Source organism: Equus przewalskii, chromosome 6, assembly GCF_037783145.1.
Source record: "Equus przewalskii isolate Varuska chromosome 6, EquPr2, whole genome shotgun sequence".
NCBI classification, from domain to species: Eukaryota; Metazoa; Chordata; class Mammalia; order Perissodactyla; family Equidae; genus Equus; species Equus przewalskii.
The window spans coordinates 75,138,903-75,199,850 of record NC_091836.1 but is presented as its reverse complement, the minus strand read 5'-3'; the positions used below and the strand labels follow the sequence as shown (position 1 = coordinate 75,199,850).

Genomic DNA, 60,948 nt, shown 5'->3' with positions numbered 1-60,948 from the left:
TTAAAAAGAATTATCCCAGATAATGACAAGTGTGATGAGAATAAAATGAAATAGAATTAAAAGTTAACAATAAGAATAGGGACAAACCAATTAAAAAAGGGAAAAAGACTGAAGAGACACTTCTAATAGAAGACAAACAAATGTTCAATAGCAGATGAAAAGGTTTTCCCCACCATTAGTCATCAGGGAAATGAAAATTAATATCCCAAAGTGATTCCATTTAATACTCTTTGAATGGTGAAAGAGAAAGTGATTCCCATTAGAATTTATTGAAGAATATGTGGAATAACTGAAACTCTCATGCATTGCAAGTACATATGTGAAATGTACAACTACTTCGAAAAACTCTTTGGCATATTTCTTATGAAGTTCGCAATACATCTTTACTATTATTCAACAACTCCACACCTAGATATTTACCAAAGAGAATTAACATCTAGTGGATATGTTAAGTAGACAATTATACATATATGCTTGAACCTCAGGAAAAGGACATGGTTGATTATATAAATTTGGGAGTCATTAGCGTATGATGTGTTTGACATATGCCATCTGCATTGTACATATGGATGGAAGAATGAAGAGGAAAAACTATAAAACAAGAAGTGACAATGAGTATTCTAATTTATTGTTCCTCTGGAGGTGGTGTTCAATATATTATGGTTCCCCATGTGATGATGAAAAACTGTACAAGAATATAGTTAGCAATTCAACTCCATTTGGATTGTGTGTGTGTGTGCGTGTGAAAGAGAGAGAGATTGTATGTGGGCTTTGTACTGATCAAGATGGCTTCAGAAAAGGTCACTTTATGCGAGCAACACAATAGTGGTCAGAATAGAATAAAAAGAGATAAATTCTCACTTTTATAAATCATTTCATAATTTTGACAAGTCCCTGCAATGGACTCTGGGGTATCAAGAATAGAAACTACTTACTATTTTATTTAATAGAAAATGAGACTCAGAAAATTCAAGAGAGAGAATGGGGTCATAGCTAATCAATGCCAGAGAAAAAACTGAAAGTCTAGTGAATTTCTCACTCAAGTATTCTTTCTTAGAAGCTTTCTTAGAAGCTTTCATCACGTGGGTACCTGGGCCAAGAATCTTCTCTCTGGAAACCTTTTTGATTATGATTTCATCGTCTTTAACAGATATGGAGCAAGGCAAATTTTTGCTATATTTTCTCTGTCATTTTTGGAAAGTAGTGTTTGTCAAGTAATTTTTGTATTGTATCATTGTCAAATTAATTGTCATACTATAGTTTTACTATCTTTTAAAGTATCTTTAATTTCAATAGTGTTTTTAAAATTCTAGATAATTTAAATTTGTGTTTTCTTTCATTTTTGCTAAAAGATTATCCTTTTTATTATTGATTTTCAAAACAAAACTTTTGGCTTTGTTATTTTCTATTATACATATTTGTTCTGTTTTAACATGCTCTGCTTTCTTTGTATTATTTCTTGTCTTCTACTTTCTTTGGGTTTAATTTTCTGATTTGTGTTTTAGTTGTTTCAGTTGGAAGCTTAGCTCTGTAGGTCAGAAGTCCAGGCCTGGAATAGTTTGGTTTTCTGCTTCAGGGTCTCCCCAGATTGAAATCAAGTTATTGGCCAAGACTCTAATCTCATCTGAGGCTCTATCTATCTGTCTGTCTGTCTATCTATCTATCTATCTACCTACATCAGATATATTACACAGATATGATGTAGCCTTTTCAATAAATGATGTTGGGAAAGCTGGACAGCCATGTGCAAACAAATGAGACTAGACCCCTGTATTACACCATAAACAAAAATCAACTCAAAATAGATTAATGACTTGAATGTAAGGGCTGAAACCATAAAACTCCTAGGAGGAAACATGAGAGGTAAGCTCCTTGGTATTGGTTTTGGCAATGATTTTTTGGATTTGACACGAAAAGTGAAGACAACAAAAGCAATAATAAACAAGTGGGATACATTTAGCCAGAAAGCTTCTGCATGGCAAAGAAAAACATTAACAAAAAGAAAAGACAAGCCGCAGAATCAGAGAAAATATTTGCAAATCATATATCTGATAAGAGGTTAATATCCAAAATATATATAAAAAATCATGCAATTTAATAACAGAAAAAACAAACAATCCAATTATAAAATAGGTAGAGAACTTGAATAGACATTTTTCCAAAGAAGACAAATGGCCAATAGATACATGAAAAGATGCTTAAAATTATTAATCATCAGGAAATACAAATCAAAACCACAATGAGATATTACCTCAAGCCTTTTAGAATGATTATCATCAAGAAGACAAGGGATAACAAGTATTGGAAAAGATATGAAGAAAAGAGAATACCTGTGCACTGTTGGTGGGAATGTCAATTGGTTCAGCCACTACAGAAAATGGTATGGAGATCTTTCAAAAATTTAAAAATAGAACTATCATATGATCCAGCAATTCCACTTCTTGGTATATATGCAAAGGAAATGAAAACAAGATACCAATGAGATATTTGCACTCCCTTGTTCATGGCAGCATTGTTGACAATAGTGAAGACGTGGAACCAACCTAAGTATCCATCAGTGAGTGAGTGGATAGAGAAGATGTGGTATATATATGCAATGGAATATTATTCAGCCATGAGAAAGAAGGACTTTCTGCCATTTGTGACAACATAGATGGACCTTGAGAGCATTATGCTAAGTGAAATATGCCAGACAGAGAAAGGCAAATACTGTATGATCTCATTTACATATGGAACCTAAAAAAACTGAACTCACAGATACAGAAAACAGATTGGTTCTTGCCAGAGTGGGAGGCTAGGAGGTGGCAGAAATGGGCAAAGGTGGTCAAAATCTACAAACTTCCAGTTATATGATAAGTTCTGGGGATGTAATATACAGCATGGTAATTATAGCTAACAATATTGTATTGTGTATTTCAAGGTTGCTAAGACAGCAGATCTTAAAATTTGTCCTTACAAGAAAAAAATTGTAACTATATGAGGTGAGAGAAGTCAACTAAATTTATTGTGGTAATCATTTCACCATATATGTATATCAAATCATTATGCTGTATACTTTAAACTAATACAATGTTATATGTCAATTATATCTCAATGAAACTGGAAAAATTTTTAAATAAAATAAATACATAATAAAAGTAGTAAAGTGATTTTAAAAAGTTGTAGTAATACATAGAGTAATGACATATCTCCTTTCAACAACCATATTGAGACTTGATTATAAGTGTATGATCATTCTATGATTCAAACATCATAGATTGCTTCCTACCTGCCATAAGTTTATGAGCATCAAATTACTATTTATAATGTACCTACTAAGTGCCAGACACCCAGATTGGGCTGGGGATATGAGAAGCTTGGGATGTAACTTAAGGGTGGTTTTGTAACTCACCAGGTTATCCTGTTGCACAGCAAGGTTGGGACCAATAGTCTTGTGGAAAGAGTTCAGGCTTTAAGAACCCAAGTGACATGGATTTATCCTGGCTCAATTGCTCTGACCTTGGGAATCATTTTAATTCTCTGAGCATCAGTTTCTTCATCTAGGGCCAATAAAAATCCTCTCAGTGCAAATGTGTAGGTAAATAGGTATTCAATGGATACCTTAAATGGATAGTAACTCCATGTAAAGGAGAGAATAGAAGGGATGAAAGAAAAAGAGAACTTAGCCAACTCAATCTCTTGATACCTTGATGAAACCAATGTTATGAAATGTGACGTAATAGATCATAAACAAAACTGTTTTAAAACCCAGCATTTAAAAAATGCATGCATGCAGAGGCATTTATACCTCCCAAAGGCACAGGACAGCAAGGTGTCAAAGAAAAACATTCTCCAAAAAAAAAGCTCTCATCTCAAGGACAAAAATTGTAGCTATGTGAGTTGATGGATGTTAATGAAATGTGTTGTAGTAATCATTTTGCAATACACACATATACAAAATCATTACATTGTACACCTTGAACTAATAGAATGTTATGTGTCAATTATATCTCACTAAAAGTGAAAAAAATAAAATGATACACAAGGAAAAAATACTGTAAAAATATTAAATTTGAATACAAGTCATTCAGCAAACAAAGTTTCAATATAAAAGAAAGTAGGGAGGTCTAACTGGGAAAATTATTCAAATGATGCTTGGAAAAATGATGGCGTTGAAAATTTTCTTCCTCAAAAGAGAAAGTTTGCTACTGTCCAATATTGCTTGGAAATACTGGATTAATGTGTGGCATCATTCAGAAGGGGATTGCAAAATAATGGAGCACACTAATCTGTGAAAATCAAACCCTAGAGCTTCCATGCCTGGAAAACTGTACACGGCTGTATCAGCCACAGCTGTATCAGGATGGAAGCTGAAGCAAACAGGCTAATAGAAGGAATGAATAGGACAGCTGATCTGTGCCTAGGAGGGAAGGTCAGAGTGGGATAGGGGTCGTGTCTGAAATTTGATTGAAAGTTCTAAGTTCCTTATAGGCAAGTATATGGGATAAAGTGAAGATTATAAAGTCATGAAGTTGAAGATAATGAAGAAAAGAACATACAATACTTCAAACTTGCCCCCACACACATAAAAACCCTAAAGAGTTGTTATTCTCCATTACAAAAAAAAAAAAAAAAAAAACCCACAACAAAACTGACGAAAGAATCTTAGCCAAAAAGATGAATAGGAAATGCTGTACCCAGAGAGGTTGCATAGACTGAAAAATCTAAACAGGATCTAGGAGGATCTGAGGAGCCAGCAGATGGCACATGTGCCACAGGTGTCAAAGAAAAGTGTCAGAGATGTTCAAGGTAAAGCGTTCAACCCCAAGAGCCAAAGTTCTGTGGTAAGCATCTGTACTTCAGCCCAGTCAACCATTCACACCACAAAAGCCATGACTAAAACAGGAGACAAGAGCGACAGCTATATCTTTTGCAAACCAGGGAACAGGTAGATCTTTTTAAGTATAAAGCTTGTTTCTTTAGTGGTCAAACACTCCCACTCTAATCCAGCTCCATTTGACTAAGGCTTGGCAAGACCTTCAGTCAAGGATTTGGTTAGGGAAATTTCCCAAGTGACCACAGAATCTAGGAAAGGGGTGCTTCCTTTGAAGCAATAAAAAAGAAGGATTCACAGAAGAATGTTTTCATTGTTGTCTGAGGTATGAAGAAAAGGGAGAATCAGAAGTCATTCCAGGATTAAATAGTGAAATTTCATTTCCAATGTAAAAATAATTCCTGACTTTTATTAACAACTACAAAGGTGGAACTGATCCTTTTTACCTCTTACAATCTTCACAGTAGCTTCTGGATTCCCTGCTTGATCTCCTTGGTTCTCACACCATAAACAATTGGGTTCAGAGCTGGGGGGATGAGGTGGTGCAGGATGTTGAGCAGGATGGGGACATCAGGGAGAATTCTCTTGTTAGTGATGACCAGAACCAGCAGGACTGTGCTGAAGAAGAGGATGAGGATGAAGTGGGAACCACATGTGCTCAGGGCCTTGGCCACAGCACCCTTAGCCTTGATCCTTAGCACAGCTTTCAGGATAAAGGAGTAGGAGAGAACAATAAGGATGAAGTCAGAGCCCAGTGTGGTCCAGCCTACCACAAACTGGTAGAGCTGATTGAAGCTGATGTCATCACAGGAGAGTCTGGACACAGACAGGTTAGTGCAGATGCAGTTCTTGATGATGTTCTCTGCACAGTATCTGAGCCTGGCAGAAAGAATTGGAACAGGAAGAAAAAAGAGGTGATTGCGGGCCACAACAAAGATGACAGCCCGAGCCACAAATTGGTCAGAGATGATGGATGGATATTGTAATGGGCGACAGATGGCTGAATAGTGTTCGTAGGCCGTGACCATGAACATATAGGACTCCATGGTCAAGAAACTGTTTATGATGAACATCTGGAGGAAGCAGACTGAGAAGCTGATGGACCTGAGGTCAAACCAGAAGATGGCCAGGACCTTGGGCATGACAGTGAGGCAGAGCACCATGTCTAGGAGAGAGAGGAGGCTGAGCAGGTAGTACATGGGCTCGTGCAGAGAGGCCTCCAGCCAGATGGTGATCAGAAGGGTGGTGTTGGCTCCCATGGCCAGGAGGAAGAGCAGGCTGAGGGACAGGGACAGCCAGTGCTGCCAACCTTTGTAGTAAGAGAAGCAGATGAGGAAGAATTCGGAGACTGTAACATATTTATAGTATGTACCAATACTAACAAGTTGGATAAAAGGGAAAATTATTATCCACATTTTAGTGATGAAGTTCAAAGAGACTGAATAATTGTTTTAGAGTCTTACAAATATTAAAAGGCCAATTCAGGATTTAAAACCCAGTCTGTCTGATCCCAGAACCAAAGTTTTTAACTGGTACACTCTTTCTTTACCTTGAATAAATACCTGCTGTGAAGAAGTAAAATAAACAGAAACAATTTATATTACTCAAGTAGTAATTGGGAAATATTGCTTCAATCCTTTACTTTTCTCTAAATTGCTGCTAAGGAAAGAATAGAAAAGAAGCCACAAAGAATATGAGAATCATATAGTAATTTCAGAAATTATGGATAATGTCATTCATTACAGTATAAGAATTAACAAAATTATTTATAGGCAATTTAATTACTAAGGTGGCATTTATAAGGTTCAAAAAAAGCATAACTAATCGATGAAGCTAGAAGTGGAAAGAATGGTTAGTTTCAGGTTATTGAAGGGGAGGGGGCATAAGTGGAGCGATTCAGATGTTGAGAAAATGCATTTCTTGTCCTGGTTTGTGTTCTCTTCATGATAATTCATCAAGCTGTGTAGTCATGACTTTTGTTCTCCTCTGCATGTTTATTCTACCTTAATTAAAATATTATTTAAAAATAAATTGGAGTGTTTGATTTTTTAACTTAATTTAATATTTGTATCTATCTCAAAATTTAGCCCATTGCAACAATGGGCTAGGTGATACACTAATTTTGGAGTAAATTTATAGTGAAAACTTATTCTATTACTCAAATATATATGTTGAAAAGGTACTTGGCATTATACAATGTGGTAACTTTATGTCTTTGAAAGTTTTATAGTCTTTTTCAAGGGAAAGTTCAAACCTAGAGGTGAAGAGAGTCATGTAAAGAGACTTATCACATAGTGTTTTAAAGATCCTTTTAGAGACATATTTTAGTTTGTACGTCAATGCAAATGAGAACTTTTATCCTTATCTAGTGCAAGTAAGGTCTATAATTCAAGCTTACCATTGCCACAAATACGGATCAACTCTCAAGAAGAAAGACCGGGCTGACCCCTAGCTTGTTGCTAATGAATGAATTTAAAAGAGCTCAAATCAAAAGAATAACATTAACAAAAAATTGCCTGAAATGAACAAGGTGTGCTTTATTTTATACTTGGATGAGAAACATGAGCCACATCCTATCAGACATACACCAATTTTCTTTTTTTTGATTTCCATTATCCAGAGATTCCAGCAAGTTAAAACACAGAGCATTGCTACTAGCAACTCATGGTCTTGATTTGCATAGTAGTGACCCTTGCTCTTTGTAGTACATCTCCCTCACAGAAGTTGGACACAATTCCACAGCTCTGTATGAATTAGACAGGATCTAGAGGTAGACTTGAAACTTCTCCAGGTGGTTCTATGTGGTTCAGTGAATATCTTAGATTTATTTCTGCAAATCTCAAAATTCTTCTGTAATATGTGTATCCCCTGGAGAAGCTACTTATCTAAAACTTCACAGTGAGCTAGGTACCATGCTAACTGTGATATATATTATAAATCAATGACTTTTAAAATAAATGTGAATTATCCCTTAATTAAGAACACTTTATAGTAGCCATATCCCTAATTCCTTTTTAAAATTAATTAATTAATTAATTTTATTTTATCGAGGTCACATTGGCTTACATTATGTAAATTTCATGTGCACATTAGTATATTTTGATTTCTGTATAGGCTGCATCCTGTTCACCACCAAAATTCTAGTTTCCATCTGTCACCATACATATATGCCTCTTTACCCCATCACCCTCCCTCCACCCCCTTCCCCTCTGGTAACCACCAATCTGTTCTCCCTATCTATGTGATTATTTACTTGTTTATCTTCTACATATGAGTGAAATTACATGGTAATTGTCTTTCTCTGTCTGAATTATTTTACTTAGCTTCATACCCTCGAGGTCCATCCTTCTTGTTGCAAATGGCACAATTTCATATTTATATGGCTGAATAGTATTCCATTATTTATATGGCACACCTTCTTTATCCATTCATCTGTTGATGGGCACTTAGTTTGCTTCCAGGTCTTGGCCATTGTGCATAATACTGCAATGAACATAGGGGTGCATATATATATATATTTTTTTTTTGGTGAGGAAGATTGGCCATGATCTAACATCTGTTGCCAGTCTTCCTGTTCTCAGTTGAGGAAGATTGTTACTGAGATAATATCTGTGCCAATCTTTCTCTATTTTATGTGGGAGGTTGCTACAGTGTGGCTTGACAAGAGGTGTTGTGTCTGCACCCAGGATTCAAACCTGAGAACCCTGGGCTGCCAAAGCAGAGCATGCAAACTTAACCACTACATCACTGTGTCAGCCCGTGCATATATCTTTTTGAGGTAGTGTTTTAATGTTCTTTAGACAAATACCCCTAAGTGGAATAGCTGGAACATGTGGTAGTTCTATTCTTAATTTCTTGAAAAAACTCCATACTGTTTTGCGTTGTGGCTGCACCGATTTACATTCCCATAGCAGTGTATGAGGTTTCTTTTTCTCCACATGCTCCTCAACACTTGTTAATTCTCTTCTGTTTAATAATAGCTATTCAGATAGATGTGAGGCAATATCTCCTTGTAGTTTTGGTTTGCATTTCCATAATAATTAGTGATGTTGAACATCTTTTCATGCGCCTGTTGGCTATCTGAATTTCTGCCTTGAAAAAATGTTCAGACCCTTTGTCCATTTTGTGTTCACATTTTTAATTTCCTTGTTGTTGAGTTGTATGGATTCTTTTATATATTTTGGATATTAACCCTTGTCAGGTATGACTTGCAAATATTTTCTCTCAGTTAGTAGATTGTCTTTTCATTTTGTTGATGGTTTCCTTTGCTGTGCAGAAGCATTTGAGTTTGATGTAGTTCCATTTGCTTATTTTTTCTTTTGTTTCCCTTGCCTGAGGAGATAGTATTCAAAAAGATACTGCTAAGACCAATGTCAAAGGGCATACTGCTTATGTTTTCATCTAGAAGTTTTATGGTTTCAGGTTTTACATTCAGGTCTAATCCATTTTGAGTTAATTTTTGTTTATGGGATAAGATAATGGTCTACTTTCATTCTTTTGCATGTGGCTGTCCAGTTTTCCCAACACTATTTATTGAAGAGGCTTTCCTTTCTCCATTGTATCTTCTTGGCTTCTTTATTCAAGATTAGTTGTCCATAGATGTCTAGTTTTATTTCTGGGCCTTCAATTCTGCTCCATTGATCTGTGTGTGCCTGTTTTTCTGCCAGTACCATGCTGTTTGGGTTACTATAGTTTTGTAGTACATTTTGACCCAGGAAGTGTGACATCTCCAGCTTAGTTCTTTTTTATCTGGATTGCTTTGGCTATTCAGAATCTTTTGTTGTACCATATAAACTTTAGGATTGTTTGTTCTCTTTCCATGAAAAATATCACTGGAATTCTGATTTGGTTTACATTGACTCTGTAGGTTACTTTAGGTAATACAGATATTTTTTGCTATGTTTATTCTTATAATCCATGGGCATAAATTATAAGACTATTTTTCCATTTCTTTATGCATTCTTCCATTTCTTTCAATAATATCTTAACAGTTTTCAGTGTAGAGGTCTTTTACCTCTTTGGCTAAACTTATTCCTAGATATTTTATTCTTTTTGTTGTAATTGTAAATTGGATTGTATCCTTGATTTATCTTTCTGCTAATTCATTGTAAGTTTATAGAAATGAAACTGATTTTGTATGTTGACTTTGTACCCTGCAAATTTACTGTATTTATTGATTATTTCTAATAGTTTTGGTGGGATTTTTAGGGTTTTCTTTATATAGAATCATGTCATCCACAAATAGGGACCATTTTACTTCTTCTTTTCCAATTTTGATCCCTTTTATATCTTTTTCTTGCCTAATTGCTCTGGCAAGGACTTCTAATACTATGTTGAATAAGAATAGTGAGAGTGGATATCCTTGTCGTGTTCCTATTCTTAGAGGAATAGCTTTCAGTTTTTCACCATTGAGAATGATGCCAGCTGTGGGTTTGTTATATATGGTCTTTATTATGTTGAGTTACTTTCTATACTCTTTTTATTAAGAGTTTTCACGATAAATGGGTGTTGAACACTTTCAGATGCTTTTTCTGCTTCTATTGAAATGATAAAGTGATATTTATTCTTCATTTTGTTAATGTAGTGTATCATATTGATTGATTTGTGGATGTTGAGCTATCCCTGCATCCCTGGACTAAATCCCACTTGATTGTGGTGTATGATTCTTTTAATGTATTGTTGTATTTGATTTGCTAATATTTTGTTGAGGATTTTTATTTCTGTGTTCATCAGCAACACTGTTCTTTACTTTTCCTTTTCTCTGTTTCCCTTGTCTGGTTTCGGTATCAGGGTAATGTTGGCCTCACAAAATGCGTTGGGAAGTGTCCCATCCTCTTCAATTTTTTGGAAAGGTTTGAGAAGGATAGGTATTAAATCTTCTCTGAATATTTGGTAGAATTCACTAAAGAAACCATCTGGTCCTGGACTTTTGTTTTGTGGGAGATTTTTTTTATTACTGTTTCAATTTCTTTCTTTGTGGTTGGCCTATTCAGATTCTCTATTTCTTCTTTATTCATTTCTAGGAGGTTGTATAATTCTAAGAATTTATCCATTTCTTCTAGGTTATCCAATTTGTTGCTGTATAGTTTTTCATAGTATGCTCTTATAATCCTTTGTATTTCTGTCGTATCTGCTGCAATTTCTCCTCTTTCATTTCTGATTTTATTTGTTTGAGACTTCCTCTCTTTTTTTCTTGGGTAGTCTGGCTAAGGAATTGTCAATTTGGTGTATCTTTTCAAAGAATCAGCTCTTAGTTTGGTTGCTTTTTTTCTATTGTCTTTTTAGTGTCTATTGCATTTATTTCTGCTCTGATTTTTATTATTTATTGCCTTCTACTGATGTAGGGCTTTATTTGTTCTTTTTTTTTTAAATAGTTTTTGGGTATAGTATTATCCTGTTTAATTGAGATTTTTCTTCTGTTTGAGGTATACCTGTATTGCTATGTACTTCCCTCTTCGTACTGCTTTTGCTGCATCTTGTAAATTTTCTATTTGTGTTTACATTTTCATCTCTTTCCAGATACTTTTTGATTTATCCTTTGCTTTCTCCTTTGACCCAATAGTTCTTTAGTAGCATGTGGTTTAGTCTCCACATATTTGTGTCATTTCCAGCTTCCTTCTTGTAGTTAATTTCTAGTTTCACAGCATTGTGGTTGGAAAAGTTACTTCATATGATTTCAATCTTAAATTTATTGAGGCTTATTTTGCTTCCCAACATATGGTTTATCTTTGAGAACGTTCCATGTGCACTCGAGAAGATTATGTACTCTGTTGGTTTTGGATGGAATGTTCTATACATATCTACTAAGTCCATCTGGACTAATATTTCATTTAAGGCCACTGTTTCTTTCACATTCTGTCTGGATGATCTTTCCATTGATGTAAGTGGGGTGTCAAAGTCTGCTACTATTATTGTGTTGCTTTCAATTTCTCCCTTTAGGTCTGCTAATAGTTGCTTTATATACTTTGGTGCTCCTCTGCTAGATGCTTATATATTAATAAGTGGTATGTCTTCTTGGTGGAATATCCTTTTAATCATTATATAATGTCCATCTTTTTCTCTTGTTATCTTTTTTGGCTTGAAGTCTATTTTTCCTGATGTAAGTACAGGTACACCTGGTTTCTTTTGGTTGCCATTTGCTTGGAGTATAATTTTCCATCCCTTCCCTCTAAGCCTATGTTTATCTTCAGAGCTGAGATAGGTCTCAGGTATGCAGCCTATTGTTGGGTCTTGTGTTTTAATCCATCCAGCCACTCTGTGTCTTTTTTGAGAAAGATTAGCCCTGAGCTAACATCTGCTGCCAATCTTCCTCTTTTTGATGAGGAAGACTGACCCTGAGCTAACATCTGTGCCCATCTTCCTCTACGTTATATTTGGGACACCTGCCACAGCTTGGCTTGACAAGCAGTGTGTAGATCTGCCCCCAGAATCTGAACCAGTGAACATGGCCACCAAAGTGGAACGTGCAAGTTTAAATGCTATGCTACTGGACCAGCCTCCACTCTCTGTCTTTTGATTTGTGAGTTCAATTCATTTACATTTAGAGTGATTATTGATATATGAGGGCTTACTACTGCCATTTTGTCTTTTGTTTTCTGGCTGTTTTATATTTCCATTGTTTATTTCATTGTATTTCTGTCTACCATTTCAGTTTTGTGATTTTCTGTGATGTTTGTCTCAGTTCCCTCTTTATTTAAGCTTAGTGACTCTCCTTTGATTTTTTTTTTGTAGTTACCATGAGGTTTGTACAAAAGAATTCATAGATAAGATAGTGCTTCTTTCTTTTTTCTGCTGATAGCATCTTATCTCTATTAGTCTGTGCAGGTTCTACCCCTTTCCTCTTCCTCTTCTATGTTTTTGTTGTCACAAATTATTATTTCTGTATTGTGAGTTTGTCACCAAATTGAAGTGGTTATGGTTATTTTTGATGCTTTATTTCCGTTTAGCCTTGATGTTATAATTAAGCATTTATTAACTTGTTCTGATATAGAGGTGCAATTTTCAAATTCTGCTTATTCATCATCTTGCTCAAGGCTTTGTGTACCTTGTCTTTTTGTTTCAGGTAGGAGGGCTCCTCTCCACATTTCTTGTAAGACATATCTAGACAATGAACTTCCTCAGTTTTTGTTTGTTGGGGAACACTTTTATTTCTCCTTCATATCTGAAGGATAACTTTGCTAGATAGAATATTTTTGGCTGACTGTTTTTATCTTTCAATATTTTGAATATATCATTCCATTTCCTCCTAGTCTGTAAAGTTTCTGCTGAGAAATCAACTGATAGTCTGACGGGAGTTCCTTTGTGAGTTATTTTCTTCTCTCTGGGCACCTTTAATATTTTTCTTTGTCATTGACTTTTGACAGTTTTAGTATAATGTACCTTGGAGAAGGTCTTTTTGTGTTGTGATAATTAGGAGTTTTATTAGCTTTAAGTTCTTGTATATCCAGTTCCTTCCACAAGTTTGGGAAGTTCTCAGCTATAACTTCTTTGAATAAGCTCTCTGCTCCTTTCTGCATCTTTTCTCCTTCTGTGATACCCATTATCTTTGTGTTGCTTTTCTTCCTTGAGTCAGATATTTTTCTTGGACTTTCTTCACTTTTTAAAATCTTAGTTCTCTCTCCTCTTCCACCTGAATCATTTCTAGATTTCCATTTGATCTCACTAATTCTCTCTTCCTTTTGGTCTGCTTTATTTCCAATTCTTTCTACTTTATTTTTCATCTCATTAATTGTGTTTCACTACAGGATTTCTGTTTGGTTTCTTTTAGAGTTTCAATGTCTTTGGTGAAGTACTCCTTCTGTTCATTTTTATTCCTGAGCTCATTGAACTGTTTCTGAGTTTTATTGTAACTTCTTTAGCTTCTTCAGGACAGCTATTTTGAATTCTCTATCAGTTCACAATTTTCTGTGACTTCAAGTTTGGTCTTTGGAGAGTCATCATTTTCTTTCTGTGTTACCATGTTACTGTAGTTCTTCATAGTGCCTGATGAATTGTTCCTCTGCCAACACAGTTGTGGTGGTAAACAACTTTCCTATTTGGGTAAAGATTTTGTTATTTTGATTATGAGCTGCTTCTGATTGTAGTTGAGAGCCTACATGTTCTACCATCCACTGCCTCTGCCAGAGGCATCATTCAGTGCCTCCAAGGTTGCTGGTGCCTTGCTGCTTACAATGTCCCTGCAGTCATGGGTCTTGTGACTGGGATCACCTGGCTATGAGCATCTCTGCTGCTTCTGGGGTTGTCTGGGTCTCATGTTCCCCCACTGGTTCTCCATGGGCTTGGATGCTGCTGTCCCATGCACCACGTGCATTGTTTCTCCTCCATTATCTGGGGGTGCTGACAGTACCACTGCCAGGGGAAGTTGGTTCATTGGTGTTGCTGCCACTACCAGAAGCCCAGGGTCTTGTATGCAGCCCTTGCTGCTGGTAAGTGTTATGCTGGGTATGCTGCCACTGGGGGCTGCGTCATGGGTACTTCCGTGTCTCCTGAAGCCTCAGGTCATAGGTTGATCCCCTAGTTCCACTGCCTTCCAGAGGTCAAGTCCACCCACCTTCAGTTGTTAAATTTGAGGATTTTTTCAGGCATTCTGGTGTGCTATTCAGGGAGTTCTTTGTTGATCAATGGATGCTCTACTGGTTGTAACATGGAGAGGAGAGACAAAGGGAACAATTAATTCCACCATGATGCTCCCTAATTTATACGAGTATTGATAAACATGAATATATAAAAATGTCCATATGGGTGTGCTATTAATACAGGATTGACTGAAGGAAATAGAATCTTTGCATTCATCTATATATTCACAACTTTACACTTAAATGAGAAAAGATAATAGAAAACTTTATGCCAGGGCCACAATGATGTAAATATTGTACCCCTATAAAATTTATTTTACTGAAACTTTATGTCTTGCTATTTCATTGGTCTTATGAGGTACACTATATGAAACAAGAAGAAACATCAATTATTTTTATTACAGGGATGTTATTGGGAATGCCATAAATTATAAAAATGTGTAATTTTTATTTGGACTCATGCAAAATAGCATGTCTTCCATCTCAGTATCAGGAATGTGGGGTCTCCCCAGAACAACTGGTTTTAATTAAGCTTATAGAAAACTTATAATTTAGAATTCTTTCTTTTTGTAGCCAAAATGGTTGAAGGAAAATTTGAAATACTGTGTTGTAATTTTTAAGAAACTTGTTATGAATTTCTCTGCAAATTTTGTAATTAGATTATATTTTCTTATTCATATTTTGCATAGGCCTTATTTCCACTAATTTCTCTTTTTATCCTATCTTATCACCAGTATTTTTACCAATCTATGTCAATTCAACACTTAAATGAGTGGCGTGGAAAGTCAATAGACAATGAACAGTAAATAAAAACAGAGCTGAGTTGACTCTAAGATAACTTAGAGAAGCCCCCAAATAATGCTTGATTGGCTAGGGAGGGTGACTTTGAGAAGATGAAGCCTCCTCTAAAAAACTGAGCAGTCTGGAATAGAAGAACAAAATATTTAAAAAACGGCAAAAAACTATCCTGGACATGATCAAAGTCTTTTGTTTATAATCATTGAGAATTATTTAAGAATAATGTAACATTAACATTGGCAATATGAAAAACAGTCCTCCTAATGTTATGGAAACCAAAGTGAATTCACTTCCTAGTGATTTAAATAAGACTCTCCACCAGAAGTAGTTGTCCCACAAAGTAGGGTTCTTTTGCAGCAAATAAGAGCCCACGTGGAATCATTTCCAAAGTCGTGGTGTTCCTGAACAAAGGAAAGCAAGGGCCTTTTATTTCAGGTGGGGAATGAAAAGGGATAGGTGGGTATTTGCTTGCACAGGCTCAGTCAGAAAACGTGCTTCCACATAAACTTCCAGTTAGGGTAATAAAGCCTAAGCTCCTCCAAGAGAGGAGATCTTTAGCATTTAAAATGAGTCAAATGTCATAGGCCTTGCTCTCCTGGTGGGGCTTGCTCTGGTTCAGGGTGGTTGGAGATTTCATCCCTTAAACAGTTAAATGCTTCCAAATCCACCTTTGAGTTCTTTGGGGCAATTAGTCCATGACAATAACTTTTTCATTCACAGTGTTCGCTATCTATTTTATATACTGGGAATTATAAGAGTGTGTCCCCACCCCAATATAAATTATATTGAATGTTTTGTTTGTTTTGCTTCCTTAGGGCCCATTGTCCCCAGTAGCATGCCTCCTCTGTCTGAAAACTGCCCTTTCATTCCTTCCCAATTTATCAACATGGAACCTGTGGAAGTCAACTTAGTAGTACACTAGCCCCAAAGAATCTTAATGATTCTAGAAGCCTTGAATTAAAAATATGAAGATACAAAAGTTCTCTAATCATATACAATTTTAAAAGTTTTATCATCTTATAGAGACATCAATTTATGCTGACATTCATAAACTTCTTTTCTAGATATTCTGATTGCAATATTTACTAGTCCAATAAAAGTGTACTAGTCTCATGATTTTTAGTTTTTGCTTTCTGGTATCCTAAGGACATTATTCAGTTCACTTATTGAGTGACATTTGAAAGATATGGCTCTTGGACAATGATTAAGTATTCCATAAAAGAATTGCCAAACCAGACATGGACAATGAGAATGCTACACTGGACACTTGTAATAAGAAAAAAATATTCCAAGTCAATCTGAAATGTCTTGGACTAATGAATATGATAAATTTTGGCAACAAGTACTATCTTATTTGTGAACTGAGAAATAGAGAAAGACATTCTGAAGCAAGAAAAAAGAGTGCAGAACATGCGTACAAAGAAGACATGAAAAAAGAGAGGTCTGAGAAAATACAGGTATATTCTTGCATTTCTCTTGGATTCCTTGAGACAATAAGAATCATAACATTACTCTTTTTGATTACGATTGTTGCTTGCAGCCCAAACATTTGAAATGTGTTTCACTTTTTCTTTGTTTCAATTATTGCCATTGATTCCTTATAATAACCAACAATCTATGAAGTGCCCCTTTTCCTTAGTTTTTCTGCAATTAAGGACACATTGGATATTATATTGGGTAGATATCTGGAGAAATTAGAAAAGTGAATATCCTCTCTCCATTAGTTGCTTGTGATGTCCAGCTTAAGAATTCTACAGAAGTCCTGCCTGAGCTCCTTGATCTTGAGTACATATACCATTGGGGTGCAGGCAGGAGGAATGACATTGGGTAGTACACTGAGTAGAACAGGGATGAGGAGAACTATCATTTCTACACTATGGGTGATAGAAATGACAACGAGGACTGCGTAGAAGAAAAGGATTAAGATGAAGTGGGAAGTGCAAGAACTTAAGGGTTTGGATGGAGCTTCTGCTGAGTTCAGCTTTCGCACAGAGTATCAAAGCATACGACAAAATAATCAAACCCAGGTCACTTCCCATGGAGTATCCAGGCCAAAAATAGCTGGCAGATGCTGTTGATTTTCCTGTCATCACAAGATAGGCTAGTGACTCCAAGATTAGAGCACACACAGTACTCAGTTTGGTTCTGGGAGCAGTAATGTCTCTGAGCAGTCAACACAGGCCCTGGGATGGTAGACAGACTGTTCCTGAGTACCATGTACACAGTCACTTTGACCATAAAAGATTCAGTAATTGTTGAAGGATAGCAGAAGCCTTGGCAAATGGCTAAATATCTATCTATAGCCATGAAGAGAAAGATACCTAACTCCATGACCACAAAATATGTGTTTCATACAACTGAGAAAAGCACTCAGGGAGACTGATGGCTTTAGTGTTAAACCATAAGATGGCCAGAATCTTGGGCATGATAGTGGTAGCCGGGCCCATGTCCACCACAGCCAGGATGCCCAGGAAATTGTACATAGGCAGGTGCAGGGTTGCTTCTTGACTGATGACAATCAGGATATGGATGTTGGCACTGAGAGCTAAGAAGTAGAGCAGAGCCAGGGGCAGGGAGAGCCAGTGCTGCCAGCTGTGAATGCCTGGCAATCCCCTCAGAATGAACTCAGAGACCTGGAACTTAGAGCTGTTGGAATCTCTGAGATCCTGCAACATCCTTCACTAAGAGGACTAGTCTTCAAGGTTACAATTTTTAATAATCTTTCTGAAAATAGTTGAATAGGAGCAACCTGAGTTCATGATATTGAAGTGGGAGGATTCATCACCTTTATTTTTCTCATTCCATCACTAACATTATTCTATATTTCTAATGAAACAGGAACTGTGATAGCACCTACTTAGTTATGTTTTAACTTAGTTAATCATTACAAATACCATGAGGCAGGTCACATTATCTCCACCTTCACATAAATAAGGAGAGGGGCATTAGAGAAAATCAGGACCTTGGTCATTATCTTCCATCTTGTAAGTCATGGAGCTTGACAAGAGGAAAACACTCTGATTTCACAGGCTGGCCTCTTAAATTTCGTTTTTGGTTTTTCTTTAAATTTAGGTCATATTAGCTTATAACCTTGTGTAAATTTCAGATGTACAGTGTTATATTTCAGTTTCCGTATAGATTTCATTGTGTTCACCACTAATAGACTAATTTTTATCTGTCCCCGTACATATGTGCCTCTTTACTGCTTTTGTGCCCCTAACCACCTTGCTAATGGTTGACTTCTTTAGACACTAAAGATTAGAGATTTTCATGCATGGAAACATTTAGGTAAGAGTGTAGATAATAGAATATAAGAAAATAACTTTTTTTTGATTCAAGTACTTGAGAATTTGTGAAATGCTTATGAATAGTACTTAATTTTCACTAAAATATGTGAACTAAGTTTGTACACCCTTTTTTTTTTAGTGAGGAAACTGATGTTGAAAAATGTTAATGATATGTCTAAAGCTCAGCTAGAATAAAAGAGAGAAATATGATTGGGAAATCTCAGTGTTCTTTGAGTCCAGTTGATTCTGGTTTTGAGTAACTTTCCCACGCTTAGATATAGTTTTGCTTCTTGGAATAGTCCAGATAGCTACAATACAATGACTAAAGCAGACATGAAAAAAATAAAAACAATGAGTTTGATATAAATGTTTTGACACAAGTCCTGCTAAAATCAAATAATGTAACATTAAGGCATTCTTGATTTAATCATTTATTAATATTTCAATATAAAAACTGAAAGCAGATTTTCATGATGTTTTACCAAATGTGTGCTTTCAATATTTAAAATATTAAGGATGTAATATAACAACACAAAGTTAATAATTTAGTGGTTCAAAATTATGAGGCAGTACCTATGTAGACTTGGTGGATGTATTCATCCTAACCAAGTAATGACTTTCCATTATACTTACAATATAACGAAGAAAAGTAAAGAAGTTATATATTTATATGAATATATAAATTCTACTTAATATATATTATTTTTATAAATTCTGAAGTTCAATCATTTACATTGGTAACTTGCTTTGTTTTCCAACTTTAATTTTGGAACTATTTCTCAAATGTCTTGCAATCTCTGATCATTAATTCATACTTAATAAAGAGTATTTAGAAAGTCGATTTGAAAGTCGATTTGAAAGTCTGGTGGTGAGTGAGTGTCATCAATTGGCAGGATTTACCTTTACTGTTCTGGTAGGGACCTCTTTCCTTCAATATAAGAAATCCTTATCCTTATAACCCTCAGTGTTTTGTAGGTCTTTTCTCAGGGTCTAGTTTTTCCAGAAAAGAATCCAACAATCTTCACCCTGGAGGAAAATATGATGGGTGGCCAGTGTTCTTGGTATTGAGTAGCAGAAGGAAAATAGGGATCTCACACTTAAATGTGAATATTGGATTCAACTCTCTCATATTTTATGATGCTTCATCCTTGGCCTTTATCACATATACGTCTTCATAGTATTTGCTAAAGTTTCTTTCCAGAATAAATTTTTAGTCATCATAACAGTGTAGTTAACATTGTTTAGGGTACTGGATAAATCAAAGATATCAAGTGGTTCCTTATTCAGTTTTTCTGCCTATATCCCTATTTTATCTTTATGTATTCAGACAAGAGAATGATAGAATAGATACTACAAAAAGTGCCCTGTTGAAAGTAACAAAGCAACATAAGGCAAGCTATTTATAAAAGTGTTTTTCGAAAACATCTCTTGTATCATCATAAACTCTTAGAGTCATACAAGAGTAGACAGAAATAGAAACTAAGCAAAATTTTGGCAAAGTTTAGGAAATTTTTCAAAGAGTAAAAAACAAATGCTCTTATATACCTGAAGCAAGATTAGGATTCTGCCAGATCAGTGTTCCATTCCGTTACTGTTTGCTAATTCCTACTCATATCACACTACTAATTTTAGCTTTGTGATTTTGCAATCCCCTCTTCTATTTTGTGCCCACCTATGACCAAACTTAGCTTCAATCACCACCTTCTTCTTGAAGACTCTGCTTTCTCTCAGAGAGCATTTAGACCCACCCTTTAAATCGTCTTAATATGACGTAATTGGAAAAGTGGTAGTCTTCCTAGGTAAGAAATATATTTGTCCATTGATCAATATATATTTTTTAATTTTAACATCATGGTATTATAAAAATTTATTTATATCTTTGATTCAACCACAATTTAACCAAACCCTTAATATTTGAACATATTGTATTTATATTTGCAGTGTCTAGCAAGACATCATGCACATATTAGACATTATAAACGTTTTTGGGTGAATGAATAGATGAGGAGTAAATGAATCAAAGTTCATAATAGAGTTTAAGAATTGTTACACCATAGTCTAAATATTATTCTTTGGACAGCATAAGAAGAACCACTAGAAGAAACAGAACTATAATGTTTACCTCATAAATTAACAGAAAACTTAAATTCAGAAAAACAAAATTTACACATCATAAGTTAGAGAAAACAAAGAAAATCTCAAAAAAGGAGAAAGAAAAGGTGGAAGACAGAACAAATATTTTGGAAAGCATAATAAAGATTAATTAAAGGAACTACACTATTAATTGGTCTTATTTTACAGTGATTTCATATACTTGCATATATGAAATAAAATATATTGCATATTGAATACACATTTTATTGAATATAAAATAAAATATATTGAAATATAAGAAAATAGATTCTTGTAAACTCATATTATTCCTTTTTTATTATGCAAATTTCAAATATGAGATAAATATCATATTTATGTTCCTCATGATTCCTTTATGTACTTCTAGTGTTGATTAATAACATTGATTTTATTTTTACCTGAGAAGTTTAGCTCCCATCTCCAATATATTTGAAAAACTCTCAGTGAATGATCCCAGCTTATACCAAGTAATACAGTTATTAATCACAAATTGCATTACAAAAAAAATTTAAATTTTACAAAAATGTTTACAAAATTTTACCAAAAAATTACAAAAAAAATTAAAAATGATTTTGATACATTCTAGTTTAATTTTTCTGCAAGTAAAATGGATTCATATTATGCTGTGGGTGGGCAGGTATATTGTAGTAGTACCATTACAATACAAATGTGGTAACTTATAAAACGCAATTGTTATATTGCCTGTTGTGTATTCTCGTTTCCAAACTGCATAGAAAATAAACCTGTTTCCTCACTAAACAGTCCTCAGTTTTACAACCTATGTTCTTCTCTCAATATGACAGTGGGTCCCTCCAAGTAGGTTTGCTATCTAAAATGGATGAAAAACTGTCAAAAATAAATCTCTGTAGAACTGAAGCAAGGAAGTTAGACTCTCCTTCTGAGAACAAGTGGAGGACAGGTAAGAAGCAAGAGTGTGCTAACTGTGACCAAGAACTAATCTCTAGGTCTCCCCCCATTACTTCTTGTCATAGGGATGATTCATACCTGACTTCCACCACAAAAGAACCAATTATTCCTATTTGGTTAGAGAAATAACATAGGTATTCATAATTATGATGGACACTTATCCTGAATTGCAATCTGAGAATTGGGGAAATAAAAGTTTTAAAGAAAAACACAATGTTCTTTTTGCTGAGGAAGATTGTCCCTGAGCTAACATCTCAGGATGTAGGTCTGAGCTTGGGATTTGAACCCACAAACGCTGGGCTGCTGAAGTGGAATGCACAAACTTAGCCAGTATGCCACAGGGCAGGCCCCAAGAAAATCAATCTTTTACTGCATTTTTGCCTTCAAATGGGTACATGGAATCAAACCAGCATTTCTGATAGTATAACGATAAATTCATATAGACTCAGAAGTCCTCTCTTCAATTTATCTTAGTACTAGCAGCAACAACAACTCTATTATTAGTTTCACTTTAGTATATCCTTAATACCTTAGGTTCTGGATAACAAAACAATGAGCTAAATGCAGTCTGGTCCAGGTGTTCAGGGTCTTAGGCAAAAAAAATTATGATTCTATAATATATGTACATTCACTGTCCTCTTCCTCTGACCCCCTTGATATGTGTACTGTTGAACTAATTTTTAAAGGAAACATGTGCATTATATATCCCTAGGGTATATTGTACAACATCAGATGCTGGTGTTGCTGTGGGAATTCAGCTAACCCCTATCAGAGAAGGAAAATATTTCCATTCCTATCACTTATAAGATCATGCCCCCAAACAAAATAATTTCATAGTCATGCATGTATCTGTGTGCTTGTATGTGTACAAGATATATGGGGAATGAGAATGACCACAATCTAATTTTAATGAATACTAGGAATTTTAACATTTTTAAAAGGATTTATTTCTTTATGTGTAAAGTCTTCTAGGAGACAAGTTGGAAGCCATTACAATGTTTCAGAATGTTACAATCACTGTCACACACATTCATATGTTCTTTTATCATCTTAATTTTTCTGTCAAGTAAAGTTGAGGATTAATATTCTGGCACTGTAGAAATTCATACAAAGTTTAGGCTTATCATGGATATATCTTAAATTAGGAATATTTAGATGCCCAAATGATGAGATAATAATGAAGACGGTGATAAGATTGACAATTAATATTTTCAATATACTTTTGTTATACATGTTTTAGAAAAATGTTTGGATAATATCCTATTAAAACATAAATTGTCCCATTTTAATGACATTATAGGATGAGCACTTTAAAGGAGGATTATTCAGCGATATTATCATTAGTTAAAAGTACATCGGATGTGTTTATATAATTTCTTTGATCCTTTTCCTAATCTTAGATATACATGTTCTTTCATATTGCAAGAAATGATGCAACAAATATTCATACAGAGAACAGTTTTAGCACAGTCTTTTTTCTACTTTATCATGTTTTGATCAAAATTCACATGCCATCAGATAATCATTTAACAATGTACAATCAAGTCACTTTAGCGCATGCACAATGCTGTGCAACCATGCTGTGCTACATAATTCCAGTACGTATCCATTGGCTCATAGGGAAACTCCATAACCATTAAGCAGTCACTGCTTTTGGAACTGTCCCGCCAGCCCTTGCCAACAACTAATTTTCCTTCTGATTCAATGGATTACCTATTCTGAAGATTCCATAAAATTGGAATCACGCGACACTTAATCTTTGGTTACTTTTTTCACTTAGCATGATGTTTTCAAAGTTCGCTTCTGTAGGAGCGTATATCAGTACTTCATCCTTTTTAAGGGTGAATAATAATCTCTTGTACATATATGTCTCAATTTGTTTATCCATGCAACAACTGATGGACATTTGGATCTCTTCCATTTTTTAGCTAACAATGGGTCTCTGAACATTTGTGTACAAGTTTTGTTGTTACACCTGAATTCAATTATTTTGATCATATTCTTAGGAGTTGAATTGCTAAGTCATATGCTAGTTTATTTTAACTTTTTGACTAATTACCAAACTGGTTTAAACAGCTCCGGTGTGATTTTAATACCCTTAAGCCATGTATGAGGACTCTAATGTGTTTCCAGAAAATTGCCAACATCTGCCAATTTTCTTTTTTAAATATCGTAGCATTTTTAGGTTATATAATGGTATCTTATTGTGGTTTTGATTTGAATTTAGTGATTTTGAACATCTTTTCATGTGCTTTTTGGTCATTGCCTGTGTTCTTTAGAGAAATGTCTGTTCAAATTCTTGGCCCATTTAAAAAAGATATAAGACACATTGGAAGGCCAATAGAGAAATGGCAGAAATAATTCCTATCTGATCAGTAATTACATCAAAAGTATATGGATTAATCTTTCTAGTTATAAAGAAGAGATTGGCAGATATCTTCTCTAACCATCTCTATTCAGCATTGTCTGGACATTCTAGCCAGGGAATCTAGGTAAGAAAATGAAATGTATATTTCACTTGGGTTCCTTGAGACAATCGACAACACTGTGTTATTCTTTGGGATGAAGATTTTCTTGACAACTGAGATTTCAAATATAAGTTTCACCACTTTTTCTGAATTTTTTAATAGCCAGTGATTCCTTATACTAACTGAAAACTTGCTGCAGTGACAATGTTTCTTGATTCTTCTGCCATTTGCAAAACTTGCAAAATATAATGCATATATATGTGGAGATATTCCAAAAGTAAGTACCTTCTACATATTACTTGCCCTTGATGTCCAGCTTGAGAACTTTATATAAGCCCTGCCTGAGCTCCTTGTTCTTGAGTGCATACACCATGGGGTTGAGGGCAGGAGGAATGACATTGTGCAGAACATTGAGTAGAACTGGAATGAAGGGAACTGTCATTTCTGTACTGTGGGTGATGGAAATGACAATAAGGACTGTGTAGAAGAAAAAGATTAGGATGAGGTGGGAAGTGCAGGTATTTAGAGCCTTGGATGCAGCTTCTGCTGAGTTCAGCTTCAGCACAGAGCGAAGTATCAAAGCATATGACAAAATAATCAAACCCAGGTCACTTCCCATGAGTGTCCAGGCCAGAAACAGCTGGTAGATGCTGTTGATTTTACTGTCATCACAGGCTAGGCTAGTGACACCAAGAGTAGTGCACAGACAGTGATCAATTTGGTTCTGGGAGCAGTAATGTCTCTGAGCAGCAAAGATAGGCACTGGGATGGTAGACAGACTGTTCCTGAGTGCCATGAACATAGTTGCTTTGAGCAGAAAAGATTCAGTAATTATTGAAGGATAACGTAGTGGTTGACAAATGGCTATATATCTATCTATAGCCATGCAAAGAAAGATCCCTGACTCCATGCCCACAAAACAATGTATGACATACATCTGAGCAAAGCACTCAGGGAGACTGATGGCTTTAGCATTAAACCATAAGATGGCCAGAATCTTGGGCATGATAGTGGTAGCCAGGCCCATGTCCACCACAGCCAGGATGCCAAGGAAATAGTACATAGGCTGGTGCAGGGTTGCTTCTTGATTGATGATGATCAGGATAAGGATGTTGGCACTGAGAGCTAAGAGGTAGAGCAGAGCCAGGGGCAGGGAGAGCCAGTGCTGCCAGCTGTGAATGCCTGGGAATCCCATCAGAATGAACTCAGAGACCTGGAACTTAGAGCTGTTGGAATCTCTGAGATCCTGGAACATCCTTCACTGAAAGGAAAGGTATTCAAACTTATTAATAATCTCTCTAACAGTACTTCAAAAGAAGTAACCCAAGTTCGTGATATTGAAGAGGGGAAATTATCATCTTTAAATATTCTCATCTCACTGCTAACATTATTGGACATTTCCAATGAAACAGGAACAGGAGTCACACATTCTGGATGTTAATTCAGTTAATCATCACAAAAACTCCGCAAGGCAGGTCACTATTTTCCATCTTATTGAGAAATAGAACATTAGAGAATATCAGGACCTTGGTTATTATCTTCTGTCTCTTAAGGCATAGAAACTGGACAGGAAGAAAGCTATCTGATATCCCAGCCTGGCCTCTTAGGTTTCATTTTGCTAAATCACTGTTTTCTTTAAAAACTTATTGTACAGAATAAGTGTAGAGATTTGTTTGCATGGAGACATTTAGGTAAGAGATTAGAGTATAGGATATGGAAAAGAAATCTTTTTATTCAGGGACTTGCAAATTTGTGAAATACCCATGAATATCATTTAATTTTAATTAAGGTTATGAGGTAAATTTGCACACCAATGTTTTAGTGAGGAAACTGCTGTCTAGTATTGCTAATGATCTGTTGAAAGCCAAGTAACTACAAGATGAAAATGTGGTTTAGGAATCTCAGTATTGTTTTAATCCAGTTGACTGTGGTTTTGAGTACATTTCCCCTACTTGGACACACTTTTTCCTTTTTGGAGCACTCCAGAGAGCCACACTATAAAGCCTAAAGCAGATGTTTGAAAAAATGAGTTTCAGGTAAATGTTTTAAAAATTAAATTAGTAAAATCAAATTGCTCTATCTAAGAAACTTCCTTGACTTAATCATGTATTCATTTTAAGGTAAAAACTGAAATAGATATTCATGGTTTGTTTCTACCAAATGTGTGCTATTTACTGTTTGTTTCCTTTCAATATTTCAAATATTAAGTACGTAGTATAAAAGCACTGAATTTTTGGAAAATATTGTGGTTTAAAATTATGGTTTCTACAGAAGTGCAATGTACATATAGACTTGGTGGATATATTCATCTTAATCCAAAGGCATTCCATAGTACTTAAAACATAATGAAGAAAGGTAAACTAAAGAAGATATGTATTTGTATAAATACCTCTATTCTGCTTCACATATATTATTTTAATAACCTCTGAATCTTATAGTTTATATTTATAACTCACTTTGTTCTTTCTCTTTAATTTTGGAACTATTTCTCAAATGTTTTGCGATCTTTGGCTCTTAATTCAGACTTAATAAAGAAGTCTTTAGAAAGCTGATTTGAACTGATATGATGAATGAGTCATATTAATTGGTAGGATTTACCTTTAGTGCTCTAGTAGGAACCTCTTTATTTCATTGTTGGCATCCTTACTTATTAGTATTTATAGATCTTTTCTCATGGACTTTCAATTTCTCCAAAAAGAATTCAGCATTCTCCATCAGGAGCAATATGTGACTGGCTGCCAGTGGTCTTGGCTTTGAGTAGTAGAAGGACACTGTGGGTCTTTCACTTCAATGTGAATATTGGGTTCAACCCTCTCATTTATTATGATGCCTCCTCCTTGGTGTTCATCACACCTGATATATTTGCATTCATAATATTAGCTAAAATTTCTTCCCAGAGTAAATTTACAGGCATAATAAGAGAATGGTTAAGATTGTTTAGAAGAGTGGAATAATCAGAGATATCAAGCTGTTCCTTATTCCATTTTTAGACCTACATCCCTGTTTAATATTTATGTGTCTGCAACAAAAGGTGACAGCTTAGATACTATAAAAAGCAACTTTATAAATTTCAAAGTAACATATGAAGTGTTTAATAAGAGTGCTCTTCAAAGACCTCTCTTGTGTCATCACAAATTCTTAGAGCAAGGAAAAAAATAAGATGGCAGAAAAAACCAAAGATTGTGGATTGGGAAACAAAGATTAATTAGTTAAATTATACTACAAATTGGTCATAATTTACAGTTATATAAAAATTTATGCAATAAGATATATACACATATATATGAACATTGAAGGGGAAGTGCCAAGAAAACAGTAAATAAAGTCTACACATGATGTTTTTGGAAATGGAAATCATATTAACATACCAAACACATACTCCAGAATTTGAGAGGAAATATTACTATCAGACAAAATAGAGACCCAAACAATAAATGTTGGGTCATAACCTTTGAGAAATGGTAGACAACATGCTTGACACAGAACAATTTAAGCTGAATGTATCAAATTGTTTCATGTGCAGATCTGATACAGTTTCTGCAAGGAAATAGAAAATACTGAAAGTATCATTTTCAGTTTGTGTATGGCAGAAAATTTAAAAATGACAAATTCATTTCAATCAGTCACAACTTAGCTGATCTTCAATTTCCTGTTTTGAGGCACTGGAAGGGATTTAACCTCACGATTGCAAGGCTAACAAAAGCCCTGTAATTTGCAGTATAAATAAAAATAATATTGGTTTATAAGAACCTGTTTCCTTACGTTCTAAAATTGCCATCAAGTTTCTTTCCTTCAGACTTATAAATTTGTATTCAATGTCTGCAAGCAACTTTGTTTTGCACACTTTTTTAGAAATTTTCATTAAAAACCAAAATTGTAAAAATTCATATATGTGTATATATACATATGTATTCACATGCATATGTAGTTGATTACTGTGGAAATATGATAGGCTTTGAAATGTATTATTGATAAATATCTGAGTAGTGTGTACAAATTGTCGGAGTGGTTGAACAAATAGGATTACTCATTTCTCTCTCTCAATACATTTGAACAGTCAACTCTGAATTCTTTGTGTGCATGCAGCAGAAGCAGGTAGAAAAATTAGGGAAAGCATAGATACCCATAAATTGTGACTAGTAATTATATCTCTGAGATTCCTTGTGTCGTAGTCTTAAGAACACATTTCCTAAATACGAAATCAATATCATGTTTCTGTTCTTCATGATTCTTTTTATACTTCTAGTGTTGATCACTAGCACTGGTTTTACTGTTATATGAGAAGTTTAGGTCCCATTTTCAATATCTTTGCAAAACTCTCAGTGAATGATCCCAGCTTATACCAGGTAATATAGTATTAATCACAAATTATACTAGCGTTTTTCCAAATCAAACTTAAAATGACTACAAAATGTTACAGCTTAATTTTTCTGCAAGGAAAATGGATTCATATTATGCTGTGGGTTGACAGGTATATTAAAGTAGTAACATTAACATATGACTGTGGCTACTTATAAAATAGAAGTTTTTTAATCCTCTGTTGTCTCTTCTCATTTCTAAACTGCATAGAAAATAAATTTGTTTCCTCATTAGACATTCGTCAATTTTAAAACCCACGTTCTCCCCTCAATATAACAGTGGGTTCCTCCAAGTAGGTTTTGCTACCTAAAGTGGACGAAACACAGTCACAAATAAGCCTTTCTATATCTGAAGCAATAAATTAGACTCTCATTCTTAGGAACAAGAGGAGGGCAGGAAGAAGTAAGAGTGTGCTGACTATGATAGAGAACTGTTCTCTAGCTCTTCCTTCATTATTCTTGTCATGTGGGTGATTCATACCTGACTTCCACCACAACAGAACCATTGATTCCTATTTGGTTAGGAAAATAACAAAGATATTCATAATCATGATGGATAGTTATCCTGAATTGCAATCTGAGAATTTTGGAAATAAACACTTTCAAGAAAACCCAACATTTTACAGCATTTTTGCCGGCAAAAGGTTAGATGGAATCAAACCAGTTTCCGATAGTATAGTGGTCAGTTCATATATACTTAAAAGCCTCCCTCCAATTCATCTTAGTACTAGCAACAACAACAATCCTATCATTAGTTTCACTTTGGTATGTCCTTAATACCTTAGTTTCTGAATAGCAAAACGAGTTGAATGCAATCTGGTCCAGGTGTTCAGGGTATTGAGCAACAATATCATGCTTTTACTATATGTATACACTCACTGCTCTGTCCCTCTGAATCCCTTGATATCTGTACTATTGAACTAATTCCTTAAAAAAATATGTGTTATATATCTCAAGGGAATATTATACAACAGTAGACACAGGTGCTGCTACGGGAATTCAGCTAATCCCTATCAGAGAAGGAAATTATTGGAAGCTTTCTATTCCTACTACCTATAAGATGATTCAGCAATGAAAATGAACACAATGCAATTTTAATGAATAACAGCAATTTATAACACTTTTACAGGGTTTTGTTTCTTTGTGTGTAACACCCTTTAGGACACAAGTTGGAGGCGCTTACAATGTTTCAGAATCTTTCAATCACTCTCACACACATTCATGTGTTCTTTTACTGGATTATTTTTTATTTCAAGCAAGGATGATGATGAATGTTATGGAATTATAGAGTTTCATCAAAAGTTCAGGCTTACTATGTGTGCATATTAAGTTAAGAATACTTAGGTGTCCAAATTATGATTTAGTAATGATGATAGTCATAATAGGAATAATATAAATGATTCTAGTTTTACATTCCTTTAACTAGGTAATAAAAGTAATGCCTACGTATTTTTATTAATTGGAAAAAGAAAAATCAACTTTGAAGGAGAGAATTTGAACCCTTGAATTAAAAGAAATAATCTCTGATTCTTTCCTTTTCCTTGAGGAAGATTAGCCCTGAGCTAGCATCTGTTCCTCTATTTTGTATGTGGGATGCCTCCACAGCAAGGTGGACAAGTGGAGCAGTTCTGCGACCCGAGTCCGAACCTGCGAACACAGGCCGCCCAAGCAGAGGGTGAAGAAATTTAACCACTCAGCCACAGGGCCAGCCCCCTAATTCCTTTCTTTCTCTTTTTTTGTTTTTGTAATTTACTTATTTTATTTTTACGAGGAAGATTAGCTCTGAGTTAACATCTGTACCAATCTTCCTCTACTCTGTGGGATGCCTCCACAGCATGCTGATGGGTGGAGAACCCTGGGCTGCCAAAGCGGAGTGCACAGAACTCCAACTCCTCAGCCACGGGAGGAGGCTGCAATTAATTTCTTAGTATACATTTGCTATATATGTTTTTGAGGAAATATTTGTATAGTACAATATTAAAACATAATTTCTGGAATTTTCCATTGATTATATATTAAGCACACTGAAAACAGAATTAATTGGTGATATTACGATTAAATAAAAGTGCATCATAAGTATTCACACATCTTTACACATTACATTTATTTTCCTAGACATATATTCTTAGACGTATATGTTCGATAGGAAATGAGACAAGTATATATTTAGAGAATGCTTATAGTACAGTGTTTTTCACCTTATCATTTTTTTTAAGATGAAATTCATATTACATAAAATTAATGATTTTATTCTTCGAAATGTAAATTGAGTGGCTTTAGTATATTCACAGTGCTGTGCAACCATCAACACTATATAATTCCAGAAAATTTTCATTAACTCAAAAGGAAATTCCATAGCCATTAATTAGTCACCACAATTTGCTCTGTCTCTCCAGCACCTGACAATAACTAATTTGTTTTTTAATTGGGGCAGCATTGGTTTACAACATTATATAAATGTTAGGTGTACATCATTATATTTCAATTTCTGTGTAGACTGCAGCATGTTCACCACCCAGAGACTAATTGCCATCAATGACCTTACAGATGTGCCTTATTACCCCTTTTCGCCTCCTCCTTCCCCCTTTCCCCTGTGGTAACCACCAGTCTAAACTCTGTATCTATGTGTTTGTTTTTTGTTATTGTTGTTGCTTTTACATTCCATTTATGAGTGAAATCATATGGTATTTGGCTTCCTCTGTCTGACTTATTTTGCTTAGCATAATACCCTCAAGGTCGGTTCATGTTGTCACAAATGGCAAGATTTCACATTTTTTATGGCTGAGTAGTACTCCATTGTGTATACATATATATACACACCACCTTTGTAAGCATTCATCCATTGATGGGCACTGAGGATGTCTCTAGGTCTTGGCTGTGAATAATGCTCAATGAACATCGGATGCAAATGTCTTTACACATTCATGTTTTCTTATTCTTTGGCTAAATACCCATAAGTGAAATGGCTAGTCTGAATGGTAGTTCTTAATTTTTTGAGGAATCTCCATACTGTTTTCTACAGCGGCTGCACCAGTTTACATTACCACCATCAGTGTATGAGGGTTCCCTTTTCTCCACATCTTCTCCAACACTTGTTATTTTTTGTCTGTTAATTATACCATTTTGACAGACATGAAGTAATATCTCACTGAAGTTTTAATTTGCACTTACCTAACAGTTAGTGATGTTGAGCATCTTTGCATGTGCCTATTGGCCATCTGCATATCTTCTTTGGAAAAATGCCTTTTCAGATCCTTTGACCATTTTTTAACTGGGTTTGTTTTTTTGATGTTGAGTTGCACAAATTATTTATATATTTTGGATGTTAACCCCTTATCAGATATATGGTTTGCAAATATCTTCTCCCAATTGTTAGGTTGTCTTTTTGTTTTGTCGATGGTTTCCTTTGCTGTGCAGAGGAGTTTTGGTTTGATGTAGTCCCATTTGTTTATTTCTTCTTCAGTTTCCCTTTCTTGGTGAGACATGCTATTCAAAAAGAAACTGCTAAGACCGATGTCAGAGTGTACTGCCTGTGTTCTATTCTAGAAGTTTTGTGGCTTTATACCATACATTCAAGTCTTGAATCCATTTTGAGTTGATTTTTTTTATCATATAAGATAATGGCCTACTTTCATTCTTTTGCATGTGGCTCTCCAGTTTTCCCAACACCATCTATTGAAAAGACTTTCCTTTCTCCATTATATTCTTAGCTCACTTGTCAAAATTAGGTGTCCATAGATGTGTGAGTTTATTTCTAGGCTCTGTGTACTGTTCCAATGATATGTGTGTCTACTATTGTGCCCGTACCATGCTGTTGTGATTACTATAGCTTTGCAGTATATTTTGAAATCAGGGAGTGTGATAACTCCAACTTCATTTTTTTCTTCTCAGAATTGCTTTAGCTGTTTGGGGTCTTTTGTTTCCACATAAATTTTAGAATTTTTGTTCTATTTCTGTGAAAAATGTCATCAGAACTTTGATAGAGATTGCATTGAATCTGTAGATTTCTTAAGGAATTATGGACATTTTGGCTATGCTAATTTTTCCAATCCATGAGCACGGAATATCTTTCCATTTCTTTGTGTGTTCCTCGATTTCTTTCAATAATGTTTTATAGTTTTCAACAAGAAGGTCTTTCACTTCTTTCATTAAGTTTATTCCTAAGTATTTAATTCTTTTTGTTGCAATTGGAAATGGGATTGTATTCTTAATTTCTCTTTCTGCTACTTTGGTTTTATTATAAAGACAAATGATTTTTGTGTGTTAGTTTTGTATCCTGCAGCTTTACTGTATTCGTTTATTATTTCTCTTAGTTTTTTGGTGGATTCTTTAGGGTTTTCTACATATAAAATAATCTCATCTGCTAATAGAGACAGTTTTATTTCTTTTCCAATTTGGATCCTTTTTATTTCTTTTTCTTGACTGCTTGCTCTGGATAGGACTTCCAATACCGTGTTCAATAAGAGCAGTGAAGGTGAGCACCCTTGTATTCTTATCTGATTCCTGTTCTTAAAGGAATAACTTTCAGTTTTTCACCTTTGAATATGATGTTAGCTATGGGTTTGTCATACTTGGTCTTTATTATGTTGAGGTACTTTGTCTATTGGCCCTTTTATTCAGAGGTTTTTTTTTTATCATAAATGTATGTTGTATCTTGTTGAATACTTTCTCTGAATCTATTGAGATGATCATGTGATTTTTATTCTTTATTTTTTTAAATGTGGTGTATTATGTTGATTGATTTGTGGGTGTTGAACCATCCTTACATCCATGAACTAAACTCACTTGATCATCACGTGTAATCTTTTAAGATTTTACTTTTCATTTTTCTCCAGCAGAGGTATATTTCTTCCTCTTCCACCCCTGTCAGTGTTGTTCCTTGTTGAAGGGTTCTTTTTATCCAGTTTCCAAATCTCTCTCAGAGGCAATTTTTCCACAGGTAGTTGTAGATTTGTTATATCCCTGGAAGGAGGTGAGTTCAGAGTCCTCTTATGCTACCATCTTCCAAGAACCATTAATTTGCTTTCAGATTCAGTGGACTTACTTATTCTGGACATTCCATATAAATGGAATCATACAACATGTAGCCTTTTGCGTCTGGCTGTTTTCATTTAGCATAATTTTTTCAAAGTTTATCTGTCTAACAGCATGTATCAGTACTTCTCCCTTCTCATGGGTTATTAATAATTCCTTGTATCAATATATCAGCTCATCATCTCAACATCTCAACATCAGCTCAACAGCTGATGGATATTTGGGTTATTTTAATTTTTTGGTTAATAATGCCACTATGAATATCATGTGCAGGTTTTCATTGTAAGATCTGTTTGCAATTATTTTGGGTATTTACTTAGGAGTTGAATTCCTGAGTCAATTGATAATTGCATTTAACTTTTGGTCTATTTATCAGTACTGTTTTCCACAGATCCTTTATGATTTTACATTCCTACCAGAAAAGTACAAGGATTCCAGTGTATTCACAAAATCACCAATAATTTCAAATTTCTTTTTATAAAAAATATAGTAACCATTTTAGGGAACATTGAGGTGTCTTATTGTGGTTTTGGTTTGAGTTTGTCTAATGACTGATTATGTTGACCATCATTTCGTGGTTTTTTTGGCCATTATACATTTTTGTTAGAGAAATGTTTATTCAAGTCCTTTGTCCATTTGAAACATATAAGGCTTGTTAGAAGGCAAATAGACAAACAACACGAGTAAGTTCTCTGCTATCAGTAAATACATCAATGTACATGAATTAAACTCATCAATTAAAGGAAATTTTCTGTTTTGGGTATGAACCTTCCATTACGAAAAATATGGAATAAAAATTATGGTGTGCCATGTTGAAAATCTTACTAAAATTTCTAACAGATAAAGAAAAGAAATTGGCAGATGTTTATTCTACTGCCTCTATTTGACAGAATCTAGATGTTCTGGCAATGGCAACTAGGTAAGAAAATGAAATGTGTTTCACTTGTCTTTCTCTTGGATTCCTAGACACAATCAGCATCATTGTACCGTTCTTTTGAATGAAGATCTTTCCTGATCATCAAGAATTCAAATATTACTTTCATCACTTTTTCTTGAAGTTTCATTAAATGTGACTGATTTCTTATAGTAACTGAAAAGTGCCTGTGTTTTGTAATTCTACAGCTTTCTGGAAATCTTGGAGAATATAATGGGTATATATGTGGGGAAATTACAAAAGTGAGCACCTTCTCCATGTTAGTTGACCTTGAGGTCCAGCATAAGAACATTTTTTAAGCCCTGCCTGAGCTCATTGCTCTTGAGTGCAGACATCATAGGGTTAAGGACAGGAGTAATGACATTGGGTAGTATACCGAGCAGAACTTGGATGAGAGGAACAGTCGTTGCTCTACTATTGGTGATGGAAATGACAATGATGACTGTATAGGAGAAGAGGGTTAGGATGAAGTGGAAAGCACAGGTACTTAGGGCCTTGGATGCAGCTTCTTCTGAGTTCAGCTTCAACAGAGAGTGAAGTATGAAAGCATATGACAAAATAATCAAACCCAGGTTACTTCCCATGAGTGTCCAGGCCAAAAGTAGCTGGTAGATATTCTCGACTGTCCTGTCATAATCACAGCATATGTTAGTGACTCCAAGATTAGAGCACAGATAGTGCTCAATTTGGTTCTGGGATCAGAACTGTCTCTAAGCAGCCAACACAGGTACTGGGATGGTAGACAAATGGTTCTGAGTACCATGAACACAGTTGCTTTGATCACAAAAGGTTTAGTAATTATTGAAGGATAGCATAGGTGTCAGCAAATGGCTATATATCTTTCTATAGACATGAAGACTAAGATGCCTGACTCCATGCCCACAAAACAAGGTATGTGTTGCATCTGAACAAAGCACTCACAGAGATTGATGACCTTAACGTTAAACCAGAAGATAGCCAAAATCTTGGACATGATAGTGGTAGCCAAACCATGTCCACCATGGCCAGAATGTCCAGGAAATGGTACATAGGCTGGTGCAGGGTTGCTTCTTGATTGATGATGATCAGGATAAGGATGTTGGCACTGAGAGCTAAGAGGTAGAGCAGAGCCAGGGGCATGGAGAGCCAGTGCTGCCAGCTGTGAATGCCTGGGAATCCCATCAGAATGAACTCAGAGACCTGGAACGCAGAGCTGTTGGAATCTCTGAAATCCTGGAACATCCTTCACTAAGAGGAAAAGTATTCAAGGTTATTAATCTTAATAATATCTCTTACAGTACTTCAAAAGAAATAACCCAACTTCATGATATTGAAGAGGGGAAATTATCATCTTTACATAGTCTCAATCCACCGTTAACATTATTGGACATTTCTAATGAAACAGAACTATGGTTGTACATTCTGGATGCTAACTCAGTTAATCACCACAAAAACTCCATAAGGCAGGTCATATATTTTCCACATTATTGAGGAATACAACATTAGAGAATACCAAGAACTTGGTCATTATCTTCTGCCTGGTAAGTCATGGAAGCTGGACAAGAGGAAAGCCGTCTGGTATCCCAGCCTGGCCTTTTAAGTTTCATTTTGCTAACGCATTGGTTTCTTTAGAAACTTAATGTACAGAATAAGTGTAGAGACTTGTATGTGTGGAGACATTTAGGTGAGAGATTAGAGTATGGGATATGGAAAAGAACTCTTTTTATTCAAGGACTTGAGAGTTCTTGAAATACTCAAGAATATTATTTAATTTTAATTAAGATGTATGAGGTAACGTTGTATATCCATGTTTTAGTGAGGAAACTGATGTCTAAAATTGCTAATGACCTGTTCAAAGCCATGTAACTATCAGAGAAAAATTCGGTTTAGGAATCTCAATATTCTTTAAATCCAGTTGATTCTGGTTTTGAGTACCTCTCTCCTACTCGGACACTTTTTTGCTTCTTGGAGCACTGCAGATAGACACACTGTAAGGAATAAAGCAGATGTTAAAAAATGAGTTTCAGGTAAATGTTTTCAAAATCAAAATACTAAAATTAAATCACTCTATGTGTAAGAAGCTTCCTGTTTTTAATCATGTATTCATTTTAAGGTAAAAACTGAAACAGATTTTCATGATCTCTTTCTACCAAATGTGTGCTGTTTATTATTTGTTTCCTTTCAACATTTCGCAGTTAAATACATAGTATAAAAACATAGAACATTTGGAAAATATTGTGGTTCAAAATTACAGTATTTACAGAAGAAAAATGTGGCTATAGACTTGCTGGATATATTCATCTTCACCCAATATCATTCCATTGTACCTACAACATAACAAACAAAGGTAAGTTAAGGAAGATATATATTGAAATAAATACATCCGTTTGCTTCATATAGACTGTTTTCATAACTTTTGAAATTCAGTATTTTATTTTTATAGCTTGCTTTGTTTTTTATCTTTAATTTTGGAACTATTTCTCAAATGTCTTGCCATCTTTGTCTATTACTTCAGACTTAATAGTCTTTAGAAAGCTGATTTGAAACTCCAGGTGATGAGTGAGTCTCAATTGGTGGTATTTAACTTTACTGCTCTTGTAGGGACCTCTTTGCTTCATGTTCATGTTCTTGTTTATCAGTGTTTGTAGGTCTCTTTTCAAGGTCTTTCAATTTTTCCAGAAAAGAATCCACCAATCTACATCCTTATACAAAACAAGCTCTATACTACAGAGCTTCTTCCTAGCGTGAGAGACTTCAATTATTATAAATCTCATGTGTTATATCTTCATTCCAGAGAAGATAGTTACGATAAAGGAAAAGCCCAAAGGCAAGCCTTCCTTTTAAAGTATCCTGAGTTACAATATTAACAGCATTAGGTAAAATAATAGTTAAATAAACTGAATAGCAAACTAACAGATGGCAGATATGCCCCCAGGCTTCTGCTCTGCTAGGAAATTTTTCACCGTAGAAAATCTTTGAATGGCAATATACTTCCTAAAATCTCTTTTGTTTTGTGCCAATATTTCTTATTAAAAACTATATTAAGCAAATATACATGCTCATAAATATTATGCATATGTTACATATGTATAAATAATGCAAGGGTGTGAAAGGTTGACAAATTCTGTTTATGTATATATGTCTTCTAATATGTACATTATTTGGAAATATACTTGGCATATGTGACAACACATGCCAAGATGTCTAGTAAAGGCCATACCTTTATGTTTATGGGTGGGTTTATTGAAGGGAAGAAATGTACAAAATTTCCAATTGGTAAGAGGCAATTAGAAAGTTCTTTTTTTTCTGTCATATAACTGAACACAGGTTTAGTATTAGGTAAACAAGATAAAATGGATGTGACAGGGCTCAGAAATTTATGTTAATACTGCTCTCTTTGAGAAAGCCTCCCTGAGTTAAGCTTGGCCTCAACTACTGCCTGACACATGAAATTACCAAGAGATTCTCTTAAGATTCTGATGATACATGAAACTACTAAGGTCATAGATGTAGGATTGACAGTAGGGTTCAGTATTAGTTATGGCATAACTGCAGACAGAAAGTTATTGTGTAACAGTGAGTACAATGTAGTAGTGAATAATAATCTTTGGCAAATGATAGACCTGAACTTGTATTCTCGTATTCCATTTAATAGTCGTATCAATTAAGTTTGTTATCATGTATAGACTTCTATTGGTACTAAATCATTTTAATCTCTATAAGATTGCAATAATAATATCAATCTCAAAGTAATGTTTCAAGTTTTAAATGAGATAATTCTATTTGATTCTATGAGATTATTCTATTAATATCTAAACAACATTGATTGATGTTTAAGTATTAATTCAACCTTATATTTCTGAGATAAACTCCAATTGGTTACTAGTTATTATGTTTTTCATGCATTAATAGGTTCAATTTTTACTCTTAATACTTTAAGATTTTTTACATCTGCATTCCTAAGACACATTGGCCCATCAATTTTCTTTCTTATAATGTCTTCGTAAGGTTTTGATATTGAAGTTGTGTGTCTTCATGAAACAAGTTTGGAAGTGTTACATCATTCAATGTTCTCTGCAAGGATTTAGTTCTTATTTAAATATTTGAATAAATTCACCATTAACGTCATCTGAGCCTGGAGTTACTTTTATGGAAAGGATTTAATTACAGATTCTATTTCTCTAACAGATATGGGCTTATTTAGATTTTTTCTATCTTTTTCTGTCAGTTTTGGTGATTGGATATTTCAAGGAATTTCCATTTCATCTATCTTGTCAAATTTATTGTTCACTTTTAGTTAATTTGTAAAAATTATGCTCTCAAAAATAGAAATGCAAAAAGTGGAATAAAAACTACTCTGATTATTGAGAGTCACAGACACACAGTCATTACTCTTATAAGAATTCTCTTTATAAAACATAAAGAAGCAACTCAAACACTTTAACTCATAATTAAAAGAAAATACCAATATATGGGGGAAAAATTAAACTTAATTTCTTACAAGTTAGCAGCAAATGCAAGCAGCTTTTACAAAATATCTTTTCCTGAAAAGGACTATTCCTTTCACTCAGTTTCTTGGATGTATACTCATATGAATCTAAAAATGAATATCTTTTCTTCTTTCCTCATGACTTCATATCCACACAATCCTGTCTTTTGGTAAGAAATAATTACAACTTGAATTCTTCAACATGGAGAAATGAATTTTTTATCTTATTTGTTTTGTTAGAAGGGAAAATAACTCAGTGGTGATTTGTACAGTGTCAATTTGGTTAAGATGGAATTACACTTCCCAGAATCTTCTTCTTCTTTGTTGGTGGATTGGAGTTGTCCAAAAGGGGAATTTGTGTAAGATTTGGAAGGTAGAAAGAAGTAAAGCAGTATTCATTGTTCTCGGAGGGTCGTCGTGTTAAATGTGGTGGAAGACAGACACAGAGATAAAGGTCGTTTCCTGCTTGTCCATGCTCTATGCCCCAAATAGCAGAATACACTTTCTTTTCAAGTGCATATGGGTCATAAAACATGGGAGGATAAATTTAATAGCATAGGAATCATAGAGAATATGCTCTCTAACTAAAAATAACTAAATTACTAATTAATAATACTAAAATGCCAAATACTTCCAAGATATATGTGAATTAAAAATCTGAATAATCATGTCAAAGAACTCGTGCAGAAAGTGAACACATTTCAGTCTATCAAAATTTGAGGGAAACAGAAAAGCATTTTTTAGAGAGAAATTAGCAGATTTAAATACCTATAATAGTATTTAAAATCAGTTATCTGAAGTTTCACCTTAAAATCTAGAAAAAAAGAGGATTGAATAAAAACCAAAATAAGAAAAATAAGCAATAACACTAAAATTAACTTTATTTATATTCAACAGCAATAAACAATACAAAATTGAAAGTGTAAGAAAACAAAAATGATTTATCATAGGTTTCAACATTGATAAAACACTTAGGTATCTATTTAGTAAGATATTGCAAGACCTTTACACTATACTACAGAACATTGCTAAGAGAGTTCAAAGAAGGTCTAAATAAATAAATTTAATATGCTCAAGGATTGGAATACTGGAGAGTGTTAAAATATCATTTTTCTAAAATTGATCTACAGGTTCAATAGGATCCTCATAAAAATCCAGGAAAGACCTTTATAACTCTAAAAAATTAAGCTAAAATATCTATGGACTTGGAAAGGACAAAGAATATATAAAGCAATCTTTAAAAAGAAGGAACAAATATAGAGGGCTTACACTAACTAATTTAAAGACTTACAAGGCTACAGTGATCATGATAATATAGTGATAATAAAAGGATAGAAATAAAAATAAATGAAACAGAAAAGTGAGTCCAGGAAAAGACTCATACATATATGGTCTACTGATTTTCAACAAAGGAATGAAAATATGTAATAAGAGGAATAGATTTTCCACAGGGTGCTGGAACAATTGTGTGTCCCTGGGGACAAATGAATCACTGCCCTTACCTCACTGCATACAAAAAAATTACCTGAACATGGAGCACACAGTTAAACTAGAAGATAAAATTACAGATCCTCTAGATGAAAATTTAAAGGCTGTCTTAATGACTTTGAGCTAGGCAATGTTTCTTAGCTAGGAAACAAAAAGTTTAAACTACAAAATAAAAATTTGGTGAGATGTACATGACTAAAATTAAAAACTTCTCCTCTTTGAAAGACACTATTAATAATATCCAACATGAAAAGACAAATTAGAAAATGAGAGAGAAAAGATTTACCATAAATCTATCTTAATAATGACCTTTATTTGTAATATATAATGAATATTTTCAATTCAATAATAATACTACATATAACCCAAATAAAAATGACAAAATGTTTGAACAGACATTTCACCAAGGAGGATGTGTAAGAGAAAAGAAAACAAAAAAGGCTTAGTATCGTTAGTCATCTGGGAAACTCAAAGCAAAATCACAATGAGATATCACGATAAACACAGTAGCATGTTTGAAATTAAAAAGACTGACCATATCAAGTGTTGGTAAGAACGTGCACCACCTGGACTTCCATATACTGTTGTTGGGAATGTAAATGGTAAAATCACTTTGCAAAACACTTTGCCAGTTTCATGAAAACTTTAAACATATACCTATTATATGACTCAACAATTCCACTCCTAGATATCTACCTAAGAAAACTAAAAATATGTGCCTATAAAAAGACTTGCTCATGAAGGGCTACAGTTAGTTATTCATAATAGCCCCAATCAGGAAACAAATGAATATCTGATAATACAGGTGAGGGAGCAAACAAATTGTAGTAAATCCATACTATGGCATACTAGAAGCAATTCAAAAAGAATGAACTACTAATACTCAAAATTACATGAATGAATCTTACAAATATTATGCTGGGTGAAAGAAACCAGACAGAAAGGAACATACTATATTACCCCATGTATACTAATATTTAGGGTCACTAATTTAATATGTAATGTTACAAAGCAGATCGGGAGGTATTTGGGACTTGAAATGTGGTTGACGATTGACTGAAAGGAGCACAAGGAAATTTTGAGGGGTAATAAAAATTTTTATAACATAATTATATAGTTGGTGCACAGGTGTATATATCTGTCAAAACTTCTTAAATAGTATCTTTACAATATGTGCATTTTAATGTATGTGAATTATACATTATAAAGTTGAGATAAAACTCAGCAACATAAATCAATATGTTATCAATAAAGTGAAGATTAAGCATATGATCACCCCAACAGATGCAAATTAATAATATTATAACACTCAAAATGCTTAAGAAAAAAACTAACTGATCTTGGAACAGAAAAGAATTATCTTTCAGTTGATTTAGGGTATGTATTCAAGAGACATCACCACTTGAACTCTCCCAAACTCATTTCATGAGGCCAGCATTACTAAGATACTAAAGCCAGACAAGAACACTACAAGGAAAGAAAACTACAGGCCAATACCTCTGATAAATGTAAATTCAAACAGTCCCAACAAAATATTAACAGACTGAATTCAACAACACATTAAAAGGATGATGCACTATGATCAAGTGGATTCATCTCTGGCACACAAGGATGTTTCAGTGTATGCAAATCAATAAGTTTGATACACCACATTAATTGAATGACAGACGACAATCATGTGATCATCTCAATAGATGCAGAAAAAGCATCGACAAAATTCAACATCCTTTTGTGATAAAAACTCCTAACAAGGTGGGTATAGAAGGAATGTACGTGAACATAATACAGGTCATATATGACAAACCCATATATAGCCACACATTATTCAACAGTGAAAGGCCAAAAGCTTTCATTCTAAGATCAGGAACAAGACTTGGATGCCCACTTTCACCCCTCTTATTTAACATAATACAGAAAGTCTTATCCAGAGCAATTAAGCAAGAAAAGGAAATAAAAGACATCAAAATTGGAAAAGAAAATTATCTCTGTTTGCTGATAACAAGACCTTGTAGCTTGAAAATCCTCTGGACTCCACCAAAAAACAGTTAGATATCATAAACAAATTCAGAAAAGTTTCAGGATACAACATCAGCATACAAAAACCAGTTGTGTTTCTATATACTAACAATTAACTATCTGAAAGAGAAATAAAGAAAACATTCAAATGTACAATAGTGTCAGAAACGGTAAAAACTTAGGAATAAATTTAACCAAGGAAGAGAAGATATATACACCAAAATTATTAGACATTGATAAAAGAATTTGAAGAAAACACAAATAAATGGAGAGATATTCCATGCTCATGGATCAGAAGAGTGAATTTTGTTAAAATATCTGTACCACCCAAGTTCTTCTGTAGATTCAATGCAATCTCTATCAAAATTCCAATGGGATTTTTCACAGAAATAGAATAAAATAATGCTAAAATTTGTGTGGAACCACAAATGACCCCAAATAGCCAAAGCAATTATTAGAAAGAACAAAGCTGAAGGCATCACACTTCCTGATTTCAAACTATATTACAAAGCTATAGTAATAAAAACAGTATGTCATTGGCATAAAAACAGACACATAGACCAATGGAACAGAATCAAGAGCCCATGAATAAACCCATGTATATATGGTCAACTAATATTTGACAAGGGAGTCAAAAATACTCGATGAAGAAAGGATAGTCTTTTCAATAAGTGGTTCCAGGAAAACTGGATATCCACATGCAAAAGACTGAAAATAGACCCCTATCTTACACCACTCACAAAAATTAACTCAAAATGGATTATAGGTTTGAATGTAAGATCTGAAACCATAAAACTCCTAGAAGAAAACATAGGGGAAAAAGCTCCTTGATATGGGTCTTGGCAATGATTTTTTTTGAATATGACACCAAAGGTACCAGAGCAAAAACAAAAATCAAGTGGGACTACATCAAATTAAAAATTTCTGTGCAGCAATCAACAAAATGAAAAGGCAAGTATCAGACTGGGAAAAGATATTTTCAAACCATATATCTGATAAGGGGTTAATATCCAAAATATACAAGCATCTCATACTATTCTAGCAAAAAATCTAACCATTTTATTAATAATATGCAGAGGACTTGAATAGATATTTTTCAAAGAAGACATACAAATAGCCAACAAGTACCTGGAAAGTGCTCAGTATCATTAATCAATGGGGAAATGCAAATGAAATCTACAATGAGGTATCACCTAAAACCTGTTAGAATGACTATTTTTCAAAAAAAACACAATAGATTGCAAGTTCTGGTGAGAATGGGGACAAAAGGGAACCCTGGTGCACTGTTAGTGGGAATGTAAACTGGTACAGTCACTATGGAAAACAATGTGGAGATTCTTCAAAAAATTAAAAACACAACTACCACATGATCTGGAAGTTTTACTTCTGGGTATAGATCCAAAGGAGATGAAATTACTACCTCAAAGAGAAATCTACACTCCATGTTCATTGCAGCACTGTTCACAATAGGCCAGGATATGGAAACAACTGAAGTGTCTGCTGATGGATGAATGGATAAAGAAAATGTGGCATATACGTACAATGGAATGTTATTCAGCCATGAGGAAGAAGGAAATCCTCTCATTTGTAAAAACATTAATGGATCTTGAGGGCAGTATGCTAAATGAGTTTAAGTCAGACAGAGAAAAACAAATACTGTATGATATCACTTACACATGGAATCTAAAAACATCAGACTCATATACACAGAGATTAGAATGGTAGTCGTCAGGAGTCAAGAGGTGGAGAAAATTGGGACATGTCAGTCAAAGGGTAAAAACCTGCAATTATAAATATGAATGAGTTCTGGGGATCTAATGTACAGCACGGTGACAATAGTTAATACTGTATTGTATACTTGAAAGTTACTGTAAGAATAGAACTTTAATGTTCTCACCATAATAATACAACAAAGCAAACACCTTCTCCATATTATCTGCCCTTGATGTCCAGCTTAAGAAGTTTATATAAGCACTGACTGAGCTCCTTGTTCTTGAGTGCGTGTACCATGCGGTTGAGGACAGGAAGAATGACATTGGGTACAACATTGAATAGAACATGTCGAGAGGAACTGCAATTGCTCTACTGTGTGTGATAGAAATGACCATGATGACTGTGTAGAAGAAAAGGATTAGGATGAGGTGGGAATTGCAGGTACTTAGGGCCTGGGATGCAGCTTCTGCTGAGGCCAGCTTAAGCACAGAGTAAAGTATCAAAATATATGACCAAATAATCAAACCTAGGTCATTTCCCATGAGTGTCCAGGCCAGAAGAAACAGATAGATACTCTTGACTGTCCTGTCATCATCACAGGATAGGCTAGTGACTCCAACATTAGAGCAAAGACAGAGCCCAATTTCGTTCTGGGAGCAGTATTGTCTCTGAGTAGCAAATACAGGCACTCGGGTGGTAGTTAGGCTGTTTCTGAGTGCTATGAACACAGTTGCTTTGACCACAAATGATTCAGTAACTATTGATAGATAATGTATGGGTCAGCACATGGTTATATATCCATCTATAGCCATGCAGACAAAAATGCCTGATTTCATGCCCACAAAACAATGTATGATATACATAAGAGCAAAGCACTCAAGGAGACTGATGGCTTCAGCATTAAGCCATAAGATAGCTAAAATCATGGGCATGATGGTAGTAGCTAGGCCCATGTCCGCCATAGCCAAAATGCCTAGGAAATGGTACATGAGCTGGTGCAAGGTTGCTTCTTGATTTATGATGATCAGGACAAGGATGTTGGCACTGAGAGCTAAGAAGCAGAGCAGAGTCAGGGGCAGGGAGAACCAGTGCTGCCAACTGTGAATACCTGGGAATCCCATCAGAATGAACTCAGAGACCTGGAACTTAGAACTGTTGGAATCTGTAAGATCTTGGAACATCCTCCACTAAGAGGAAAAGTATTCAAGAGTCCTAATCTTACTAATCTCTCCGGCAGTATTGAAAAAGAGTTTCCCAGTTTCATGATATTGAAGGGAGGGATTCATCATTATTATTGTCATCCCATCATTAACATTATTGGACATTCCTAATGGAACGGGAACTGTGGTGTCACACTCTATGCGTTCATTCAGTTAGTCATCACAAAAACTACATAAGGTAGGTCACATTATTTCTACCTCTCATAATTGAGGAATAATGTGAGCAAGCGAATGGTCAATATTACTATTCTATCATACTTCCTTTGACTTAACAAGTGGTTTACCACACACATTGAAGAGAACCTTTAAAAAATAACCTGGATTAACAATGAAGTTCACTTGAATATACATGTGATTCTAAAACGTGAACTTCAAGATTTGTATGATACAACTCAGGTACTCTTGTAAAAAAATTAGAATGTAGAAATACACAAAAAGGAAAAATAAGCGATTAGCAATACTGACAAGATATTCAATAGTAAATCAATCTATAACATGATAAAAAACAAACGAACAAATGGAGAGCCACTGATGAAACAGAAAGAAAATGGGGGAACTCCAAAGATGAAAGGTAACCATGATGGAATTACGGAAGAATGGAAGCTCAAAAGGTGCAAAGAAAGCATTGCTATAAAAAAATATGGATTCAGACTGAGAAATGTCTGATACTAAGAGAAGGAGGGGGTCATGAGAAAATCAAACTGGTTGTTAGTCAGTGAATTAGGAGTAGCCAGGCAGGTCTATTGCTTTCAACATACATTCTTTGATCAAGAAGTGAGCCAGAAGTCAAGCAATAGTGGTGGGTGTTCTAGAATATTAGAGATTAGGTCAGAAAACAGGACAGAGACTCACATGGCAAACAAACAACCAAGCCCCATGAGGCATGGGGAGCAAGCTCCACCACAAATCTAACTATCAGCACAACCCACATCTCCTCTACAAGTTGCATCAACAAATATGGTTCCGAAATTGCCTATTAGACAAAAAAACAGCCAACCAGAGACCAAGATGGCTAGCTCCAAACTTTAGACGGCCCTTTCTCCTGACTATATGCCTCCGGTTTCCCTTTTCTTGGGGCATTTTCTTGAGCCGTGACTTTGATATGCCAATCAATGAAACTTCTCTTATTTTAATCTTCTCACTTTGGTCTCTAGGATTTAGTGCTCATGTCATGCAGCATTTTAAGACAAAGATGTCATCACTCATCCTCTCAAATCCTGGTTTCCATTACTCCATTTGGCAAAACATAAAAAAGAGAGAAAAATCACAGCAAAGAAGAAAGAATATAGCTGTAACTCTTTTCCAAGAAGGAGACATTTTTCTCCAATTGGGTTGATCTCCTATCCATTTTTCATTTGCCTTTTAAAGCCAAATTTCTAGTGCTGCACTGATCAATATAGTAGCCACTAGCTGCATGTGGCTACTAAGCACTCAAAGTGTGAGTATTCCCAATGAAATATGCTGCAAATGTAAAATACATATTGAATTTTAAAGACCAGGCACACAGAAAAAATAATGTAAAATATCTTATTATTAAATTCTCTTATATTTATTATGTGTTGAAATGATAATATTTTAGATATATTAGACCAAATCATTAGTAAAATTAATTTAACTTTTTTCTTTTTATTTTTTTAATTTGGCTACTAAAATGTTTAAAATTAAATATATAGCTCACATTGAACAGCCCTGTTCTAGATGAAATCCTCATTACTATCAAATATTTTAGTGAAATAAAGCCATTGTTAGTCTGTTCACCTTGTTTATCAAATGAATCTGTCATATTGTTTTGGTATGGACCACAAACATGTAAACGCTGCATATAAACAAAACAACACAAATCTTTGAAACGTAGTTTTTAAATATAAAGATCTTACCAGTCTATTTTGGAAAGGTTTATGTAAAATTTTCTCAATCCTGGGGTGATATTGCTCTAAATCCCACAATGTAGCCCTTTTCTTTCATTGAATGTTCTTTTATAACAGATTATTGGAGAGATCTGGCTTTATTATACAAACAATGTGCCCCTGGTACAGATTAATCCCCAAAGTTTTAGGGGGTTAACCTCTATTTATCATCCCTTCATGAGTAGATGTTAATATACTTAATATACTGTTTAAACTGGTAGACCTTTATTATTCCTAGGGGATAGTAGCTTAAATTTACCTTAGAAGCATATTGTGTCTTTATATTTGTAAGACCCTCTTGTTGGTATCCAGTAATGCACATTTTAAACCAAGTCATACTTCTTATGCTGAAATGTTTGAGAGAATGAGACTTTTGAGATTTTTTCTTCAAGTAACAAAGAAAAAGGTTATCTATGGTGTGAACCTAGCTGGATCTTGAGAGATTGTTTTTTACTTTTGAGAAATGTATTATTCCCAATTAAAGTGTTGATTACATGCTTTTAGTTATTGCTTTTTATTATGTGAATGCATGTTCATTTTTCAAATAGTAGCTCATGGTGTTATTCTGGAGCAGAGAAATGAAATGCAAATTTACTGTTCTTCACTGCAAGATAAAGAAGAAAAAGAAATGGGCGGAGCTTTGCAGAATGAAAGTTTAAGCAGGCCAATGACATATCCCAGGTGCTTTCAGTTAAGACTGAAAGTCCCGGATTTTGGAGACAGTACTGGTATTGGACTATTTAGAAATTTTCCTTCCATGGTCAAAACAAAGTAACACACTTATAAGTTTTCATTGAGGCATAAAGGCTTATATCTAGAAAGGATCTTCTAAAACAAATTGTTCACTATTCTCAGGTAGTAGATGACTAACGTGAAACGCAGTGAGACAACCCCATTTGTTCCCAGGGACTCTACTTTTTTTTGTGGTTGTTCAAGGCTTACAACTGAGACCTTCTAACTCTCTATCTTGTGCTTCCTCATGTTGCCAAGTATCACACAGGTACCTTATTCCATTGGTACCCTTTCCAGTTGAGAAAAATATATTTCTGGAACTCTAATTTATATTCCTCTTAACCAAAATTTGAGCTCCTGGGGTGGCCTGGTGGCACAGCGGTTAAGTGTGCACGTTCCACTTCAGCAGCCTGGGGTTCACCATTTCTGGTCCCGCGTGTGGACATGGCACCACTTGGCAAGCCATGTTGTGGTAGGCATCCCACATATAAAATAGAGGAAGATGTGCATGGATGTTAGCTCAGGGCCAGTCTTCCTGAGGAAAAGAGGAGGATTGGCAGCAGATGTTAGCTCAGGGCTAATCTTCCTCAAAAAAAAAAAAAAAAAAAGAGCTCCTGAAAGCAACAACAATTTTCTATTTACTTTTGTAATTTAATAGGCAGCAGAATTTCCAGGATACAAAGTGTGCTTGTAAACTTCAATTAATAAGAAAACAATGTTCAGATAGTCTATTTTTTTTTTTACAAAATCTTTTTTTTGTTTTTTTGTGGAAGATCAGCCCTAAGCTAACATCTGTCATCCATTCTCCAATTTTTGCTGAGGAAGATTGTCCCTGAACTAACATATATGCCCATCCTCCTCCATTTTACATGTGGGACACCTGTCACAGCATGGCTTGATAAGAGTTGTGTAGGTTCACTCCTGGGATTCGGGTCAGTGAACCTTGGGCCTGCTGAAGCAGAGTGCGTGAACTTGACTGCTACACCACCAAGCTGGCCCCCAGATAGTCTTTTATATTTCAGTATTACTGTTGGAACATATATTATAACCCTTTAACTCATTGGCAGAGCTATGTTTGCATATCATGAACTGTGACATCCTGAATCCAAAAGATGTGTCCAAAGCACAGACCCACTGGGAAGGAGAATTTAGGAGTCTCTTAAATCTAATGAAACTCATTGATAATTTTTACTCACATGAGCAATCTATGCAAGAACCCTATCATTTTGCAATGAATGTTACAAAACATCACCTTGTCTGCTAGAGAAGGAGAGAAAGAGAGAGAGACAGAGGCAAAAACTGAGAGACAAAGAAAGATGATGATGTAGTTGAAGGCTGAGAGAAAGGGGCCAAATCCCAGAGCAACAGCAACCTTCTATCACTCAGGACTGAAATTTCACTCTTATGATTTCCTCTCCAATATTTTCCCTTCTGTGGGAATAAGAAACATTACACATTATATGACACTACCTACAAAATATCCCCAATTGTAAATTCAAGAATATAAAAGTCATGACATATTAACAGTTGTATAATTAGGAACATAAATTTCTCAATTTAGAATCTGCTCCAAGGAATCTCAGTATTTTAGACAAAACAGGATTATATGTGCGGGGAAAAAGGAGAAATTGTCAAGGAGATTCTTGAAAGAGGAGTGAGATAAAGGGAAACAAAATGAAACTGAAGTTTTATTAAAGAAGATACAAAATCTAGTTTACCCAGTATGAGATTATAAAGCATAGGTATGAATTTCAGCCCGCTCACCCATTATTGATCCAAAGTCATCTTATTTTAGAAATTCAGAGATCCGTTTGTCCCTATTACCACCCTTTCTTCAGTAGCCTCTGGATTCCTTGCTTGATCTCCTGGGTTTGCACTCCATAAACAATGGGGTTAATGGCTGCAGGGATGACATGGTGGAGGACATTGAGCAAGACTGGCACATAAGGGGAGACCTTCTTCTTTGCCACATGAGTGAGGATGAAGACCAGAAGGATGGTACTGAAGAAGAGGATAAGGATGAAGTGGGAGCCACATGTGCTTAGGGCCTTGGCCACAGCACCCTCTGCCTTGAGTTTCAGCACAGCTCGCAGTATGAGGGTGTAGGAGAGGAAGATGAGAATGAGGTCGGACCCTAGCAGAGTCCAGCCTGCAGCAAATTGGTAGAGACGATTGATGGTGATGTCATCACAGGAGAGCCTGGAGACAGACATATTGGCACAGATGCAGTTCTCAATGACATTTCTCCCACAATAAGAGAGTTGTGCTGAGAGAATGGGGATGGGAACTGCAAAAAGGACATTCCTGGCCAAAATAAAAATGGCAGCCTTAGCTATGAATTGATCAGTGATGATGGATGAGTACCTCAGTGGATGGCAGATGGCTATATAGCGGTCATAGGCCATGACCATGAATGTACAAGACTCCATGGCAAGGAAGCAATTCATGATGTACATCTGAAGGAAGCAGGCATAGAAGCTGATGGACTTGAAGTCAAACCAGAAGATGGTCAGGACCTTGGGGATGACGGTGAGGCAGAGCACCATGTCTAATAGGGAGAGAAGGCTGAGCAGGTAATACATGGGTTCATGTAGAGAGGTCTCCAGCCAGATGGTGATCAAGAGAATGCCATTGGCCCCCATGGCCAGGAGGAAGAGGAGGCTGAGGGGCAGAGATCTGGCAGTTGGGGGACCTGACAAAACAGTTCAAGAGGAAATCTGAAACCTCAATGGAGATAGTGGCATTTTGGTGTGCCGTCATATTTTTTCCATGTATTTTGACAGCTTTCTTTTAGCGACCTGTGAAATTAGGATAAAAATTAGCTACTGACTCAAGATATATGAAGGTAGAACAATTGCTTTACCTATGTGAAACTTGTGGATCCTAGCAGATTATCCAGAGCCAAGTGAAGTTATCTGTTTATCCTTTGTGTAAGGCTACTGGAATATTCCTATCATTTTACACAGTATAGAAGACTGAGGAAAAATGATTTATTTATACATGTTTGATTTGTTCCAGATTTATTTTTAATAGAATTGTTATGTTTTTACAGCAACTAAAAATAAGGAGAAAATTACTTAGAAAACTATTTTGTGACAGATGAGTCTCTAAATTTGTACTTGTAAGTTTCCTCTTCTTTTTATTTTAATGACCCCGTAGACTACCATGTCTACAATTTAGCTATAACAATATACCCAAATAAGTAGCAGAGCCTGGCACAAAGTAGGGACTTAGATAAATGTCCCTAGTCCTCCATGCTACTCCTATTCTGACTTTTCAGTTGTTTTTATTTTGCTTTAGAGAATTTAAAAATTATACACTGAAAAGAAAATTAATTTACATTTGATCTAAAAAGTCATTTTAATTTGGTAGGTATGGATCCTGCTAAATACTTTTTTCTGTCTATTTCTTAGATCTTTCTATTTGTAGGATTCCTAACTTCTGGAAGAAACAACCTTCAAAGGAGAATGAGAAATGCCACATAGCTATGCGAGACCAATATGTGTCATTAAACAAGAAGAAAATTGATTCTTCTGATTGTAGTAGTATAAGGTTGATAAAGCCCATCTTGAAAACTCTTCCATTTTATTTCTATTTCCTTTTTCCATTTTCACTGTAATGATCCAGGTACACAATCCCCTATTCTGGCCACAAGTTCAATGTTATTATTGTTCTCTTATCGTTTAACCTTTCCCCCAGCATTCTGTTAGGTACGAGGGTTATAAAATTGAATAAAAAACTGTCCTTACCCTCAAGGAGGTAAAATTAAAACCCTCTTGGTGATAATAGAATAACAAATGGTATGAGCAATGACAGAGTCTTGCACAAACTAGCAGGAAGTGTAGAGGAGGGCTGACTAACTCTGACATGAGGAGTAGGCTGGAGAAAAAGAATTGTAAATAAAGTGATGTGGTGCCCTCATTTACATTAAAGATAAGAGACTCTAAGGTTCTCCTCCCTCTGAATTCTGAAAGAGAGTTCAAAGAAGGCTGCTGCTTGGCAAAAGTTTTGTATGTTACATCTTTCTGGTGTCCTTCAAATCATGCAGTCCATTGTACCTAAATCTGTCTGCTCAGACAGAGGTCTCTTTTAAGGTGTTATTTGATGGGTTTAGAAATTCTTTTTCATCAGGAGTTTAAAACTGCCCTGTTCATTACTCGTTAGGCTCATTAATATAACATAAAATTATATATTAGTTAATTTTGACCACTGCTGAGAACTGCACTCAAATATTCTAGGGCTTTATCCCATTTAATCATTCAACATCCTATGAGGTATGTTTTATTGTCACATTATAAACAAGGAGACGGATATCTCAAAATCTTAGCTACCCACATTGTGTTATGTTAATTCTAATTCTGCCTAATACAGTGGGTTGCGTTGGAATAGTTTCTAGGATCCCTCTGGACCTAATAAATAATTCTATGATAATGTACTTGCCCCATCGATTCTATAAAAAAGAAAGCAAACTTCACTCATGATAAAACTAATAGTTTTGAAAGTGGACTCTAATATAAGAAAAATAGTTTCAGAGAGGGGACAGATTGGTAAGGTGAAAGAAGTTTTAATAAAACTGTGAACTCAGAATTGAACAATATTTTCATACTATTAGAAACATACTTTTTTTGGATGGGGGCTAGTGATTTAAATAGTACTTTTGTTTTCGGTTATGATTTTCTATCACCCAACTGCAGTACCGATCATTCTCAGCTGGCTCCTCTCAGATTCTCCTCATCAGAGGGACCCTGTTAGTAACTGGGGCTTGCTCTCAGAAGAGAGAGGAGAGAGGAGAGGCATTTCTTCTCAAGCCTGCCCTCTTCACTCCTCCTGATTCTCTGCCTCCTTAGGAATGGGTTCTGTCCAGCTGGTGACTGCCAGGCATGGCCTTCCCATCTCTATGTAGAAGAGATTTAGATGACCTTCCAGTTTTATTTCTCTTGCTAATAAGAACATTTGTAGTGACTTTGGCAATTTGGGAATGAATTTTAAACATATTTCATTTGTGACACGATATTCTAAAGAAGGTAGGATAAGTTAACTATTTTGACAATTTATCTCTTCAGATGGGCAAATTGAGAATTTGTGGTATTATATGTCTTTTCTACAGTTTAACTAGTAGGATTCCAATGTGGAAGAAAAGGTCAGGTCCAAAGCCAATGAATACAGTCATGAGCCATATAATGATATTTTAGACAACAATGGGCTGCATATACGATGGTGGTCCCATTAGATTAATACCATATAGTCTAGGTATGCAGTAGGCTCTACCATCTTGGTTTGTGTGAGTGTACTCTCTGATGTTTACACACTGACAAAATCGTCTAATGACACATTTATGAGAACATTTCCTCTTTGTTAAGCGACACATGACTGTATACGAATACGGCTGTATCCTGTGTCACCACAGTGATGTAGAAATGCGTATCTTATTTGGCATTTTGTTTTACATGTTTTTAGGTTTTTCTTGTCTACTCCCACCCCACATTCCCACACAGTCCTAATGACAATTTTATATCACTCTGGAATCTTGCTTTTCCTTCCACTTGCATCTCTGACTCCTGCATCCACTGCTCAGAGGGTCCAATTGTCTTCTTAGCCTGCATTTGTATTGTGTCTCTTATTATTGTTCACCTGGGTTTGTCCTCCAAGTCGCAACCCCCTAAGATTCAATAAAGATTTTAAAATAATTTCCATAGCCATATTCTTTATTTTTCTATTTCTTTACAACCCCTTATCTTCCACCACAACTCAGTTTCTCTTGTCTAGTAGTTCAGTGCGTTGCCTTGGTGGAGGGGCCCACAGAGTAAGAGATGCTGGAAGTGTAGGATGTCTTTAAGATAATAACCCATAGGAAAATAACATCCAATCTGAGGTGGTGACCAAAGGACCTTCTCCATGTCCTGGGCACCATGTTCATTTAACTCTGGCTTTCTCTCTCTTTCTCTTTGGACACATTCACTTGTAAGTTTGAGGCATAAGCTAACAGCAACTCCTAAACCAAGAACTTGTCAGAACAACCCAACCCCTATTAACTTTGTTTGTCTTCATAGCACGTTTAACCTCAGGTTGCCAAATTCCAAATATCTCCCCTAAAAACTGCTTTCATTATCTAGGCTTTGTCATTAATCTTTGCTCATGCATCCTTTCATCTTACTCTCTGCAAAATTGTTACAATTAACCCTTATATGTCACAGACACAAATCTCACCATCTCCAAGAAGCTTTGTTTCTCCAGGGATTTCAAAGTACTCCTGGAGAGAATTAAGAGTTCCCAGGACAGAAGCAAGAAAATCTTGAAATGAAGATTTCAAATAGAAGAACTGGTGATTCAAGCATAAGTATACATGGGGAAGTCTAGAGGAAGAACCCTATTTTTTTGTTTCCTGAAGAGCTTGGGGATAATTATTTCCAGCATGAAGATGCAATTTCTGAGGACAGCATAAAAGTAATATTGTATCTCTTTCTTTCACTCACTGACTCTTCCTTTCTCCTCTTTTCTCTGGAATGTTCCTACATACTCTTCAATCCATAAATCATTCAACAAGCATTGCACTACCTACTCAGCCCTAGAAGTAAAGCATCTGAGAACACATTTGTCCTTCTTCCCCTCTCCTTTTTCAATCCCAGTTTGCAATCAGAGCTTGCAAATGGCATCACTAAGGCTGAGGACCTAGAGCTAAAGCCTGCTGGTTCCAGATAGGGACAGAATGAAGAAACCATGGAAGTTGAAGGTCAATGATTAAAGCAAAGATCCTTCAGTCCAAATATTTTCCCAGGCTACAGGATAGGCCCACAGCATAGCAGTGTGTAAACCCTGTTTTAAGAATTAGATTGGGGGGGTGGCCAAGTGGTGCAGTGGTTAAGTTCACACATTCCACTTCAGCAGTAGCCCGGGGTTCGTCAGTTCAGATCCTGGGAGTAGACCTAGACACTGCGTGTCAAGCCATGCTGTGGCAGGCCTCCCACATGTAAGGTGGAGGATGATGGGCAAGGATATTAGCTCAGGGTCAGTCTTCCTTGATGAAGAAGAGGAGTATTGGCAGCAGATGCTAGCTCAGGGCCACTCTTCCTCAAAAAAAAAAAAGAAGTGGAAGGGTGTTAGGAATCACCTAACTCCATAGAACTCCAAGAGACTTGTAAGACATCTCTCTCAAGTATAGTTTTAGATACTACTGAGTTCATCCAGTGACAGAAATCTCGTTGATCTTCTGGGCATAATTTTCTGTTTTTGGCAGGAAGTAGCTTTTAGAAATTCTTTAGGTTCTCCTGAAATCTACTGAACTACTTGCTAACCCACTGACTCCCAACTGTGGTCTTTGTCCTCAACTTCTGAAGTTATATAGACTAAATTTAAATCCTACCCCATGATTCTAGCGTTTGTGGGCAGATTCTTTGTCCTAAAGCCTCTAAATTTCCTTATTCATAGTTGAAACCCCCAAATTTTCTTAACTAGGCTCCAGATGATACACTTTCCTGCCCCCAGGCTTCCCCTGCCCCACCATCCATTAATCTCCTGTGGACAAACTCCAGCTTCTCTGCGTCTCCGGCATCACCAAGCACAAGGGCAGAGAAGGCAAGAGGAGGGCAAAAGAGAGAAAAAATTCCAAGAACACAGATTCTCATGTGTTTCCTCACCTGAGGCAAGATGCAGTCTCTACTACCCCGTTTTCAGACTACTTCAGTGGTACTGACTCAGGAACAGAAAGAGACACAGATCTGGACTGAAGAGATAGGTCTCTCTCATCTTCTGGCTAGTCTTGATATAGCTGCCTCTCAGGCACCCTCCCCAGACTCACAGAGGATGTGAAGCATGGGGTCTGGCTCATTGATATAGGAGCTCTTGTTAGTTCCCGAAGTATCTGGGGCAGTTAGTACTCTAGAGCCTAAGGGACTCTGCCCTCTGGTAACTTCACTATACCTACTCCCTTGGGCCCAAAAGGCTGTCCTGGGACAGACATGCAGGCAGATGGAGAATAAAATGATTTTCATTCTCTCTAGAAGAAAGGACCTCTGGTTATCCAGTCCTGCATTGATTGTGTGTTCTCTAAGCAGTTAGTCAGTCTCTGGGTACAGGGGCCTGACACACATCCATTCTTGTTCATACTCATTTGCAGATGTACACTCAGCACCTTCCGTGGATCCAGTAAGCTCACTCAGGAGTTCTCCTGGGCTTCCTGACCATGCCTTTTAGATAGGTATAGCCAAAACCATGCTATCAAATGGATTAGTGTTAACTTATCATGACTTTTATCATGGCTTTATAATGATAAAAATGCAAGAGAAAAGTGAATAAAATATCATTTGAGTGCAACATATTTTTCAGAGAAAAAACTCCCATAGTAGTTTTTGCTGTAGTGAAAGATTTTTAAATGTGATTTATATACAACTGGTTATTAGGAAACATGATTTGTTCCTTTAATTTTGCCTCATGTGAATTATTCACAGTCTTCAAGTTATGGGGACAAGCATCATCAGTTTCTCTAAGGCCCTTCTTTTGCTTTATTTTATTTCTCTTTCTTCTACATATTTCAACATTGCTCCTGCTTCTCTTCCCTTCAGAAAAGTGAAAACTCAAGCGTACTTTAAAAATGTCTTTCAAATTAATCTCCAGTATATTTGTTTAGCTATATGTTTGCTCATGGCAGAATCGTTTGGATATTGAATTTATATAAATGTCACTGGGTTATAAATCTGATATTATTCTTTATTTTCAATCAACACTAAATCTTAAAAATCTATACATGCTCCTATGTGTATACTGATTTCATTATTTTCGACTACTGTCAAGTACATTATGTGTACCTTATCCTTTTTACATAAGTAGTCAACACCCATGTGACCTATAATTAATTGTTACCAAAAATAATGTTTCTGCCAAAATCCTTGTACACCTCTCTTTATGGACCTAAAGAAGGTATATCTTCAGGAATGCTTTTTGTCAGTTACGGCATATAAACGTATTTAATGTCACAAGGAATTACCAAATTTCTCTCTAAAATATTTACAAAATCCCATTAGAAATTCCTGAAGTTTCTTTGCTTTTCACATTCTTTACGTCATTTGATGCTATCTTTAAAAAATAAAACTCTAAAGATGCAAAATAGTATCATTATTTTAATTTGACTTTCTTCTGGTAACTGAGTATTCTTCTTATACCGTTTAGACACTTGTGCTTTTCATGCTGTGAATTACGTTTACATCCTTAGCCTTCTTTTTCTATTAATTTCTGTTTTTCTTGCATATTTACAAAATTTCCTTGCATATTTTAAATACTATAGCCCCTCGTGACTAGGTATTGCTAGTATCTCCTCTAATCTGTCATACATCTGTCAATTTTAGTGTTTGCTAAAATAAAGCAATAGGAATATTTCAAATTGATCAAGTCAAACTGTCTGTTTTTCTATCAATATATTTTCTTTGGAGATTTTATTTAGGGAACATTCCATGAAATCACAAAGATGTTTTGTTTATTTGTTTTAATTTTTTATAATCTTACTGTCGTGTGTTTTATACTGATGTATTTATATCTATTTGTGGTTCAATTGCCAAGGGTAGGGAGTGATATTAAGTTATTATGCACTGCTATAGTACACCAGCTGCAAAAATACGAAGTACTGTCATGCTCTTTTTATAAATATCTCCTACTTTGAGGCCCCAGGCACCCTCGACACTACCCTGGCCACACTCAAGTTATCTCCTAGACCTCCCATGGTCCATCAAGTAGTAGCATAATGTCAGCAGAGTTGGGCCCACTGTGGCCCAGCTCCAGTGCACAGCCTGAACACTTCCTGTCTTCTTGATGGAAGTGCTGAGTTACTAAGTATTACTAAGTATTTTTGAATACCACTTCTGTTTATAGTGCTAAATACATAATTAACTTAATTTTTCTCCGTATAGAGATAATTGATCATTTTTCCAGTGATTTGAGATGTCAGCTTTATTATGTACCAAGTCTCATACATATATGATTCTGTTTCTGTTCCATTATTGGTGTATTTGACTTTATTTAGAGCGATGCCACAATGCTTTTATTACTATTGCTTTGTAATATATACTAATATATGGTAGAGTGAGTTCCCATTTGAATTCTGTCCAAAGATTTTTAGTTTTTTTGCAGGTTTTTATTTTCTACACATATTTTATTATAAGCACCACTTCTGCCACATTATTTTGGTTATGACTGAGTCACAAAAACCAGCCTAGATTCACGAAGAGGGAAACTGGACTAACTTTGTGGGAGAAGTTGAAAGAATTCATGGCCGTCTTTAAAACCTCAATACATAATGCTAATTTTTCTTCTTCATGATTTTCTGGTTCATTACTGAAATTGCTACTCTGGTTTACTTTTGTTTATATTTCCGTCCTTTGAGTTTCAACTTCAATTCCCCAAAATACCACCGGCAAATTTCGGAATCTCAGAGCCTGTTTAGGATTTCCCCTGAGGAGATCTGCATGCAGCCTTTAGACTCTTTTCTTCTGATATCACTAGTATATCCAGGTGCTTTTATCTTTTAACACGTAATTTGTATCTCTATAAGACCTTTCAGTCTGCAGTCTTACGTTGTTAAAATTTATCAGCAGTTCTCAATTTCTATTTTTTCAAGTATGTCTTCCTTCCATTAATTTATTTCCTTACGTGACTCTTATTAGACCAAATTTGCATTTTAATATCTTTGCACATTGTCTCTTAATTTTCTCCTCTTTCTTTCCTTATCTTCTGACCACTATCTAACATGACTGGGAAATTTCCTTGGCCTGATCCAGCTTACTAATATGCTATGCAGTTCCATTTGTTCAGCTATTCAGCTCATCCACTGGATGCCTTATATCAACTATTTTATTTTTTAAAACAATTAGTTCTTTATTATAACTTTATGTTCCAACTTCTTATTTCCAATATCTTCCATTAAGTGTCTGAGGACATTAATGCTTTTATTAATTTAACAGATAATTGTTTTTCTTTTTGGGGGGGAAGACTGGTTCTGAGCTAACATCTGTGCCCATCTTCCTCTACTTTGTATGTGAGATGCCTACCACAGCATGGCTTGCCAAGTGGTGCCATGTCTGCACCTGGGATCTGAACTGGCAAACCCTGGGCTACCGAAGTGGAACGTGCAGATTTAACTGCCTCGCCACTGGGCTGGCCCCCTAACAGATAATTATTTTGTCCTTACATGCTAAACATTGTTAATTTATCTTTAATGGTTATTCTGTCTAGCCCATTAATTCTAGTTCTTATGATATGGTTTGTTTAGTTCACTGTCTTTATTTCATAGGACTTATTATTTTCTTATTTTTTATCCTGTCCTCATATTTCCTTAGGACAATAAGTACCTTGGATAGCAAACTACAGTCCGAGGCAGAGGAAGAGAGAGATGAAGAGCAAGTTCTAGGCTGTGAATACTACAGGTAAGTCTTGTGATTGTTACACCTCAGAGAAAAAGCCTCATTGCTGTCTGAGTTTTAACATTTCTTGTTTTCTACAACCTAGGTAAACCAGCCCCTCAGGTAATCTCCCATCATCTCTGCCCCAGCACTGCTCTTTTATAGGAACTGCCAGTAAATCAAATTACGTAGACCCCAGTTGAGACTACAGAGGGCCTGCTCAGCGCTTGCAAATAACACAGCCATGACAAAGGCTCTGCAGCTTCATTCCCACTCAAGAGCTTCAAAGATGGAACCAGTATTCTTAAGGGAAAGTGTGGGGAAAACAATGTCTCAAATAAAGTCTATCCCCTTCATCTAGCTTCCTGTAATGCTGACCTTCTGCGTTAGTTGTTAGGGAGCAAACCCACTGTGACTCCCAATGGTTCATATAGATTTTGTGCTATATTCTCTGACGTTGTTAGCATACTCAAGGTTTGCGGTGACGGGCAGGCCGCATTTTGTCAGATGCTTTTTCTGTGTCTATTGAGGTGATCAGTTACATGGGCATTTGTGGTTTGTTACTTGTTAATATAGTGAATTGCACTAATTGATATTTGAATGTTAAAACAACCTTGTATTTCTGGGGTAAACCAAACTGGATCTTATCCAGTTTGATGTATTAAGCTTTTAATATACTGTTCAATTTAATTTGCTAAAATTTTGTTTAATATTTTGGATCTATTTCTTTGAAGGATATTTATTCTTGTATTTGTCTAGTTTGAGTATAAGGATAAATGTGGCTCATAGTATGAGTTGGGATGTAATGCTTACTCTTCTCTTTTCCGGAAAAGTCTGTGTAGAATTTGTATTATTTCTTCCTTAAATAGTTAAGAGAATTTATCAGTGAAGTCATCTAAGACTGGAGATTTCCCTGCGCAAAGGTTTTTAACTGTAAAGTGAATTCTTTAATAGATATAGTTCTATTCAGGTGATCTATTTCTTCTCAAGTGAGCTTTGGTAGTTTTGTATTTCAAAGAACATGTTTATTTCATGTAAGTTGAAAAATTTACTGGCATAAACTTGTTCATGATATTCCATTACTATCTTTTTAATATCAACAGAATCTCTAGTAATCCTCCTTGCAGATAAGAAATAAAATGGCATTTCAGGATGTTTTCCAGCCTGGGCATCTTTGAAGCTAAATTCAGTTTATCAATTATGCAGATAATATATATATACAGGTAAAAATGGCAGTCATGGATTTTAAAAGAAAGGCATTTAGTAAACATATTGTAAAATGCTGTGTAGACCAATTTACTCAAGAAATAAAGAATACATATAATAAATAGATTATCCATCAAAAGTAATAAATGCAATTCATGACTCAAAACATCTATGGTGTTTCTGAATATCAATTTATTTTTCTGCAGTTATTCAGTGATATCAGTTTTTGTCTATGGAATAAGATTATTTATGAAGCTTAGCCATGGATACTACATAAACAATGTTCACAAATAACAGGTGTTTGAAAGTGTCTTGGATATAATTTCTCCACATAATCTCTCAGCTCAATAATCTCTATTTCCTGGCTCACTGATCATCAGTGATGTATCTCCCATTTCCTCCACTTTTACCTCTAGAACATCTAATGCAACACTTGTTGGATTGTTGTCCACAGACCCTTGTGGACCTCAAGACCATTTCAGGGAAT

General features: G+C 35.3%; 3 protein-coding genes and 3 pseudogenes across 3 annotated transcripts; all 6 read right to left on the bottom strand.

Moving 5' to 3' along the window:
* Positions 1–5,271: 5,271 nt before the first annotated feature.
* Positions 5,272–6,228, bottom strand: LOC103555747 (olfactory receptor 56A4-like). The gene has a single exon (XM_070626721.1). It carries the CDS (start codon positions 6,226–6,228, stop codon positions 5,272–5,274), a length of 957 nt encoding a protein of 318 aa, XP_070482822.1.
* A 10,678-nt stretch (positions 6,229–16,906) lies between these two features.
* LOC103555746 (putative olfactory receptor 56B2) lies at positions 16,907–17,861 on the bottom strand (annotated as a pseudogene).
* A 6,435-nt stretch (positions 17,862–24,296) lies between these two features.
* On the bottom strand, positions 24,297–28,498 carry LOC103555745 (putative olfactory receptor 56B2). Its single transcript, XM_008527496.2, has 2 exons — positions 28,491–28,498; positions 24,297–25,257 (listed from the first exon to the last, which is right to left on the bottom strand). Exons 1-2 carry the CDS (start codon positions 28,496–28,498, stop codon positions 24,297–24,299), a joined length of 969 nt encoding a protein of 322 aa, XP_008525718.2.
* Positions 28,499–34,587: 6,089 nt separating this feature from the next.
* LOC103555744 (putative olfactory receptor 56B2) lies at positions 34,588–35,548 on the bottom strand (annotated as a pseudogene).
* An 8,683-nt stretch (positions 35,549–44,231) lies between these two features.
* LOC103555743 (putative olfactory receptor 56B2) lies at positions 44,232–45,193 on the bottom strand (annotated as a pseudogene).
* A 4,498-nt stretch (positions 45,194–49,691) lies between these two features.
* Positions 49,692–50,631, bottom strand: LOC103555721 (olfactory receptor 56A3-like). The gene is given in 2 exon segments (XM_008527482.2): positions 49,692–50,547; positions 50,549–50,631. Coding segments are annotated over 2 exon segments (939 nt in total).
* Positions 50,632–60,948: the final 10,317 nt, after the last annotated feature.

What these genes read in the sequence shown, in the direction of transcription:
- LOC103555747 (XM_070626721.1), bottom strand. Translation starts at nt 6,228, where the DNA reads ATGTGGATAATAATTTTCCCTTTTATCCAACTTGTTAGTATTGGTACA.